Below are 72,089 nucleotides of genomic sequence, written 5' to 3'. Positions count from 1 at the left end.
TGTATGACATAATTTCCCTATGCAAGAAACCAGGAAGCAACTAAGGAAAGGGGGGGGGAGTTTAAAATATTTGTAAAAGCAGAAGGTTTTTATATCCTTATGCAGTCTGTGCATTAAGATTTAAAAAAAGCCTTCTGTGTGCAGCAGCCCCCCATAGCCCCTCTTAATATTTACCTGACCTTACTTAATACTTCTCTCTCGGTCCAGCGTTGTGCACCAGTGTCTCAGCCATCCAAGATTCTCCCTCCTGATTGGCTGAGACACAACAGCGGTGCCATTTACTGCCGCTGCTGTTAATCAAAGTCAGGTAGCCAATCAGGGCAGAGAGGGGGCAGGGCCGGGTCAAAGCTCCGTGTCTGAATGGACACAGGGATCTGTGACTTGGCTCTGGTGCCCCATAGCAAGCTGCTTGCTGTGGGGGCACTGAACAGGAGGGAGGGGCCGGGAGCACAGAAGAGAGACCCGAGAAGAGGAGGATCCGGGCTGCTCTGTGCAAAACCACTGCACAGAGGAGGTAAGTATGACATGTTTGTTATTTTTATAGGAAAAAAATGAGACTTTACAATCACTTTAAAACAAGTAAATAGGACATAGCTTCCTATGAATTTACAAACGCTAGCAGCATAAAGATTAAAAATAGTCAATGTTGACTGAGAGAGTGAAGTTCCGCTTTAATTTTTCATGAGAAAACAGCTGACAAAGCACACAGTTCATGAACTATAATTACTGTATAACTTCAACCACTTTAGGACCGCGCGCGGTAATACTACTGCGGCAGTGCGGCACGATACCGCTCAGCCACGTAGTATTAACGTCATGCGCGATCGCGGCTCCAGAGCGCGCTCCCGCGCGCCGCGGGTCCCGATACCGATGGCATTCGGTAGGGAACCGATCAATCACCATATACTGACCAATGATTTTTGGTCAGTGTCTGTAGATCGGTCCCCACCAATGGCAATCTGTCCCCTGTCTGTGTAATGTAAACACAGACAGGGGAAGTGATGTCACTGTCCCTCCTGAAGTCCTTTCGGTTCCAGGAGAGAGACAGAGACACACCAAAAACGTGAGTTTCCACCAACACTACACTGACACACCTCACATAGGCACATTTAACCCCTTCATCACCTCTGATCACCCCCTGAGCACCCCCAAACCCCTCACAGTGAACACTATATACAGTGGTATACAGATATTTTACTGATCACTGTATAAGTGTCACTTGTGAGCGTAGTTTGCGCCTGCGTTAGGCCCAAATAGGGTTAGGGTACCCGCCACCTATCCCCTAATAAAGTTTTTACCCCTTGATCAGCCCCAGTTAACCCCTTCACTACCTATTACTCTGTGCACTAAATACAGTATATAGGTAAATACTGATCACTGTATTTAGTGTCACTAGTGACCCTAATTTGCGCTTGCGCTAAGCCCATATAGGGTTAGGGCACCCGCCACCTATTCCCTAATAAACTTTTAACCGCTTGATCTTCCCCAGTTAACCCCTTCACTCCATATAAAACAGTGCACTAATATATACAGTATATCAGATAACTACTGATCACTGTATTTAGTGTCACTGGCAGTGGCGGCTGGTGCTTAAAATTTTTGGGGGGGCGCAAACCGTAAAAATGTAATAGGCATTGCTTTGCGGCAAAAAACCCTGTAAAAAATTGCGTGACTTTGAGGTCACAAAAGTGTGAAAGGGGCCTTCAGTAATTAAGGTATAGCGTGCCCCCTTTCAATGCAGAGAGACCAGTGTGCCCCCTTCAATGCAGAGATCATCGTGCCCCCTTTCAATGCACAGTGACCAGCGTGCCCCCTTTCAATGCAGAGATGCCCGCGTGCCCCCTTTCAATGCAGAGATACCAGCGTGCCCCCTTTCAATGCAGAGTGACCAGCGTGCCCCCTTTCAATGCACAGAGACCAGTGTGGTTCTCTCTGCAGGTTCCGCTATAACCTTAGACTTGTGATCTCCCCCAGAAGGGTGCACACAGGGGGGCAGGTACACTTCATAGGACAGATACTGATGATGGGTATTATAGACAGGACAGGTGCTCTACATAGAAGGACAGATACTGGTTGGGATGAGTGGCAGATGGGATGAGTGGCAGAAGGCATGGGTGGCAGATGGGATGAGTGGCAGATGGGATGAGTGGCAGATGGGATGGGTGGCAGATGGCATGGGTGGCAGATGGCATGGGTGGCAGATAGCATGGGTGGCAGATAGCGTGGGTGGCAGATGGGATGGGTGGCAGATGGGATGAGTGGCAGATGGGATGGGTGGCAGATGGCATGGGTGGCAGATAGGATGAGTGGCAGATGGGATGAGTGGCAGATGGGATGAGTGGCAGATGGAATGAGTGGCAGATGGCATGGGTGGCAGATGGCATGGGTGGCAGATGGGATGGGTGGCAGATGGGATGAGTGGCAGATGGGATGAGTGGCAGATGGGATGGGTGGCAGATAGCATGGGTGGCAGATGGGATGGGTGGCAGATGGGATGGGTGGCAGATGGGATGAGTGGCAGATGGGATGGGTGGCAGATGGGATGAATGGCAGATGGGATGGGTGGCAGATGGGATGGGTGGCAGATGGGATGAATGGCAGATAGCATGGGTGGCAGATGGGCTGGGTGGCAGATGGGATGAGTGGCAGATGGGATGAGTGGCAGATGGGATGGGTGGCAGATGGGATGGGTGGCAGATGGGATGGGTGGCAGATGGGATGAGTGGCAGATGGGATGGGTGGCAGATGGGATGGGTGGCAGATGGGATGGGTGGCAGATAGTATGGGTGGCAGATGGGATGAGTGGCAGATGCGATGGGTGGCAGATGGCATGGGTGGCAGATGGGATGAGTGGCAGATGGGATGAGTGGCAGATGGCATGGGTGGCAGATGGCATGGGTGGCAGACGGGATGAGTGGCAGATAGCATGGGTGGCAGATGGGATGGGTGGCAGATGGGATGGGTGGCAGATAGCATGGGTGGCAGATGGGATGGGTGGCAGATAGCATGGGTGGCAGATGGGATGGGTGGCAGATGGGATGGGTGGCAGATAGCATGGGTGGCAGATGGGATGAGTGGCAGATGGGATGAGTGGCAGATGGGATGGGTGGCAGATGGGATGGGTGGCAGATAGCATGGGTGGCAGATGGGATGGGTGGCAGATGGGATGAGTGGCAGATGGGATGGGTGGCAGATGGGATGAGTGGCAGATGGGATGGGTGGCAGATGGGATGAGTGGCAGATGGCATGGGTGGCAGATGGGATGGGTGGCAGATAGGATGGGTGGCAGATGGGATGGGTGGCAGATAGCATGGGTGGCAGATGGGATGGGTGGCAGATGGGATGAGTGGCAGATGGGATGGGTGGCAGATGGGATGGGTGGCAGATGGGATGAGTGGCAGATGGGATGAGTGGCAGATGGGATGAGTGGCAGATGGGATGGGTGGCAGATAGCATGGGTGGCAGATGGGATGAGTGGCAGATGGGATGGGTGGCAGATGGGATGGGTGGCAGATAGCATGGGTGGCAGATGGGATGGGTGGCAGATGGGATGAGTGGCAGATGGGATGGGTGGCAGATGGGATGAGTGGCAGATGGCATGGGTGGCAGATGGCATGGGTGGCAGATGGGATGAGTGGCAGATGGCATGGGTGGCAGATGGGATGGGTGGCAGATGGGATGGGTGGCAGATGGGATGGGTGGCAGATGGGATGGGTGGCAGATAGCATGGGTGGCAGATGGGATGAGTGGCAGATGGGATGGGTGACAGATGGGATGGGTGGCAGATGGGATGGGTGGCAGATGGGATGAGTGGCAGATGGGATGAGTGGCAGATGGGATGAGTGGCAGATAGCATGGGTGGCAGATGGGATGAGTGGCAGATGGGATGGGTGGCAGATGGGATGGGTGGCAGATAGCATGGGTGGCAGATGGGATGGGTGGCAGATAGCATGGGTGGCAGATGGGATGGGTGGCAGATAGCATGGGTGGCAGATGGGATGGGTGGCAGATGGGATGGGTGGCAGATGGGATGGAATAGGATGAATGGCAGCAGGGATGAGCACTGCTCTCTCCTGGCTGCCTCTATGAAAGCACATCCTGCCTGAACGGTAAGCAGCTTCTTCTCTCATCACTCCACATGTGCTTCTTGCAAAACACACAGAGTGAGACCTCCCCCGAGAGCTGCACTGTCGCTGCCTGTGTGTTTCCTCTCACTCTGCAATCTATCTTCATTGTCTGCACACACACACAGGCACACAGACAGGACAGAGAGGACCACACTGAGTCTGTCTGAGGCACTTACCTGTCACTGCTGCTGCCTGGCATGCTGCTGCTCTCGGGAGTCGGCCAGTCGGGACTCTCTGGAGAGTGGAGTGGAGACAAGACGTCCTCTTCTCTTCTTCCTCCGATGCGTGCCATCCCGGAGACCGCTCTGACCATCTGACGGCGGGAAGGTGACGCACCGCCCCCAGCAATGATGTCCTGAATCATGATTGGTCCAGGCTGGAGTCTGGACCAATCATGATCCAAGACATCACAAAAGGGGGTGGTGTAGCGCAATGCTCTGCGCTACAGTTACGCCCCAGAAGGCCGCCAATCGGCGCCTCTGCGGGTGGAAAACCCCACCCCCCCATAGGCACCAATGAGGCGGGGTGGTGTAGCGCAATGCTCTGCGCTACAGTTACGCCCCAGAAGGCCGTCAATCGGCGCCTCTGCGGGTGGAAAACCCCACCCCCCATAGGCACCAATGAGGCGGGCGCCCCTTGTGGGTAAAAATTTTTTTTTTTTTAAATTTTTTTTTTCTTTTTCTTTTTTTTTTGGGGGGGGGGGGGGCGGCGCCCCTGCGCCCCCTATGGGCCGGCCGCCACTGGTCACTGGTGACCCTAATTTGCGCTTGCGCTAGGCCCGAATAGGTTTAGGCCACCCGCCATCTATCCTCTATAAAGGTTTAACCCCTTGATCTCCCCCAGTTTAACCCCTTCACTTCCCTGTCACAGTGTTGGGTAGTGAGGAGTAAAATCAAAAATTTACGCCATTAGAAAACCTAAAGATGGAGATTGATTTTCGGGGTCCCGTACACAGCTAGGCTCCCAAAAAGTCTCACATATGGGGTATCCCTGTACTCAGGAGAAGCAGCAGAATATATTTTGGGGTGTAATTACACATATACCCATGGCATGTGTGAGAAATTTATCTTTTAGTGACAACTTTGTGTTAAAAAAAAAAAATTTTTTTTTTATTCATTTTTCAAACACCTGTGACAAAAAAATTAAATATTCAATGAGCTCAACATGCCTCTCAGAACATTCCTTAGGATGTCTACTTTCTAAAAAGTGGTAATTTGGGGGGGTCTTGTACTGCCCTGCCATTTTAGCACTTCATGAATTGAGATAGGCAGTCAGAAATTAAAGCTGCGTAAAATTTCAGTATTTACACCATAGTTTGTAGACGCTATAACTTTTGCGCAAACCAATAAAAATACGCTCATTGAATTTTTTTTGTCAAAGACATGTAGCTAAATATATTTTGGCCAAAAAAAATGACATAAATTGAGTATATTGGATATTTTTTAAAAGACAAAGTTGAAAATGTCATTTTTTTGCAAAATTTTCGCTCTTTTTTTATTAATATCGCAAAAAATAAAAAGCGCAGAGGTGATCAAATACGACCAAAAGAAATCTCTGTTTGTGGGAAAAAAAGGACGTAAATTTCGTTTGGGTACCACATTGCATGACCGCACAATTGTCAGTTAAAGTCGCACAGTGCCGAAGCACAAAAAGTGGTCTGGACGGAAGACAGCAAAATCCTCCGGTGGTAAAGTGGTTAATCACTGAAAGCAGAAGTATAGCATACAGATTTAACATACTTACCAGAAACCTAAAAAAACATATCACACATTGAAATGGTCAAATGGTATACTTTCTGCTATTGAATAGTATACTGTATGTTCATTTTTCTGAATATATGAAACACTCATAGAAATATGAAAATAAATATTTTTATATATACCTGTAACATTTTATATACTGCAGGGACGTGTGGTGAGGTCAGTGGCTGGTGAGGCACTGCCTAGTATCAGAACCAGATACACACAGGTTACATATTCACAAGTTACGTATTCGATTCTCATTATGTAGGGGATTGCAGTTCTAATAGTTCTACTAATTTAACAAAAATATTTACAATCGCTGTCCCTAGGCTGCATTCACACTTGAGCGTAGCGTTTTACCATGATTTTTACCGTGATTTTACAATGATTATACCGCGATTTTCAGGCGTTTTTGGAGGCAGGCATTGATATCTATCAAAAACGCTGGTAATCAGCCCAAAAAGAAGCTCATGTGTTTTTTTCAGCTACAGGCGTTTTGCAAATCTCTCAGATGTGAACAGGGGCCATTTAAATGAATGGGGTTTTACTTGTTGGACGTTTTGGAAAGTTTTTTTTGAGCGTTTTTGGAGCTGAAAAACACTCAAAAACGCCCAGGTGTGAATGGAGCCTAAGATGTTTTTCAGTCACCCTTTTTGTTGATGCTGGAAACAATATTACTAGCAAAGATGACAATAAAGATTGTAGAAAAAATAAAACATGTCTCTTTATTTTCTGAAGCCAGAAGTATAACAGTAATGTTCTTGTTCAGTAATAAACAAAAATTGCCTTAACTGGAGCCTATTAGAGGAATGTAGCCCACATCCCAAAATAAGTAACACCACACACAGGTTCGCTCTATGCGGGACTTTAAAGGGCAAAATGTTAAGAGGAGAAAAATATAATCAAAAATAAAGTAGAAGAGAAAAAAGAAAGAAATTTCTCAAAACACATAATTTTATTTAACATCAAGCTAATTAAAGGAAATATGTAACCCGTAACAATGTTGGGTACATATGGACAATTTAAAATACAATGTGGTTAACATATACATGCAAACAACTGGCAATTTGAAAAAGCACTTGCTCAAGAATATAGGCAGCTGAGACCCAACGCGTTTCAAAAATAATTAGGTCTTCCTCAGGGGTCTATAGAAGCATATCTATGTATACAAGTATATAAAAATGATCTAATTAAACAGGTATCTACATCATATATGATTACAGATAACATATTGTTTATAGAGTAAATTTTGAAAAGTATCATCTGAACTGTACACACCTTCAAAGAGCTCAGATATTGTTGACTCATGAAACATATAAATATATATTTATTATATAATTATAATTTATTATATATAAATAAATAACAATAAAATATAAATATTAAAAACAACAATAAACCACTAATGTGAGGCTGTGATCGATCAAACTCCCAGGTATGCCACACATTGGAATGCAAATACTCAGGTGTCCACAAGGGGCAGGGAAGATTGAGTCTTCAACAGTGTGCAAGATTTGTAATAGATAAAAATGCACTTAATTAGTGACCGAAATACAAATAAAGAACTTGCAATTTAACCCCCCCCCCAAAAAAAAAATTATCACACTTACAAATCCCCTAAAAAAGGGGAATGTGAGTTGAAGCAACGGGACCATTCCAATAAGTCACACTGGGTAGAAGTGGTTCGTCAGATGGGACCTAGTATTTAAGTAGATATTGTAAACTAAATATTAGTGTTTATTTCAAAAGCTTCATAAACTCCAAAGGCCAGCAGTATATTCTGGATCTTCATGGTTTAGATACAAAGGTAGTCCCAAACAGCCCAATAACAATCCTTGAAAATAAAGAGGATTATAGTTATTACCTGGTAGTGAACCACAAAACAAATGGAATGACCAACAGCTATCAGCCAGCAGAGGTAAAGATAATGAGAGTCGGCTACTATTTATAGGGGAGTGTCTCAATCAAAATCAGACGAAAGTGTAAAGGGGAGGAACCTACATGACGTGCACGTAACGCTGGCCGGGATGTGCGGCTGTCCTGATATGCGGTGGTAAAATAACTCCCCACTCTGCCTCCACCCTGCCAAGCGGTCCCCCGTTGTGCTGGCTGGTCTCCTGGATCATCAGCCGCTGCGTCTGCTGTTCTGTAAGCGGCGGCAAGGAGGCGGCTCTCCTCTTACTCACCATGGCTTCTGCAGGCTGAGATCTCGAGCTGGACGCTGAGACCCTGCTGCGAGAGGATCATCCATCCTCTCCTGCTTCTCTCACTGCTCACTGCTTCTCTGCACAGTGAGATCAGGGATGAGTATTTAGAAAGGACTCGTCATCCATCCAGCCTTCTCAGCCTCTCTCACTACCTCTCCCTATTGTGAGATCCTGTACTGCATAAGGTGCACTTAGGAGGGACTTGGCCATCCATCCACTCTTGCCTCTCTTTTGCCTCTCTCACTGCCTCTCCCCACGTTGAAATCCTAGGCCACATGTTATGCACCCACGAGGGACACGGCCATCTATCCCCTCCAGCCTCCCTCACTGCCTCTCTCCATGCTGAAAACTCTTTGCTATACACTGCGCACTCTGCAAAGACACAGCCATCCCCTCTTGTTTCCTTCACCTCCTCTTTTCATATTAACTATAGGATTGCTTAATAATTTCACTGATTATGCATCTGATTATGTGGCAAGAGTGAGAAACAAAGGTCAGCTATACTATGTTGAAACAGGAATTAAACTGAATAACTACTGACCTCCAGGACTGATTTGGACTGCATAAACTTATTAAAATAGCAATTCCTCTAGATATTGCATTTTCTCAAGGCTGAGTAGATGGAACTTCTGGTGTGATATCCTAATATATCCTACAATATACTGTGAAATGCTATTCTGCTGAATCAGAAATTGAATTGAATAACTACTGATGTCCAGGATCGATCTGAACTGCATAATCCAATTAAAATAGCAAGTTTTTTCCAGACATTACATTTCCTCAAAGCTGAGTATAACAAAGGTCGGCTATATTCTGCTGAATCAGGAACTGAACTGAATAACTTTTGATTTCCAAGATTGAATCAAACTGCATAAACCTATTAAAATAGCAAGTTTTCCAGATATCACATTTCCCCAAGGCTAAGTAGACTGAACTGAGCAGACTGAACTTTTGATGTGATATCCCGAAATCCTTGACAATATATTGTGAAACGCTGTGAAACAACACATCTAGGTGTCACTTTTGCCCATAAATATTTCAAAGAACTTATATAAGGGCGACTCCCCCCCTCACTGTGATATATTGTGTCCCCCTCCCTTTTCATACCATTTTTTTTTCTCTCTCCCTTCTGCTTTTGAAGGGGAAGAGGAAAGAGGGTCTGGGAAATGAGAGGAAAAACAGCGAGAGGGGGAACAGCAGCTAAATCACCATGGGTGAGTTCAAGTCCTGGAACAATCAGGAAATACATGATGCAAAAGGATACCGCAGAGAAAGTACCCCAGGAGAAACAGCTGGGAGCACGTAAAAAACAGAATGAGGTAAAGGAAAAGATCGACAAAATAGAACAGAATAAATCGCTATAAAGTATAGATATTGCTAATATGGATACGATATCACAATCAAGATTGGAGCAAGAACTAGAAAGAGATCAAGAAACTGAACAGGTCACAAAAGAACAATCACCTACAAAAGGGGATCTGGCTGCAATGTTTGCGGAACTGGAAAGAACCTTAAAAACTGAATTAATTAAGATCCATACGTATCTAGGACACACTCTAAGCAGAGTAGAAGAGCTGGAAAAAAGACAGGATAATCAAACAACTATAATAAAAGAACTACGAAAAGAAATGAAGGAAGTTAAAAGGGACTATATAGGTTTAGCATACAAACTGGAGAACAGAAACAGGAGGAAAAACCTAAGAATCCAGGGACTACCTGATTCAACACAAGAAGAAGATCTAAGAGAAAAAATTAAAAAAATCTTTAACCATTAATTAGGACGAGATGAAAAAGAACAACTATTGATTGAGAGAGCTCCCAGAATTAGAAAACCAATGGGAATCCCAGAGGAATATCCTAGGGACACCATTGTAAGATTCCAAAACTATGCAGAGAAAGCCCAAATATGGGAGAATCTAAAGGAGAATAAAACTTTAATAAATTATGAAAACAGTAATATACAAATTTTTACAGATCTATCATTTGAAATGTTAAAAAGAAGAAGGACATTGAGACCCTTAGTAGAAGTATTGCAAAAACAAGGAATCGGGTACAATTGGGGTTTCCCCGCCTGCTTAATAGGAAGAAGAAATGGTCGGACTGCTAGGTTAGGAAGGAAGGAGGAAACACATGATTTCTGCAACAAACTTGATATCCTAGAACCAAGCTTACCAGGATGGTACGACAAAGAAGACACAGAAAACAGAGAGTGGGGAAGGAAAATTAATCAGGAAAGGTACAGGATGCAACCCGGGAAGTTCGAGATCACTACCCCTATTAGGAGGAGGATCAATATGTGCATGATCTGTTAGAGCATCACCCTGAGAAAATGGGTAGCAGGGCAGGTAGGCCCGGGCGGCAGTTGAATACCCTAGGATCATGTCATGATCACATTAACAACTTAGAAGAAGGGGGTAAGAGGGAGGGGTGGTTTTGGGAGAGTGCGGACGATGGGAAGGAGGGAGAAGGGAAAACCTCTACTATCTAAGAAAGAAAGAAAAAATAATGGTTGATGCCGCTCTCCTAATTAAATTAATTGATACTACTAAAGAAATGACTATAAGTCCGGGCCCCTATCTTAAAGGGGGGATTGGCCGGATAGGGAAAAACAAATGAAATATGTGTAAAGACCAATTAAAATTAATGACATATAATGTAAAAGGCCTAAACTCCCCAATAAAAAGACATAAAATATTAGAAGAGCTTAGAAGAAATGATGCAAGTATAGTCTTTTTACAAGAGAGGCATATTTCACTGGACTCCAACGTAAAGTTATATTCAAAGCATTTTCCAATGCTGTTCTACGGCAACACTACAGTTAAAGGAGCAAGAGGGGTGGCAATCGGATTGGCCAGGAATATTGGATTCTCCCTTGAGGAGAGTAGGTCTGACCCAATGGGCCGATATATCTTCCTTAAGGGACAATTACAAGGAATAAAACTCATGTTGGCTAATGTTTACTGCTCAAATAAAAATCCTAGCGGCTATCTGGGGAAGATTCTACATGAATTATCTGAAGATTTAATCCAAGATGAGGAGACAGGAGTAATGCACACGTTCTAATTTTCTTTTATTTTAAAGTTCTAATTCTCTTTTTATCCTAATGCCCCGTACACACGTGCAGATTATCTTAAGACTTTTGTCTTCAGATTTACCTTTTCTATGTAGTGCAAGGGCCTGCCGGATTGCATACAAATTGAAAGTGTTTAGGTTTGACCTCATATTATATGGTTTTGGTAAGTCTACAGACAAAAGTCTTCAGATAATCTGCACGTTTGTACGGGGCATTAGGATAAAAAGAGAATTAGAACTATATTTTCAAGAAAATGAGTCCCCTGAAATTTCGGCAGCGACTATTTGGGAAGCCCATAAAGTATATATCAGAGGGATATTAATATCAATAGCTTCTGAAAAAAAAGAAAGGACTAGACTAATAAACTGTTTAACAACAGAGATTTATGAATTAGAACTGAAGCATAAAAAAGAACTAACAAGAGAGACAGAGGCAGATTTCGTGTTCAAACGGGATAAATTAAAAGCCCTTTTAGAAGAAGAGGCTAGAGGTTATTTTAATAAAATAGCAAGGTATAGGCATAAATTTGGTAATACACCAGGGAAGTATTTAGCAAGAATATTAATGAAAAACAAAACCAAATATTATATAGAAAAAGAACAGCAGAGGAGAAACAGCCCATTCGACAACAGAAATTGCCAATGCCTTCCAAACCTTTGCCTTATATAATGTCCGTCAGAAGGGTACACAACAAACAGAACAAGAGAGAATAAAAAATATACAAAAATATATTATGGAAGCGGGGTTTACCTAAAATAGCAAGGGAAAAATAAGAAATGTTAGCAGCTCCTATCTCTCAAGCTGAAATATGGGAAGCATTAAAAAGTACACAAAATGGGAAAAGTCCAGGCCCAGATGGATATACAGTACGGTACTATAAAAGATTTGGAGAAATTCTAGTCCCAAAAATATGTATATACTTAAATGAGATTGGAAAAGGAGAAATAAGGGAAGAATCTTTACTTGCAGATATCACAGTAAAACCGAAGGAGGGGAAAGATCCAACTCTCTGTTCTAGTTACAGACCGATTGCCCTATTAAATGTGGATAATAAATTATTTGCAAAAATATTAGCAACAAGATTAAAAGGTCTACTGGAAAATTGGATTCATCCAGACCAAACAGGATTCGTACCAGGTAGAGAGGGAAAAGACAACGCGGTCAGAACCTTATTGCTACTACAAAAAACAAAAGATTATGAAGTCCCTTCCTTACTACTGTCGATCGACGCGGAGAAAGTCTTCGACAGGGTAGACTGGGACTTCATGATGGAGACAATAAGAGATCTGGGAATTGGATTAAAGATGCGGCAATGGATTGGTGCATTATGTAAAAACCCAACGGCCAATGTCAAAATAAATGGGGGATTGTCAGCAAGTGTGAGGATGGGCAACGGGACGAGAAAGGGATGTCCCCTCTCCCCCCTGCTGTTCATCTTGGCAGTGGAACCCCTAATGCCAAAAATAAGGCAAAATAGGGATATAAGAGGAGTAAGGATGGAAAAAAAGAACATAAGATTGCAGCCTATGCAGACGATCTGCTGTTTTATATCACTAACCCTAGGATCACCCTCCCGAACATCCAAAAAGAACTAAAAGAATATAGAGAGTTGTCAAACTTTAAAATAAATCCAATAAAATCTGAAATTCTTAATATAAGTTTAAGTAGCAAACAAGAACAAGCTCTGAAATCTCACTTTCCATAAACCTGGGCAAAATCTAAATTAAAGTATTTAGGGATATATATAATGCCACAAATAGAAAAACTATATCAGACTAATTATATACCCTAATTAAATGAAATAAAAACAGACATAGGGAAAAGATCTAATAACCAAATCTCATGGGTTGGAAGAATTAACGTGGCCAAGATGTTTCTGCTGCCTAAGATTCTATATAAGTCAATGCTACCAATAGATATACCATCCTCCTTCTTTAGAATTATAAAAAAACTATGATACTGAAATATATATGGCAACGGAATAGAGTACAGCATGTGGTTCTCACAAGGGAAAAGACACAGGGAGGGTTAGCCGCACGGAAAGGTATTATAGAGCAGTGATTATCTCACGAATGATTGAATGGACAAAAGGGACAATAGGGAAAAGATGGGTTGAAATTGAATACGCACAGAATAATTCACAATTACACAAAACAATATGGATTCCACCAAAATTTAGAGAATCACAAGGAACACATGAACTGACAAGAGTGGTGTATGCAATTTGGGACAGGGTTAATAAACAGTTAAAATGGGAATACAATTCCCCGTTGATTTCACTAAAAGGCACAAAATATTTGCCAGCGGGGAATGAGGAAAAATTTGGAAATTGGATAGGAGACACTCAATTAAAAGATATTGTTCACAAAGGAGATATTAGGACATTTCAAGAGTTAAAACTAAACAATAGCGATATAAAATTGAATGAATGGAGGTATCACCAGTTGGCCCACTTAATTAAGTCTCTACCGCAGCCGATAAGATCGGAGACAGCATTAAACACTATTGAAAAATTATGTAACACAACTACTAGATTAAAACATGGAATATCACAAACATACAAGATGTTAAGTGAGGGTCAGTGTCTGGAGAGACCCCCATTCATGGCAAAATGGGAGAAAGAGATTGGGTGACAACTGTCAAAAAAAGAATTGGATGTTGTATTAAGGGCCACAAGTTGCTTGGCTATAGATGTATGTACCATAGAATTAAACTATAAATGCTTGACAAGATGGTACATTACACCTGTACTAGCACATAAGTTTCAACCAGATAAAACGGATAAATGCTGGAGGGAATGCGGAGGTTTTGGGACGATGTACCATATTTGGTGGGATTGCCCTAAGATTAGGGAATATTGGATAAAGGTACGACAAATCATTGATGAGATCACGGAAACAGTCATTCCCAAGGACCCATGGGTCTGTTTATTTCATAAAACGACACTTCCACTAAAACAATATAAAACAACCCTGGTTCTAACCCTATTAAACGCAGCAAAGGGAACAATCCCTAGAAGGTGGTGCGAAGTAGAAAGCCCAAATCTAAAAGAATGGTGCAGTAGAATTAACTATGTATATAATATGGAGTATATCAGTAGTAGACAAGAGGAATATCCAACGCACATGATTAAAAAATGGGAAAAATGGGAGGAATTTAAAAAAACTAGCAAATATGTGGAAATTAATATTTAGCTTCTGCTGATATGGAATGTAGGAATATCAGTAGAGTTGATAATATTGTTAGAGACTGGTAATATTGATATTGATAGAGTTGGTAATATTCCTAATAGGAGAAGAATTACTGAGAAAGGAGTTTAGGTTAAAATATCAAACCATTATTAGAAAAAAAAACTGAAAAAACATAATAAACTTAGAAAGAAGTAGAGGTAGCCTAAAGGAGATGATAAGAAGGAGGTGGAAGGAGGATGGGGGGGGGATGGGTTTTTCTTGTGAAGTAATTTTGTATTATTAAAATCTTTTTGTATATGGTTTGTATAATTTAAATGGAAAACTCTAAATTTTAATTAGAAGAAAGTGTAAACAGCTGGTCAGGCAAAGCAAAGAAGAAAACCGCCCCTGGATGATGTGGCGCTCACTTACGCTGTGAGTGTTGCCAAGGAGATGGGAGTAAACAAGCCGGCGCCATCCAAAGCATTGACTGACACACGAGTGTGGTGCGCATGCGCGCCCACAGGGAAATCTCGGGATCACGGACCGCGCCAACTTTCCCTGACGTTAAATACGGGAGTCATGACGACCAGAAAACAGTCAGCATGACCCCGCTGGAGGAGGCCGACAATCACCTGGGGAAGTGAGAGCCGGACTACGTGCGCCGGGTGAAAACTGAGAGTAAATCTCAAATAGTGGCCCTTAGTGGAAAAAGTCGATAAAGCAGCCCCACATGAGGTGCAATATTATAAACAAAAACAGAAATTCAATAAAATAGCAAAAAGTCAATATCAGCAGTTTCAATCATAAGGAGATTTAAGCATATTAGAATAAAGAAAAAAAGAGGAGAAACAAAAAGACAGGAGAAACATCATAAGGGAGAACCTAAGCTACAGCAGATACCCTCTAAGTCAATATTATATCATGTCCCATTCGGAACCCCCCGAGACAAACCCCTCCAAAAAGGGCCTAAACGAAAAAGATTAGTTTAGGCCAGGAGGTAGGGTAGCTCTCAATCTGAAAATCCATTTTTGCTCTTTTTGAAGTAGGATTTTATTCCAATCTCCACCTCGAAATCCTGTGTGGACCCGATCCAGAATGAGAAAGGAGATTTGTGGAAAAGTTCCATCATGGACCGTGGCAACGTGTCTACCAAGAGGTAAATCCGGGTTACTAGTCTGCATACTACGGATATGTCGGTAGGCACGTTGCCAGAACTCCAAGCACGTTTTCCCAACATAGAAGCATGCACAACTACATAGTAACAGATAAATCACACCTTTTGTTTTGCAATTTGCAAAATGGTGAGGTCTGAATGTCTCACCATTTGGCAAAATTATTGGACTAGAGGTATTCATGTATCTACAATATTTGCAGCCCCCACATTTGAAAGTGACAAAAACGTTTGCATGGATCCCCATGTGGGCCTTCCCTATATTCGCTCAAGACTAATCTATCCTTTAAGTGATAAAGTGAACATTGGATTCTTTGGAATGAAAGAATTTATAAGATGGTCCAGAGTGAGTACATGCCAATATCTCTGTACTATATTTCTTATTTTTACATGTTGATTTGAAAAACGTGTTATTATCCGTAGGGAGTCCTTTTGTTCCGTTTCTTTGCGAGGTTTGTAGAGCAAGTCCTGTCTATTTTGATAACATGCCTTTCTAAGGCTTTTTTTTTTTAGACATGTGGGCGAATACCCTCTAGAGCAGGGATCCTCAAACTACGGCCCTCCAGCTGTTGCGGAACTATACATCCCATAAGGCATTGTAAAACTGGAGGGCCATAGTTTGAAGAACCCTGCTCTAGAGAGAAGTCTATCTCTTAGTTTATCAGCCTCTTTTTTAAAATCCATTTAATTTGAACAATTCAGTTTTATTCGAAGATATTGCGTATAAGGAATCGACCAAATTAGTGGCTCAGGATGGAAACTTGTCGCATGTAGGATGGAATTGTCTGCCGATGGCTTATGAAATAAGCCAGTTGACAGGCAACCATCAGCATTTTTCCAAATCTGTACATCTAGGAAGTTAATTGACTGGAAATCACTTTCCATTGTAAATTTCAGGTTGAAATAATTTATACTCAATGTTAGCATGAAATTCTGCAGATCCTCAGAGGGACCATCCCAGACCACAAAAATATCATCAATGAAACGGGACCAAAGAAGGACCCGATTCATAAATGGAAGCAGTTCATCATAAAGAATTGATATAACATTCCCATTCCCCCAGGTACAGGATGGCGTACGATGGGGCACAACATGTCCCCATCGCCACGCCCTGTACCTGGAGGAAATGGGAACTATTGAATAAAAAAATAGCAGTGATACAGAATGAATATCAAACTTTCAATAATGAAGTTGTTAGATTCCCATTAGTTTTGGCTTTTCTGTGACAAAACATGTTTTACACATGTCAAGCCTAAATCATGTGGAATGGAGCAGTATAGGGCTTCCACATCAAATGCCACCAGTAAAGCTTGTGGTGGAATCTGTATACTATCTATATTCTGTAACAGATGGATAGTATCCCTAATGTAACTTGGGAGGTGTTGGACATGAGGACGTAGGCAACCATCCACAAATTTACTGAGGTTCTCTGTGAGAGAGCCATTACCAAAGATAATTGGTCTGCATGTAGGACACGTCAAACTCTTATGCAGCTTGGGAAGAGCATAAAATGTTGGAGTCCGTGGCAGAGCTGTCTGGATTAAGTCCCAATCTGTCTTTTTAATAGTACCCCTCCAGAAGGCAGAGTTTACCAGTTGATAGAAATCCATCTGAAATTTCTCAATTTTGTGACTTGGAATGCGACAATACCATTCCTTGTTATTTAGAATCCTATAGCACATATCCAGATATTTACCATTATCCATGATGACAATATTTCCCCCTTTGTCTGAGGGCTTTATTCTGATCAAAGGATTTTGGGATAAGATGTGTAGACTCTGTCTTTCAGAAGGGGATAAATTGCCCTGTTGATCTTTCTTTGGGCGAATCTTGGAAATTTCATTACTGGTTAATTTGATAAAGGCCAGAATGTTATTATTCAAATTTAAAGCAGGGAACTTATCTGACTTCTTTTTATTTTTGGGAAGAGTGGGTGCAGAAACCTCCGATGCCTCTGGGGTCTGGTCGATCTGAGAAAGTAATTCATCAAGATCTGTCCGATCAATCCAATTATAGGAATCATTATCCTCAAGCAGGCTAATGAGACTGTCAATCGCTTTTGTCTCTGCTGTCTCTTGGTGAGACTCACGTGTTGTACTTTTATCAAATAAGAGTTAAATTCAATATAATTTTTCTAGCGAATAATTGGAGGTCTTTTATGACCTTAAAATTTTCAATGTCTTCATTGGGGCAGAAACGAAGGCCTCGCATGAGTACCTGTTTCTCCATCTCAGTGAGTGTCTACTGTGAAAGATTAACAATATTAAGTGAATCTTGCTGTTCAGAATTAGTGATGAGCCGAACACCCCCCCGGTTCGGTTTGCACCAGAACACCGCGAACAGAGGATGAGTTTGTTCGAACAAACGAACCCCATTGAAGTCAATGGTACTCGAACCTCGAAAATCAAATGGCCTAATTTTGAAGGCTTAAATGCAAGTTATTGCCCCAAAAAAAGTGTATGGGGGTCCGGGTACTGACCTGGGGAACATGTAGCAATGAAAAAAAAGTTTTTAAGAATGGTCGTTTTTAAAAGAGCAGTGATTTACTGATTTTAATTAGGCTTAAAGTGAAACTATAAAAACAATAAATTCCTTGAAATATCGTGCCTGGGGGGTCCCCTGAATGCGCCTGTAAAGTAGTGCATCTCTACATGGTATGTAGCCTGCTGCAGCAATACTGACATTTCTAAAGCAAAAAATGTAATGTACAAATATACATACATATTTCAAATCGCATGTACTTCTCATACGGGTGCAGAAAAATTGGGCCTTGTTTTTTGGTGGTGTCTGAACACCGTAACCCCTCACAGTTACTCTTGCTTGGCGTAGGAACAGGCCCTGCTATTAATCCATACAAATTTGAAATCGCATGTACTTGTCATACAGGTGCTAAAAATTGGGCCTTTGCTGTTGGTGGTGCCTGAACACCGTAACCAAGGCCTTGCAGTTACTCCTCCTGGGTGCAGGAATGGGACCTGCTGGTAAGAATTGCATACAAATTTGAAATGGCATGTGCTATACAAGTGCCAAAAATTGAGCCTTTGCGGTAGGTGGTGCCTCAACACCGTAACCAAGGCCTCGCAGTTCTCTTGCTGGGTGCAGGAATGGGACCTGCTGGTAAGAATTCCATCCAAATTTGAAATTGCATGTGCTATACAAGTGCCAAAAATTGGGCCTTTGCAGTAGGTGGTGCCTGAACACTGTAACCAAGGCCTCGCAGTTACGCTTGCTGGGTGCAGGAACGGGACCTGCTGGTAAGAATTGCATACAAATTTGAAATTGCATGTGCTATACAAGTGCCAAAAATTGGGCCTTTGCGGTAGGTGGTGCCTGAACACCGTAAACAAGGCCTCACAGTTCTCTTGCTGGGTGCAGGAATGGGACCTGCTGGTAAGAATTCCATTCAAATTTGAAATTGCATGTGCTATACAAGTGCCAAAAATTGGGCCTTTGCGGTAGGTGGTGCTTGAACACCATAACCAAGGCCTCACAGTTACTCTTGCTGGGTGCAGGAACGGGACCTGCTGGTAAGAATTCCATGCAAATTTGAAATTGTATGTGCTACATAAGTGCCAAACATTGAGCCTTTGCGGTAGGTGGTGCCTGAACACCTTAATCAAGGCCTCGCAGTTACTCTTGCTGGGTGCAGGAACGGGACCTGCTGGTAACAATCCCATGCAAATTTGAAATTGCATGTGCTACACAGGTGCCCAAAATTGGGCCTTTGGAGTTGGTGGTGCCTGAACCCCGTAACCCCTCACAGTTAGCAGGGCACAGGGACAGGGCCTGCTGTAAAAAATGACATACGACATTTCAATTGTATGCACCTGTCATACAAGTGCAGAAAAATTAGGCCTTGGGGGGTTGGTAGTGACCTAAACCAAAAACATTGATGGAAGCTAGAAGAATAAAGGTAGATTAATAGGAAAGGCAGCATATGCAGTCTTCAAGGGATGGCAGACCCCAAGCAAATTCAATCAGTTACATCAGCATCAGGGGCCTGATAGCTCTTGTTGATCCAAGACTGGTTCATTTTGATAAAAGTCAGCTGGTCAACAGAATCTATGGACAGATGCACTCTTTTGTCCGTCACGAAACCTCCAGCAGCACTGAAGGTCCGTTCGGAAAGCATGCTGGAAGCAGGACAGGCCAGTAGCTCGATTGCATATTAAGCAAGTTCTGGCCAGTGGTCCATCCTCAAGACCCTGTAAGCCAGTGAATGGGCAGCTGGAAGAGTCTCCAAGTCTGCTCTTGCGTCTAGATAATCATGCACCATTTTGCTTAAACCTAACAGCCCTGGGTGCTGCTGAGGACAAAAGAACTGTTTAAAGGCATCGGTCAGCCGGCCGCCTTCTCCACCGCTCCTCCTTTGACTGAATGATGCCTCAGAAACATGTCCAGAGAATGTTGACCTCCCAGTGTCTGGAAAGGCAGTACACAAACTTTTTCAAGGCCTCCTCAATATGTTTCATCCTCTGCTCCCTCTGCGAAGGCAGGATGAGCTCTGCAACTTTACCCTTGTAACGTGGATCAAGAAGGGTTGCCAATCAGTAATTATCCCTCTCCTTGATAGCACGAATCCTCGGGTCCTTTCGCAGGCTTTGTAGAATCAGGGAGCCCATGCAACGTAAGTTGGAGGAGGCATGAGCTTTTGAGTCCTCTGGGTCACTAAGGATGACATTGTCAGCAGGAGCAACCTCTCCCCAACCACGTACAACACCTGTGGTTTCTGGGGAATCAAAACCATCCCTTAAAGACTGCTGTATGCTATCCTCTTCCTCTACATCCATGCTGCCAAAATCCTCATCCTCCTCCTCGTCCTCCTCTTCCTCCTCTGTGTTTTGTGGCCCTGCAGGAATGATATCTGCATAAAGGGGGCCATGTGAGGTGAGGAAAGGAAGTCCTCCTCTTCCTGCCGCTGTTCTGCCTCAAATGCCCTGTCCATGATTCCACGCAGCGTATGCTCCAGCAGGTAGACTAGCGGGATAGTGTCACTGATGCATGCATCGTCCTGGCTCACCATCCTTGTGGCCTCCTCAAATGGTGACAGGACGATGCATGCATCCTTAATCAAAAGCCACTGGCGTGGCGAAAAAAAGCCAAGCTCCCCTGACCCTGTCCTTGTGCCATACTCACACAGGTACTGATTGATGGCCCTCTGCTGCGTGTGCAGCCGCTGCAGCATTGCCAACGTTGAGTTCCACCTGATGGACATTTCACAAATGAGGTGGTGGGTGGGCAGGTTGAATTCTCGTTGAATGTTAGATAAGCGAGCACTGGCATTGAACGAACGGCAGAAATGGCCACAGACTTTCCTGGCCTGCCTCCAGAGATCTTGGAAGCCCGGGTATCTGCTCAAGAAACGCTGCACCACCATATTCAGAACATGTGCAGCTGGGCTGTCATGTCTCCCAGGTGTGGCTGTTGAGACTGGGGAGTCTCCCCACTGTGCTCCATGAGAGGGTTCTCATTGGGCAGTGGAGGAAACCCAGCCAATGGCACACTCAGGCCTGTATCTACCCCAGAAAGGCAGATTCTGCCGCACAGCATTCTGGGAGTGGGTATAAGTTTGAGGGGAGAACATTACACAGCGTCCTTGGTGGGAAGCGGAGTTCCAGGAGGGAGAGTACGGCTGTCTCTCCTCCTGTCAGAGGAATCGGGTGTCCCAGGCAGCTTGCCTGAGGTGACAGAGGGCTGCGCTGAGCTGCAGAGAGGATCAGGTGTGCCGAGGACCAGCGGAGCAGATAGGGGTCCAGTTCCAGGAAGCATTCCCAGTTTGTGAGTACTGCAAACTTCCCCTGGGGGTCTGCCTAGAGAGAGGGGACCACTCCGGTGAAGGTCATAGGGATCCAGGAGCTAGCTAACCGGTGCAAGAGCAAGTGTAAAGGGGGTGCCAGTTTTGACCCTGAAGTGTAAAGGGGGTGCCTAGTGAGAGGACCCTGAAATGTGGAGGGGGTGCCTAGTGAGAGGACCCTGAATGTAGAGGGGGTGCCTAGTGAGAGGACCCTGAAGTGCAAAGGGGGCACCAGCGGTTGGGCCCTGAAGTGTTAAAGTGTGCAGTGTGCAGTGTACAGTGTTGAGAGTTGCAGCAGCACAAGCAGTTACAGAAGCTATCTCAGTCAGGAACGATTGCAGGGAGCAGTATCTAGGACTTTTGAGCTAACCAGAGTGTCAAGAGTCACTTCTCAGTACAGTCCAGGACTTTTGAACTAACCAGAGTGTCAGAAGTCAAGTTCAGAGTACAGTGCAGCAAGTCAGTGTTTTTCAAGCGCCAGCAAGCGTTGGTCGGCATCAAGTCGGCGTCAAGACAGCGCTGAAAGGCATTTTTCTGCAAAGTGTCCCAGTTGTACGTAGTTGAGCAAAAGGAGTATCCCACTCATTCCCTTTTCCCATCTCCTATATCAAATAAACAAAACAAACCAAAGATGCCGGATTGGTCATTGACTCAAATCTCACACTTGGGTATTCAGCTTAAATGGGCTGAAGGTGTCACCGGTAACCATGGCAGACCCACATCAAGCCCAATGCCTGGAAAACTTGCTACACGTGGAACATGTGTCAAGTGTCCTTATTGGAGGGCGGAGAGAAGGTTGGTGCCATTATCGCATACAACCATTCCTGGCTCAAGCTGTCGTGGCGTCAACCATCTCTGAGCCTGCCCTTGCAGAGCTGACAGAATCTCTGCACCGGTGTGACACCTATCCCCTAGACAGACCAACTGAAGCACAGCATGGCATCTTTTAGCCTGACTGCTTGCGTAGCCCCTTGAACGCTTAGGGAGCACTGCTGCGGCAGAGGAGAATTGCGCAAAAAAGAGGACATGGAGGAAGAGGATGAGAAGGAGGAGGTGGTGGAGTAGCCAGATGTGGCAGAACCAGCACCAGCTTTTTGGAGGCATGGTGGCAAAACAAGCTCCAGCATCGAACCCTGTCCTGCATCCTTCCCAGCTGCCAGCAGAGTTACCCAGTGCACAGTGAAAGAAATGTAACATCCCTGTCCATGCCTGCTGGACCAAGAGTCAGCAGTAATGTACACCTTCCTGCTGAACGCTTTGTCCAACAAGGCCAAAACACTACCTTCCACATGACGGTAGAGAGCCGGAATGGCCTTACGCGAAAAGAAATACCTTTTTGGGACCTGCCACTGTGGTGCAGCACATTCCACAAATTTGCGAAAGGGAGCCGAGTCTACCAGCTGAAAAGGCAGCAACTGTAATGCTAGCAATTTGGCCAAGCTAGCATTAAGACACTGAACATGTGGATGGCTGGGACAGTATTTCTTTCTACAGTTCAAATACTGGGGTAGTGAAATCTGCCTGCTGCTCAAATCAAGCGGTGGTGTACTGCTAGCAGATTGGGTGCAACTCTCTGCACCACTCATTGCTATCCCATCATCCCTCTCAATGCTGGTATTTGAGAAGGCATGGGGTATAGTAGGGTTAGAGATTGCAGATGAGGAGCAAGGTGATCTATGCTTGTTTTGATCTGGTGCCTCTTTCAGGTGCTGTTGCCAATGGACTGCATGGTAGGAAGTCATATGCCTTGTCAAGCATGTGGTTCCCAAACGGCTGGTGTTCTGGCCTCACTTGATCCGCTTTAGACAGATGCTGCAAACAGCAATGCTGCGGTCTACTGCACAGGTGCTGAAAAAAGCCCACACTGATTAACTTTTTGGAGTCCGTGGGGATTTTGCAGCACCCTGCACCTGTGGAGCTCTGTGCTGTGACGCAATAGGTTGGCTACTGCTAGGCCGGCCCATGGAGCACATCCTGCCTCGTTGCAGTTGTGCATCCTCCTCATCCTCCCCCTCCTCCTCCTCTATCCTGTCATGCACCCAAGTACGGTCAGTGACCTCATCATCCCCTCCCTCCTCGTCACTGGAGCAAACTTCAGCTGTGACAACATGACTGCTGGTCTCTTGTTCGTCGTTGTCACCCCCTCTCTCTAGGCTCATGTTATTCCCTTCATCAACCTGGGAAACAACATTTCAAATTGCTGTGCATCCTCCAGTAGCATGTCACTGATACTATGATCGAATAGTTCAGGTGACTCCTCCGTACATGATGGTGTGGCAACCGAGTTGCTGTGAAGAAGGAGCCTGTGGAACGGGCCACTTTCGCAGCGGCGATGGAAGGAAAACTACTGGGAGTGTGGGTGTCAGAGGAAGAGGAAAGATGAGGATGGCTTATTGATCCACTCCACCAACTCTTCCACATGTTGTGGATGAATAGCACTGGCAGCACCGGAAATAAAGGATGTGCGTGGCCCGCCTGCAGAGGATGCACTATGTCGATTGTGAACACCACTTTTCACAATCGACACAGAGGCTGCTTGCCCTCTTTTTGTGGTCTGTGAGCGCTGGCCTCTCCTTGTCGGCCTTTCGGACATTATGTTGATACAGATCAATATAGGGTATACGCAACGGACAAATAGATACTTAATGACCGAATATGATGTAATTGATAGCCCTATAGATGAGCTGTGGTGGTTATAGATGTACGCAACTGACCGATTATCAATACTCTCACTGATATCTGATGTAATCTATAATCCTATAGAAGGATGATCTGTGATCCCTAAAGATAAAACCACAATTGAGCGCAAAGGTTACTGTGGCTGATATCTGTAGTGATCTCTATTCACACAGGTATGTGACCCCTATAGATAAATCCACAACTTAGCACAAGGGTCACTGTGGCTGATATCTGAAGTGATCTCTATTCACACAGGTATTTGACCACTATAGAAAAATCGACAACTGAGCACAAAGGTTACTGTGGCTGATATCTGTAGTGATCTCTATTCACACAGGTATGTGACCCCTATAGATAAATCCACAACTGAGCACAAAGGTTACTGTGGCTGATCTCTGCAGTGATCTTTATTCCCACAGCTATGTGACCCCTATAGATAAAACCACAACTGAGCGCAAAGGTTACTGTGGCTGATATCTGCAGTGATCTTTATTCCCACAGCTATGTGACCCCTATAGAAAAAAAACACAACTGAGCACAAAGGTTACTGTGGCTGATATTTGCAGTGATGTCTATTACCACAGCTATGTGACCCCCCTATAGAAAAAACACAACTGAGCACAAAGGTTACTGTGGCTGATATTTGCACTGATGTCTATTCCCACAGCTATGTGACCCCTATAGAAAAAAACACAACTGAGCGCAAAGGTTACTGTGGCTGATATTTGCAGTGATGTCTATTCCCACAACTATGTGACCCCTATAGAAAAAATCACAACTGAGCGCAAAGGTTACTGTGGCTGATATTTGCTGTGATGTCTATTCCCACAGCTATGTGACCCCTATAGAAAAAATCACAACTGAGCGCAAAGGTTACGGTGGCTGATATCTGCATTGATGTCTATAAAGATTTTAGAATGTTGCAGAAACTGACTGATGAACAATACTAGTGCTGGTATCTGATGTAAAGAAATGAATCTATCCCTCACACAGGAACCTTAGCCCTCCCTACACTGTCTGATATGATGTAAAGAAATCAGTCTATCCCTACAAAACACAGGAACCTTGACCCTCCCTATACTGTCTAATATGATGTAAAGAAACCAGTCTATCCCTACCTCACACAGGAACCTTGGCCCTCCTTACACTGTCTGATATGATGTAAAGAAATCAGTCTATCCCTACAAAACACAGGAACCTTGGCCCTCCCTACACTGTCTGATATGATGTAAAGAAATCAATCTATCCCTACCTCACACAGGAACCTCGCCCTCCCTACACTGCTACAAATGTCTCTCTGCACTGTCTGACTCCAAAAAAACAACTAGTCTCTCCCTGCCTGAATTGCGTGCCTGTCCCTGTTTGATCGCTGCACAATGACACTACACGCTGCGGCTGCGTGAGCATCCCTTTATGTAGTGGGGGCTGTGTACTTGGCCCCTGAGCCATGATTGGAAAAAGGCAGCCTGCCTTTAGTCCAATCATGGCAGAGATCATTTGATTGGCCAAAGCATGCTTTGGCCAATCACATAATGCGCTGCACGCATGGCGCGCGTGCAGTGAATTATGGGAAACTCGAATTTCCCACGAAGAAGCACATTTGATTGTCATTCGACGAACGATCGAACGACCGATGTTCGAGTCGAACATTGGCTCGACTCGAACTCAAAGCTCATCCCTAGCCGCATGTCATCTGCAAATAGGCCACATTTATGGGTTCTGCCGCCACTTTCCACTCCATGTATGTTGGGGTTGGATCTAACAGCTATTGCCAACGTTTCAATGGCTATCGCAAAGAGGAGCGGCGAGAGAGGACATCCCTGCCTGATTCCTCTACGGATTTGCAAAGGATCCGAAGTACGACCATGCCCAACAATGTTAGCCGACCGGTTTGAGTACAAAGCCCTTAGAAGTAGTGATCGACCAATATAGTTTTTTCGTTACCGATAACGATACTGATATTTTGCCGATCGCATATCGGTATCGGCTGATATTGACCGATATTTTCACACATGTAAAATTTTGCAAAAAAAAAAACAATCTCTCAATAAACATATTAATCTTTATTTAATAAAATTTTTTAACATTCTTCACACCTTAACTGCATGAAAACTGATAGGAAAAGTGTACTTGCAGGGACATTTGCATTTCACATCATCTGATTGTGCATTAATGCATAATAAAGTGCTGCAGTAGTGGACTCACTCACTGCAATATTTTTAATTAGAAAATAATGTAGTGCGCTCAACAAGAAAAATAAATGAAAATAAATTCACATCTAAATAATCCAAATTGTTGGTGATTCCCACACAATATGAAAAACCTTTAAATGAAGGTGTAATAAAAAAATAGTGTAAAAAATAAACATATAAATAGGCATGTTATCCATAACACATATAGGATGAGTAAAGTCCTCAGATCATTCACACTGATCAAAACAGCCAAAGAGTGAACTTCAATGAATCAGGAGATCTTCAATCCAGTCATTAATGAATCACTATTTCCTTATATGTGAAGTAGAGGGAGTAGCCCCTTACCAGATAACATTGCAATGTGAGCCTTAATCGTGAACAAGCACTTTCCATGTGTGAATAAAGTGAAAAATCACCCAAGTGTTAGTGCAAACTTCTTACCAAAAGTATGAAGAGGGTAGACATAAACCAATGTTGATATATGGATGCGCCCGGTGAAAGGTTTCCAATGGCGGCTCCAATACGTGGACTTAGGGATTCCTCCACTATACCTTATCCAACTCGCAAATGTGGCTGGTAATAATATTCTCTAGTGTAGCTCCCCCATGGTGGAAAAAAATATAAGGTGCCAATAGTGCATTATCCTTTTAAATAACCTAATAAAAAAATAAAAAAACACACAGGTCCCAGCTGATGCCTGATAAGGAGAAACGTGTCGGGGGGAGCAGCCACGCTGCCACACAATGCCACGGGGTCCGCACTGCAGGCAGCCACGTTTTTGCATCTTGGAACCTTTGTTTTTTATAGGATACTGCAGTAGTGATTTAAAATTATTTCAGCAGTGAGTGGCGCTCTACTGCAGCAGTAGTCCACTGGCACTGACTCCAATCTACTGTCTACTATGTCTATTTTTTTTCTAGCAGTTTTGAACTGACTGCAGTGCACGCAGTCAGTGCAAAACTGCTAGAAAAAAAAAAGATAGACACAAGCTAGACAATGGATTGGACTGACAGTTGACTGGTGGACAGACACTACTACTACACTTTCAAATCAATACTCCCAGTTAAGTAGAACAATATTATAGTGCAGAAAGCATAACATTACAGCATGTTCACCAGTTAAACGGCTTCTTTTCATAAATTGCTGCCACTTCACTAAAAACACGCTCACTTGGTACTGAGGAAGGAGGAGCAGAAAGGTATCTTCTAGCATGAGAAGCAAGTCTTTTGTAGCGTGCCTCATTTCTTTCCATCACTGAAGAGGATCACTTCTTCTGTCAATTACTGGTTCCTTCAAATATAGATGAAGTTCATCATCCAGGCTCATTATTGCCGATTCTGATGAATCCTCTGCATGAGGCCCCCCAAAAAAAACGCTGAACATTGCATCTATTTGACCACGATGAATTTTCTCTTCGTCTGTTGTCTTTTGGAATATTTTTCTCCCGCATCCTGCTCTTCCACATCAGAAACCTTCTCTTCTTGTCCTTGACTTTTCTTTTCGTCAGGAGGACCCTCCTGCACCTTCTGTTAAATATCTTCTGTCAGCCATTGCTTTGCCTTGGCCAATACATCATCAGAAGAGAAAGGATGGTTCTTGTATCGAGGATCCAAAAGAAATGCAACAAGTTTTATTCTCCTCATGCTTCTCAAACCTTTTGGCGAGGCTGTCCCTCATGGCTTGCCTACATGCTTTGATGCCAAGTGTGTTGGGTCCTTCATTCTGTTGAAGAAGCATCTTCAGGACTCTCACACATGGGATCACAGAGGAAACAGATGAGTCGTAATGACTACCCTCCAGTGTCACTTCCTCAATGGGTACGAGCGTCTCTATAATGTTGGCTACTATGTCCCACTGATCTGCAGTAGGACAAGAATGTCCTCCAAGTCCATATTCACCAGAATATATAGTGAGAGCTCGCTTCTGCTCCAGCATCCTTTGTAACATGTGTAGTGTTAAGTTCCATCGTGTTGGAACAGCCTGTATCAGGTTGTTTTCGGGTAGGCCAAGGTCTTCCTGAATGGCAAGAACAGAATGGTGGAAATGGCCTGCGCACTTCTTCAGCATGGTAATAATGTCCAGCAAAGCTTTCTGGTTTGACAGACCATCATTTACCACCAGTTGGTGGGTGTGTGCCATGCAACTGAGGTCTGACACTTCAGCAAGTCTCAAACCTTTAACCCTATTCGCTCCACTGTCTCACAGCACAAGCATCACTCGGTCTTTGGTGATGCCCCATTCTTCTAGCATGCCTAGAAACATTTCTTTAATGTACTCCCCAGTGTGGGATCCTTGCATCACTTTTGTATTCAACACCAAATGCTTTCTTGTCCATCCGCTGTCAATGTAGTGGTATGTAAGACTCATTAGTGATTCTATTTATCCTGACCAACAGTCCGTCGTGAATGAGAGTGAGTTGCCAGCATTCTCGGGTTGCAGCATAGTCTTTACTTTGTCAATGACCTTTTGGTGAATCTTTTGAAGCATTTCAGTTTGATAAAATTTGTCACTCTTCAGTGTGTACCTTGGCTCAACTATGGACATCAACCACTTAAATCCAGAGTCAGACACTATTGTAAATGGCTGGTTATCAGTCACCATCATCTCTGTGATTACTCTGTCCAGCAATTGGGATCTTCCATCAGATTTTAGCCACCTGGTTTTTTCTGAAACATATCTGTTATTGTTGCCTGGGATAGGGATGATTCACCTTGTGATTCATTATGTTTTTTCTGTGCTGCGTTATACAATTCAACGTGATGAACTCCTAGATGGGCCCAAAGATTAGACGTATTTTTGTTTTTTACAGTTATTGATCTCATGCTCACATTGTTTTTGCAAGTGTTGCACAGTGCTGATGATTTTCCTGGAGATGGAGAAGAGAAATAGTCCCAGACCACACTTTTAATTTTTCTATCTCCATCCATCTCCATTGAAACAAGATTCAGACACTAATATAGGCTTAAACAAAATGGCTGGCTAGCACCCTGTGGTGGCTGGCTGGCACCCTGTAGTGAATGGCTGTCTGGCTGGCTGGCTGGCACCCTGTGGTGGGTGGCTGGCTGGCTGGCTGGCACCTGTGGTGGGTGGGTGGCTGGCACGCACCCTGTGGTGGGTGGATGGCTGGCTGGTTGCCACCCTGTGGTGGGTGGCTGGCTGGATGGCACCCTGTGGTGGGTGGGTGGCTAGCACCCTGTGGTGGGTGAGTGGGTGGCTGGCATGCACCCTGTGGTGGGTGGCTGGCTGGCACCCTGTGGTGGGTGGCTGGCTGGCACCCTGTGGTAGGTGGGTGGCTGGCTTGCGCCCTGTGGTGGCTGGCACTGCTTTGATGGCTGGCTGGTACCCTTTTGTGGCTGGCTGGCACTGGGTGGGTGGTACCCTGGCTGGCTGGCCCCGTTTGGTGGCTGGCTGGCTGGCAGTGGCACCCTGTGGTAGCTGGCTGGCACCGCTTTGATGGCTGGCTGGCTGGCACCATTTGTGGCTGGCTGGCACCGGGTGGATGGGTGGCACCCTGGATGGCTGGCACCCTTTGGTGGCTGGCTGGCTGGCAGTGGCACCCTGTTGTTGCTGGCTGGCACCGCTTTGATGGCTGGCTGGCACCCTTTCATGGCTGGCTGGTTGGCACCGGGTGGGTGGGTTGGTGGCACCCTGGCTGGCTGGCACCCTTTGGTGGCTGGCTGGCAGTGGCACCCTGTGGTGGCTGGCTGGCTGGCACTGGGTGGGTGGCTGTCTGTGTCAACCTTTGGTGGCTGGCTGGAACTCTTTTGTGGCTGGCTGGCACCCTGTGTGGTGGCTGGCACGTAAAGGCCCAGGGCCTGTGGCTGGCTAGCTGGTACAGTCAGGACTCAGGAGTCAGGACTCAGGCAGGGCCTGTGGCTGGCTGGTACACAGTGGGTGTGTGGTACTGGGTGGCTGGCTGGCACCGGGCAGCTGTGGGTGGTGGGTGGCCACCGCGGCTGTGTTACAGAACAGAATAGATACAGAACGTGCGTCAGACTGTTGGTCATTTTTATCACTCACTAGATGTAGAACTCACTGTCCTGACCGACCGCCTGTGCAGCATGCAGACTCCAGTGTGTAACGAGGCTAAGGGAGGCGGCCTAAGAGCTGCCCAGTGTGCGGAGATGCGTGGCGCAACATACGCGATGATGTCACGAAAATACCCGATATATGAGGGAAAATGCATATCGGCCCCCGATATATCAGTGTTGCCGATAATCGGTTGATCTCTACTTAGGAGATTAAGAAATTTCGGTCCACAGTTACTCTTTCTCAAAATATGAAAATGGAAAGGCCAGGATAGAGAGAGTCGAAGGCCTTGTGTAGATCCAGTGACAAAAGCATACCCCGCCTGGGACCCTCACTATCCCAGTCGGATTGTAACACAGTGATCAAATCTCGTGCTCGTCTAATCTGATCGGTGGCCCGTCTCCTTGGGGACAAATCCAACCTGATCAATGTGAATATATTGTCAGAAAGGTTTTCAACCTGTTTGCATATATTTTAGTTAGAAGTTTCAAGTCATTATTGATCAGGGATATTGTGCAGTAATTAGCAACATCAGTATGGTCCTTGTCCAGTTTGGGTATTAACCTCCTTGGCGGTATTCCCGAGTGTGGCTCGGGGTTAATTTTCAGTACCAAAAGCGGTAACCCCGAGCCACACTCGGGATTACCTCACAATGTTACTCACCTTCCCTGCGATCCCCCGGCGTCCTCCCCGGCGTCCTCACTGCCTCTCCCCGCTCTGTGCATGGCCGATTGCCGGCACTTGCCTTCCGGTTCCCTCCTGCGAGCGTTGCAACGCAGGGGGTGGAACCGGCAGCAAATTCAAAAGTGTAAATACACAAATGACATGATACAAAGCTGTGATCCTAATGGATCACACTGTATCATGCCATTTCACCACAGGATTGCACCTGGTGACTTTTCCAGTGCCCTGCCTGTGCTTTTCCAGTGCTTTGTGCCTGGAAAATATTGAACGACCATTGCGTTCAAAAATCTTTTTTTTTTTGCGCAAAAGCGCTTTTAGATGAACTCGAAAAAGGCGACAGCGAAACTGAGTTACTTGAAGATCTGAGCGATAGCGTTTCGTAGGAAAATCGCTCAGTTCTTATAGTAACTCAGTTTCACTGTTTTCCAGTTCGTCTAAAAGCGCTTTTGCGCAAAAAGAAAGCTTTTTGGACGACATGGCCATTCCCAATTTTCCAGGCACAAAGAACTGAAAATGACCACCACCACCAGCACTTACCTGCCCGTAAAAGCATCAACAGTAACATTATGATCTATAACTGTGAGTATTTAAAGTCCCCCAGAGACATAACAAAATGCGTCAGAACTCCTCTCTTTCCCCTACACAAGTTCCCAGGGTCTATCATTCTCACTATTAGGAATGAAATGTCAGGAAACATCAGAGATGATCCATTTGTGATCCTGCCCTAGGATCGATGAGGAAAAGAAAGGAACCAAAAGGAAAATATTGATGCACAAGGTCCACTTAAACCCGAGAGCCGCCGCTATTGTCTTCAAGGGGGTCTGCCTTTGAGTTTGGCTTGGCTTCTGGTAGAATGTCACACTAGAGGCAGGGGACTCTGTGTGGACCTGGTAGCAGGAGATCTGGGCCGGGGGGTGCGAGGATACACCTCTGGATCCATAGAGATGAGGCCCAATTTCTTCAGCAAAGCTTCACCCTACGGGAACGTGGAGAAGGAGTTTTTTTTTATGTGCGAAAGGTAAAGTTCAATCGAAAAGAGAAAGCCCAGTAATACTTGATATTTTTGGCTATAAGAGGCTGTAACAGAGGTTTCATAGCTCTACGTTTCTGGATGGTAGCCGGTGAAATGTCTGCAAAAATCTGAATTCTATGATCCCGAAGCTGCAGGTCAGCTATTTATTTATTTATTTATTATCTGGCTCTGGACATAACTTGCTCCTTGAGAGTATAGTAATGGGGCTTTGCAATAATGTCCCTTGGGAGACCATCATCGCAGGGGGCTGTTATGGCTCTATGTTCTCTGTCCACTTTCAGGTTGTCGGAAGGTACATCAGGAATAAGATGTAGGATAAGTTATTTTATATTAGCTGCAGATTTGGTAAAAGACTAAGGGATCCCACAAACTCTAAAGTTGTATCGGCGAGACCTATTTTCAAGATCATCAATTTTGTTTAGTGCATCATCCAATCTCTGTGTTTTGGTTGGTTCTGGTAATGGTGTTTTCCAATGTTTTCTATTGTTCCAACACGGGAACCCAGCACCTGAAATTCTTGTTTCAGATCAGAAGTTATGCGATTACTTGCTTTCTCAAGCTCTTGCTCTACTAAGGTAGAAAATCTCGCCAGTTAAATGAGGTCCCCTGAGTACTCCACTGTTGATGATGCCGCTACCACCAGGGTGCTAGGCAGTGGCGGTGGACTATCCTCTATACTCCACTGGCTTAGCGCTATGTCACATAATGCCCCGTCCAGATCGGATTGAGAAGAGAATATATCTCTTTCTGGGGACAGTGATGTAGCTTGAGAGGCCCCCCTACCCAGACCCTCCGCTGAGTCCTGTGCCTGCATGATTGGTAGCAGTGTCTTTGAATCCTGCTGCGGCCCCTGTGTATGCTTAGGGGAAGCCGCCGCCATATTGGACATGAGAGCTGTCTTCTTATGTTCAGCTGCGGACGGATGTGGAATGTTTTTAGGCTTACCCCTGGCCATCAACCAATTCCGAAGAGTATCGGGAGTCCGATCAGGAAAGTGGAGCTAGCGGGCGGGATCGCTGTGTGCTCAGGCAGGAGATATTAGGCCAGCGGGGAGCAGAGCTGAGGCTTTACACCGCCACCATCTTCATTTTGTTTTTTTGATATATCTACTCTGAGATGTGGTGTAAGTTTTGATTCTCTGGCTATCTATATTTTGCATTTGAATTCCTTCTAAAATATTTGCAGCATGAGATCATCAAAGGCACTGCTGCCTCTGGCTGCTCTTCTAACCAGATTTGAAGTAAGATTTGGTTAGATCACCAAGCTTCTATTCACTCCTGATGACATCGGACAGACGAAACGCGTAGAGTGTCACTGCGTCACCACCGCCTTTGTTTTTGGAACGCACTTCCGGTTTCGTGGAACGCATAGCGTTCCAGAAGAGCCCCAGCATTGCATATCACTCGTTGTATGCGGATTTTTATGCCTGATTTGCTTCAATTTATGTGAGTACCTTTCTTTAATAAATATATATACATTTTAATGGTACTACACTATACGAGCCTTTCTTCCTCGTATGTGTACCCGGATTACATCTGGGCACTGAGCCATACGCCATAAGACCCCCATTGATCATCCCCAGTCACCTATGGTGATAGGATCCCTACTAAGGCTACATCCAGAGGAACCCAGAGAGGACCACTGAGGGAAATAGGGATTACGCCCCATCTGGAATAGAGGCCTGTCACCCCTGTAGGGGTTCCATTTTCTGGTAAGTGCGGTCCTGGGAGTGAGGGGAGCACCACTAGCCCATCACACTGGCCAAACTTGAAGAAATATTGGAAGCACTTAAGTCACCTTCTGAATGGATGCTGCACTGATTTAACACTGCACTGAAAGCACTTAGTGTGCTATTGGGACTACTTATATGAACTTTTGGAGAGTTACACTCCACCCCTAATACCTATATATCTTTTTGGCATACTTGATTTCTACACTTTTGATTTTGTGTACTATGCGATTTTTTAAATCGCATCACTCTACACTAACTATTATTGCTTTTATTTAAATTACTCGTATCCACTTGCACTTGCCCCACCTTGGGGCTTGTTCTTGAACTTATTCACTTCTGTTCCCATTCTTTTATGCGACTTTGGAATCGCATCACTTTGCACTACAAAATAGTAGCACTTTTTATTTAGATTATTATCAGTGATAAATTGTATTTGCACTTGCCCCTTTGCAACTTGCTCCAGTGATTGGAGCTCACTCACAATTACACTACAGCACTTTTTTTCTGTACCTTGATTGCCACTTGCACTATACTTGGTTCATAATATAGATTGGAAATATTTACCAATAGACACTCAGTCACTTTATATTGTTGTAGGAGGATTATTCATATTTTTTTTTACCACTGTTTTTTTGTCATACCTGTATATATCTGATGTTTTATTGATATACGTTACGCCAAGGGTTTACATTTTTTATTCACACATTTATTTGCTAGGGACAGTGCAATCATTATTTATCTATTTATTGCATCCATACACCTTTAGATATTTGACAGCGCCATTTACCTCCCCACTCAATTTTACATTCTGTGGTTCACTTGTGTGAACAATTAAAAGGTAGGTTGCAGTCAACACCTTCATACTTTCTTTCATTTATCCTTAGCGCGGATTTTTTCTTTCTTTCTTTGTTTTTGCACATAGCTTATTCCAAGAATGGATGGTCAGTGACATGTGAAAGCTGCACTTGAGCATCCCAAACTAAATAAAATAAAACCCAAAAGAAATTAACAATCCAAAAAAAAAAACACTCCTGAAACTAAGGATTACTTGCAGAACAGAAAGTGGTTTTACCTGGAAAAAAAGCCCTAGCAACATAGAATTAAAAAAAATAAAATAATCTCCTAAAATAACATTTTAAATTTCACCCAAAAACCCACTCTGAGCAAAAGCCCATTGTTTAGGGGAAGCCTTGGTGCAAAAAAAATGTGACCTAAAATAAAGGCCCCATCAACATAAAATTTAATCAAAAAACCATAAAACCACCCTTTAAACAAAAACAAAAAAATGTGTGCTATAGATGAGACAGCAGCAAGTGATGACAACACATATTTTACACCAAATCAGGCACATCTCATTTTCTTTTTCCCCATTCTTCTGAAGTAACTTCTGCTATTTCAACACGTGAAACTGTGTAGAAAGTGGCCCTTGTGGTTTCTTAGAATTTCTTTAGAAAAGAACACCTACCTTTTTTTTTTTTAAGGTTAACCCCCTGCCCCATTAAAATACACACTATAAATTGAACTCGCACGTCTTGCTCTTGTAGAAGTGAACTGATCATTTCAGTGATTTCACTTCCTTGGAGAAACCATAAAAATGTTTCTGAGCCTCTGTTGGCTGCTAGTAGTCATTGCCTATGAGGCAGAAGGCCTGGTTGCTAATGACTTTGCAAAGTGCTCCGGGGTCTTCTTCAAACAAAAAATGCCTGTTGGCTTTGAAGGCATAGCCAATCCTCATGACTTTAAAGAGATTCCAGATGGAATAAAAAAAATAACTGATCTGGCGTCTCCAGCCTATATTTGTCAAACGCTTGAAAGTAAAAGTTACTACGCCACTTTATATGACAGAGGAAGGCGCATTCCCCTGTATTCTGCCTATATCCTAGACAGGAAAGAAGCAAATAAAAAATCAGATTGCAAACGACCTGGATCATTTCAGTTAGAGCCGCAGGTATGTATATCCTTTTGGTATGTATATTCTATTTAATAGGAAAATGTATTTATCCATATGCAGTTATATTTATACCTAGTGAACGAATGCTAATAGGTGCTTGTATGTCATCCATTGGTTTATGATATCCCTATTGTCCTCTGCAAAAGCCAGGTTGATAATATGGAAAGAAATAGCCAGAGAATAGGTGACTATCTAAGGTGACCATTTCTCGTAAATGTATACCCCTTATGGACCACAACAATCTATGCATTTCCACTATTGGCTTTTATTCAGTGATACTGTAGCTTGTCATTACAAAGTCATAGATAGATTTTTTTTTTTTTTTTTTTTTAGGACAAACAAGACATTCCTTAGGTGATATTACAATAAATATTTTGTTTCTATAGACAAAAATATGTTTTTTAACCTTTTCTTTATTATTGAAGTTGTATAACATAGACAGAAAATAATAAAGTACAACATTCTAAAAAAAAAGGAGACCAATTAGATTAAAAAAATGTGTTATTTTAAGGCATTAAGGTACTAGACTGATTAATCTGTAATTTAATAATAATATGTAATATATTTTATATAGACTATAATAAAGGAAGCATTTCAGGGCAGGAGTCATCTCCTGGGCTTCTGATGCTGACTGCAGCCAGCAAAAGATCACTATTGTAAGTGATCTTCTGTTCACCTGATCCAGAACAAAACATAAAAGACCAGAAAACAATTATGTATTCATGTGATGAGTGTGCGTGTGTGGTGTGTGTGTATATATATATATATATATATATATATATATATATATATACACACACACATATATATATATATATATATATATATATATATATATACACACACACAGGTGCATCTAAAAAAATAGAATATCATCAAAAAGTTAATTTCTTTCAGTAATTCAATTTAAAAAGTGAAACTCATATATTATATAGAATTATTACAAACAGAGTGATATATGTCAAGCATTTCTTTCTTTTAATTTTGATGATTATGGCTTACAGCTAGTGAAAACCAGACATTCAGTATCTCAGAAAATTAGAATATTATATAAGACCAATAAAAAAAAGGATTTTTAATACAGAAATGTTAAAAGTATGTCCATGTACAGTATAGTATGCACTCAATACTTGGTCGGGGCTCCTTTTGCATGAATTACTACATCAACGCGTCGTGGCATGGAGGCAATCAGCCTGTGGCACTGCAGAGGTGTAATGGAAGTCCAGGTTTCTTTAAAAGTGGCTTTCAGCTCATCTGCATTGTTGGGTCTGGTGTCTTTCATCCAGGGCCGGTGCTAGACTATTTTACGCCCTAGGCAAGACCAGCTACTTGCGCCCCCCCCCCCCCCCCACCGCCCCCAAAAAAATGTAATAAAAAGGGAAGGGGTTAAAAACTCCTCTATGTCATACCAAGTGGCCCTGATCTGATGGCTCCTCTATGTTATGCTGTCATACCCTGTGACCCCCATATTCCTCCATGTCACACCTGGGGACCCTAATGTCCCTCTATGCCACACCAAGGGACCCCGATGATCCTCCATGTCACACCAGGGGCACCTGATGTTCCTCCATGTCATACCCAGAGACCCTGATGTTTTTCCATGTCACACCATGGGACCCTGATGTTCCTCCGTGTTACACCTGGGGACCTCAGTCCCAATGGCACACCCAGGGACCCCAATTCCTCATGGCACACCTGGTGACCCCAAAACCCTGTTACACCCGGTGACCCCTATCCCCCATGGCACACCTGGTGACCCTGATTATCTTTCACACCAGGGAACCTCCATGTCACACCCAGGGACCCTGACCTGTTCTGGGGACACTCACTGGGCAGTATGAAGAGAGTGGCCTGCACTCTGCCCTCCTTCACCGTGATCCTGCTGATTCCTTCTCCTAGGATGCTCCTTTTCTGGACCACAGTGCTCACCACAGCTCCAACCGACTCCTGGTAAAGGGGGAAGCAGCAGTCAGAGAACTCCGCACATCTCTAATCCCCAACCTCCTCAGACCATTCCGGTGCCTCGTCGTTTCTGCTCCAGTAAAGGTAACGCCCTCCAGTGCCATGCTTGGGGTCAGGTTCAGCTCTCCTCTGCACCCTGCTTAATACTGACCCAGGGAAATGAACGGCTGCCCACCAGCTCAGTGCAGAGAGTCACTTCCTGCCCAGGGTTTACACCACTCAACTCCAGCCAAAGAGGATCATCATGCAGGCAGCACTCCTGTGGGCTCCCTTCCTGCCTCTTGCCCCCCCCCCCAACAATGGTGGAAAGCCAGGGCCTGGTAGTTCAGCCACTGCCCCAGACACCTGGTATCTTCCTCTGTCCATTCTTCCTCCCCATTCTTTCTCCCTCACTGCCGCCCCCTCCCCTCAGCTCACAAGGATCATTCTAGATGGACAGAGAGTGCCGACTCATGGCTGCGCCCCTAGGCTGCAATGCGCTCTAGACGGCTGCCTAGTTTGCCTAGTGGAAGCACCGGCCCTGCTCTCATCTTCCTCTTGACAATACCCCACAAATTCTCTATGGAGTTTAGGTCAGGCGAGTTTGCTGGCCAATCAAGCACAGTGAAACCATGATCATCAGGGCCGCCATCAGGGGAGTACAGCCCATACACTTGTAAGGGGCCAGAGGGTCTCAACGGGCCCGGCTGCCTGGCGAGAATGAGAGAAGGCAGGGACGGGTACAGAGGTGCCCCGTGGCTGCGCTGGCTTTCTGAGTGAGAGTCGGTAGCTACTGCTGCTCTGTCTGTGTCATTGAGCTCACATAGGGCTCTTTGCTGCCACCTCTGGCTACTTCCTGCATGTGCACTACTCTTGTGTGCACTGTACACAGTACAGGTTCTGTATGCTGGACTGCCGCTCCTCTCTGTGTCTCAGCCACATGTGGAAAGAAGAGCTGGGACTAGAAAGACCACCTTACAAGTAAGGGCTATTGTACAAGTGAAGGGGGGGGGCTGTGTACAGGTGTGTGTGTACATGTCTGTGTGTATGTATATATATATATATATATATATATATATATATATATATACAGTATATATATATATATTTTATACACACACACATGTGCGGGGGCTGAGTGCGTACAGGTGTGAGCGGGGGATGAGTGTGTACAGGTGTGAGGGGGGGCTGAGAGCGTACAGGTGTGATTTGAGGCTGAGTGCGTACAGGTGTGAGCGGGGGCTGAGTGCGTACAGGTGTGAGCGGGGGCTGAGTGCGTACAAGTGTGAGTGGGGGCTGAGAGCGTACTGGTGTGAGGGGGGCTGAGAGCGTACAGGTGTGAGCGGGGGCTGAGCGCGTACAGGTGTGAGGGGGGCTGAGAGCGTACAGGTGTGAGGGGGGGCTGAGTGCGTACAGGTGTGAGGGGGGGGGGGGCTGAGAGCGTACAGGTGTGATTTGGGGCTCAGTGCGTACAGGTGTGAGGGGGGCTGAGTGCCTGCAGGTGTGAGCGGGGGCTGAGTGCGTACAGGTGCGAGGGGGGGCTGAGTGCATACAGGTGTGATTTGGGGCTGAGTGCGTACAGGTGTGAGGGAGGCTGAGTGCGTACAGGTGTGAGGGGGGGCTGAGTGCGTACAGGTGTGATTTGGGGCTGAGTGCGTACAGGTGTGAGGGGGGCTGAGTGCGTACAGGTGTGAGCGGGGGCTGAGTGCGTACAGGTGTGAGCGGGGACTGAGTGCGTACAGGTGTGATTTGGAGCTGAGTGCGTACAGCTGTGGTGGGGGCTGAGTACGTACAGGTGTGAGCGGGGGCTGAGTGCGTACAGGTGTGATTTGGGGCTGAGTGCGTACAGGTGTGAGGGGGGCTGAGTGCGTACAGGTGTGAGCGGGGGCTGAGTGCGTACAGGTGTGAGGGGGGTCTGAGTGCGTACAGGTGTGATTTGGGGCTGAGTGCGTACAGGTATGAGGGGGGCTGAGTGCGTACAGGTGTGAGGGGGGCTGAGTGTGTACAGGTGTGAGCGGGGGCTGAGTGCGTACAGGTGTGAGGGGGGGCTGAGTGCGTACAGGTGTGATTTGGGGCTGAGTGCGTACAGGTGTGAGCAGGGGCTAAGTGCGTACAGGTGTGAGGGGGGGCTGAGTGCGTACAGGTGTGATTTGGAGCTGAATGCATACAGCTGTGGGTGGGGGCTGAGTACGTACAGGTGTGAGTGGGGGCTGAGTGCGTACAGGTGTGATTTGGGGCTGAGTGTGTACAGGTGTGAGGGAGGCTGAGTGCGTACAGGTGTGAGGAGGGGGCTGAGTACGTACAGGTGTGAGGAGGGGGCTGAGTGCGTACAGGTGTGAGCGGGGGCTGAGAGCGTACAGGTGTGAGTGGGGGCTGAGAGCGTACAGGTGTGAGAGGGGGCTGAGTACGTAAAGCTGTGTAAGGTGCTCTAGAATTTCCTGGTAGAGGGCTGCAAAATGTTTCACAGTCTGTGATGATTTGGAAGCCATGTCATCTGCTGGTCCACTGTGTTTTACCAAGTCCAAAGTCAGCGTAGCCCTCTACCAGGAAATTCTAGAGCACTTCATGCTTCCCTCTGCTGACCAACTTTATAGAGATGCTGATATAATTTTCCATCAGGACTTGGGACCTGCCCACACTGCCACAAGTACCAATTCCTGGTTTATTGATCATGGTATTACTGTGCTTGATTGGCCAGCAAACTTGCCTGACCTAAACCCCATAGAGAATCTGTGGCCAGACCCAACAATGCAGATGAGCTGAAAGCCACTATCAAAGAAACCTGGGCTTCCATAACACCTCAGCAGTGCCACAGACTGATTGCTTCCATGCCACGCCGCATTAATGCAGTAATCCATGCAAAAAGAGCCCCGACCAAGTATTGAGTGTATACTATACTGTACATGGACATACTTTTCAGTAAGCCAACATTTTTGATAGAAAAATCCTTTTTTTATTGGTCTTATGTAATATTCTATGAAAAGTTGGGGGGAGGTTTGGGACTTTAAATGAGGCGTGTGGTCATGACCATGAATAGTATAGACAAATTAGAATGTATATGTTCCATATGGGTAGATTTATTAATATGTGAATATAATACAACATAAAAACAATAAATATCATGCAACAGAACATGTCAGGAGATATACACTGGTATGACAAAATGATATAAAAATGATTGTAAGAACAAGAAACATAGTATGACAAAAACCTCCCAAACCTCCCCCCCACTTTTCATGTTATAATAGGGATGGAGATACAAACAATCCTTGTAACCTCACTCAAAGTCCCGTTTCCCTTCCTTTGTCTCAATCTTATATAGGGATGGAGACGTGCGACCATCATTGACCATACCCTGATGTCTATGCATTGCCTGTTACATTCAGGGAGTCGGCCCTACTTACTCGGGGGTCGACAATACTATTATACTAATATTTGATGTTATATAACCATATTCAATATATCATTGTCATGCTTTAACAGTGGTCTTGCCGGGAGTAACATACACTGCTGTCATGACCATTCTCTCCTGGTGCTTGCTTTTTGTTGGACATCCTCTTCCTTTCCTCCGCCCCGGGAGCTGCGATGCGCCCTGGCCGCCCTCCCCCTCCTCCTTCGCCCTTGTGACGCGGAGGTGGGGGCGGGCCAGGCCACGGCGCATCGGCGCCACGCCCTTTCCGTGTGGCATTAGACGCCAACCCCTTGGTGTTCTGGCCGACACGCTGACGTACCATCCACGTTCCTGCACGAGGTTGGCTTGGCGCCAACTCCGGCTCGGCAAGCCGTCAGCAGTTGCTGCGGCTTTCCCCCTTGGAACAGTGAGCGTGACGCTGGGAGCTTTTCTTATGCACGCCTGGATGGAGCCGTTACATCCTTTCACTTTCCCATTGGATTATTACTATGGCTACTTTCTTCTTCGGCCTTATTGACCTTGGAAGTTACTTGCTCACACCAGGTAAACATACTCAGGTCCTGGTTTCTCCCTTTTCTCTTCCTGTTTCGCCCCCCCCCCCCCTTTTTCCTCTACTTACACATTCTATACTATATGTATACATCTATGGGGCACCTCTTGTTAATTTGTTCCATTCGGTCTTCTTTTGGTTTTCCACACTCTCCATATATTCTTCAAACCATCTCACCATTCCTCTATATACTCCATTACTACTAATATTATATATTTATTTCAATTTACTCGTATAAACCATATGGAATGGACTAGTGAGATGATGATTTGTCTCCCAGTCTGCATAGATCTTTCACCTCATTTCTCATTCCTACTATTCTTCCTTTTCCATTTTCCTTGACCAATCACTGGGCTGTCCATATTCACTCCATGGTCACTCCGACCATGTCATTTTCCCATTACAGCTTTATCTGCACCCCCCTTACTTCACAGCATGCTTACATTTATGAGGCATCTTTTACTCATCATTTTTTTTCATTCTTGTTCATTTCAGTTGGCTTTGGGAGTTTTTCCATACTTTCTTATCCACTCTCGAACCATCTCACTATTCCTTTATATATTGTACATATTTTATATACTCTATTACTAATATTACAATATATTTAATAGCATTTACTCATAGAAATCATACGGAATGGATTAGTGAGATGATGATCTTTTTCCCAGCCATCATATCCTTTCATCCTACTTTAAACGGTTTACCATCCCGCGTGCCTGGCATTGCTCCCTCAGCTCCTGGGGCGGATGATATAGGGGTTCTCCCATGGCAAGTTACCAGAGGTAATAGCTCCAACATCTATTTTTATTGTAAGCCATTTTCATATTTATTCATGTGCCCGATAGAGACATCTACATACTCTTACACACATTGCTACTCTCATTATATTCCTTTTTCCACAGTTAATGAATTGCACCAGCTCCTGAGGAAGTGTTACATACACGAAACGCGTCGAGCATTTATGATGCAAATCTGTGGATCATGTATTTATTTTGTCATACTATGTTTCTTGTTCTTACAATCATTTTTATATCATTTTGTCATACCAGTGTATATCTCCTGACATGTTCTGTTGCATGATATTTATTGTTTTTATGTTGTATTATATTCACATATTAATAAATCTACCCATATGGAACATATACATTCTAATTTGTCTATACTATTCATGGTCATGACCACACGCCTCATTTAAAGTCCCAAACCTCCCCCCCACTTTTCATGTTATAATAGGGATGGAGATACAAACAATCCTTGTAACCTCACTCAAAGTCCCGTTTCCCTTCCTTTGTCTCTATGTAATATTCTAATTTTCTGAGATATTGAATTTGGGGTTTTCACTAGCTGTAAGCTATAATCATCAAAATTAAAAGAAAGAAATCCTTGACATACAGTATATCACTCTGTGTGTAACGCATCTACATAAAATATATGTTTCACTTTTTGATGATATTCAAATTTTATGAGATGCGCCTGAATATATATAAATGTAGCACTGCCCCCTTGGGAGCTGCTGAGAATGGATTCCCCTGGGTTACCCATAGCAACAGTCTGTGAAATCTTAGTACTTTAACACTTGGCTCAGTCAATAAACAGTCAATAAACAGTCCAGGGGAATTGTTTTTTTTTTTTTGTATTTTATTTGGAACTGGGATGGGAGAAGGGATGAATGGGATACTCCAACTTAGTAACTATGCACAAACTTGAGGACATCTAACTGCAGGGTGTGCAGCAAGGCCGCTGCTTCACTTTGCCACTGAGGTGAAGATTTAAAGATGGATTTTTCTTTAGGTTTCTCTTCAGGGTCTAACTTGGCACCCCCTTTCTTACTCGCTGCCCCCTGCCCAGGAAGGGCTGACCCCTGTCCACTGACTCTCCCTGGTACTCACAGACACTGTTTTTCCTCAGGTCGCTCTGCCACTTGCTCCACAGCCAGTATCCTGGACTTCCTGGCTCAGCACCCCACTTCTGGTCCACTAGGCCAACTGCCTGTGGCCACTTTCCACACTGACAAGAGGAGAGACAGCCGTCACCCTCCTCCTGGGATCTGGCTTCCTGCCCAAAGACGCCCTGTCACATGTGCCCCTGGATTTTATGACCAATCCCAGGATGCACTGCGGTTCTGCCCTCCCACTGGGACAGCCTCAAAAGTGGGTGTGTCACTGGCAGGGTTTCCTCCACTGTCCAACAGGCTCCCCTATTGGATACAGTGGGGACACTCCCTCAGACCAAGTGAATCACACCTGGACACATGTAACAGGCAAAACTAGAAATCCTGCTCCCTGATAAGCAGAAGAGCAAACAAATGCCTTTACCTAGCACCTGACTAGGAGGGTGCTACATATATATATATATATATATATATATATATATATATATATATATACAGTATCTCACAAAAGTGGGTACACTCCTCACATTTTTGTAAATATTGAATTATATCTTTTCATGTGACAACACTAAATAAATGACACTTTGCTACAAAATAGTGAGTGTACAACTTGTATAACAGTCTAAATTTGCTGCCCTCTCAAAATAACTCAACACATAGCCATTAATGTCTAAACTGCTGGTAACAGAAGTGAGTACACCCCTAATTGAAAATGCTCAAATTGGGCCCAAAGTTTCAATATTTTCTGTGGCCACCATTATTTTCCAGCACTGCCTTAACCCTCTTGGGCATGGAGTTCACCAGAGCTTCACAGGTTGCCACTGGAGTCCTCTACCATTCCTCCATGGCAATATCACAGAGCTGGTGGATGTTAGAGATCTTGCTCTCCTCCACCTTCCGTTTGAGGATGCCCCACAGATTCTCAATAGGGTTTAGGCTGGAGACATGCTTGGCCAGTCCATCACCTTTACCCTTAGCTTCTTTAGCAAGGCAGTGGTCATCTTGGAGGTGTGTTTGGGGTCCTTATCATGTTAAAATACTACCCTGCGGCCCAGTGTCCAAAGGGGGGGGATCATGCTCTGCTTCAGTATGTCACAGTACATGTTGGCATTCATGGTTCCCTCAATGAACTGTAGCTCCCCAGTGCTGGCAGCACTCATACAGCCCCAGACCATGACACTCCCACCACCATGCTTGGCTGCAGGCAAGACACACTTGTCTTTGTACTCCTCACCTGGTTGCCGCCACACATGCTTGACACCATCTGAACCAAATCAGTTTATCTTGGTCTCATCAGACCACAGGACATGGTTCCAGTTATCCATGTCCTTAGTCTGCTTGTCTTCAGCAAACTGTTTGCGGGCTTTCTTGTGCATCATCTTTAGAAGAGGCTTAGTTCTGGGATGACAGCCATGCAGACCAGTTTGATGCAGTGTGCGTGGTATGGTCTGAGCACTGACAGACTGACCCCCCACCCCTTCAACCTCTGCAGCAATGCTGGCAGCACTCATACGTCTATTTCCCAAAGACAACCTCTGGATATGATGCTGAGCACGTGCACTCAACTTCTTTGGTCAACCATGGCAAGGCCTGTTCTGAGTGGAACCTGTCCTGTTAAATCACTGTATGGTCTTGGCCACTGTGCTGCAGCTCAATTTCAGGATCTTGGCAATCTCATTATAGCCTAGGCCATCTTTATGTAGAGCAACAATTCTTTTTTTTCAGATCCTTAGAGAGTTCTTTGCCATGAGGTGCCATGTTGAACTTCCAGTGACCAGTGTGAGAGAGTGACAGCAATAACACCAAATTTAACACACCTGCTCCCCATTCACACCTGAGACTTGTAAAACTAACGAGTCACATGACACGGGGGGGGGGAGAAAATGGCTAATTTGTCTCAATTTGGACATGTTCACTTTGGCGTGTACTCACTTTTGTTGCCAGCAGTTTAGGCATTAATGGCTGTGTGCTGAGGTATTCTGAGGGGACAGCAAATTTACACTGTTATACAAGCTGTACACTCATTACTTTACATTGTAGCAAAGTGTAAATTCTTCAGTGTTGTCACATGAAAAGATATAATAAAATATTTACAAAAATGTGAGGGGTGTACTCACTTTTGTGAGATACTGTACATACACACATAATAGGGGACGTATACTAAAACTAGAGCACTCAGTATCTGGTGCAGTTCTGCATGGTTGCCAATCAGCTTCTATCTGCAGCTTGTTCAATTGAGCATAAACTAGTATGGGGACAAGGCCATCTGGTGCCCAGGGTGAAATGGCAAACTGCGGCTGCCTCCCCCCCGGTTCTTTTTGCAAATTAGTCAGTGTCTTTTCAAGGCAAGAACATAATTAAAGCATAATGCACTCAATTTAGGTTTGATTCAAAACAGAATTCACTCACACATATTAAAAATATTGGTTTTTGTGGTTCGGTGCTCCCTCAATTTTTTTAATCCTGTTCTACTTGTGCAGATGCATAATATGCTGTAAAAGTACCATTCCTACTGTATTTTTATAACAACCCTCATCATTGGTGCCAGTTTCCAGAATAATAATAGTGCCAAATTCCGCAAAAACAACCCTCTGCATTGGTGAAAATGCCAGTTTATACAATAACTTATAGCATTAGTGCTACTTTATTCGAAAACCCCCAGCATTGGTGCCAGTCTATGCCGTAATAACCCCCAGCATCATTGCCAGTTTACACAGTAATAACCCCCAGCATTGGTGCCAGTTTATGTAATAACCCCCAGCATTGGTGCCAATATACACAGTAATAATCCCCAGCATTGGTGCCAGTTTGCACAAAATACCATATATATTTTTGGTCAGTGGTGTCATTCAATGCAAACCCCCTTCATTGGTAACATCTTAACTTTCCTGCATTGATGGTCAGAGGGGGTGGTATTTACCACTAGCCGATAATGCAAAGAGGTTAATAAATATTTCCACTGGCCATTAATGCAGCGCTGGGCAGTGTAAGTGTTTATTAACCCCTTGCATTACTGGCTAGTGGTAATGTTTATTAACTCTTCCACTTCCCAAAGGGGTTAACCATTTGCCTGTACAAAGTTGCATTTATCCTCAGCTGCAGCACTTCATGTTTGTGATTAACTGACTACCTCCATCCCACTTCCGCAAAATGCTGCTTCCTTCCAAGCCTGGAAATTATGTCATGCTGCAGAGCAGCAGGCCAGGACCATCCTTCCCCTGATAAGTGGTGTACCGCTCAATGAAGACTACTCCACTATTACAGTCTGCACATAAAACAGGTGCTGGCCCTGCATGCATCAGGAACATGTAGGAAAGGGAAGTCTGGGTGGCCTCACACTGCTTGAATTAATGGTTCCAAATATGTAAAAGCGAAAATCCATACAGCACATGGAAGTAAAAAATCGATCAGCTAACCCGTTTCACACCTATCTTGGTGCTTAGTCATAGCTGGAATATAGATCACACACACACAGGTATATACAGTGTATATATATATATATATATATATATATATATATATATATATATATACATACATGCAAAAATAAGCAGATGACTGAATGCAATCAAGTTACCAATTAAACACATCTGTGTGTGGCCAATGAAACATAGACGGATGATTAATCATCCTGACAGAGACCAATCACCCATCCAACCATAGATAAAAACATCCTAGGGAAAAAAACAGTTTAGAAAACTTGATAAGAACTAAAATGTGAACCTTACAGCATAACAAAGACTTCGGTACCAGATGCATTTTATACTATATTCATTGAAAATGTCACATTATGCACATCTAAATGTACCAAAGAAACCATGGTAAGATTGTGCAAATGTACACATCGATCGATTATGTATATAACATATATAGGCCTAGCCAAACCTATGGCAAACATGCCACTAAAGACCAAGATCACCACACCAGAAAAGCATATGTGAACCCATATATAGGCTACTAAATAAATATATCTTAATGTACAAAATATTTAATCACACAGTGTATTGATGTATAGATAACTATGAATCTGAGTAGGATGCATCCCCTAATTATAAAAGTAGGAGACATCCCACTCGAAGTTCAAACCCGCGGGCTTCCTAGTATTTAAAATGAAGATCCGAAAAAACTCTTTTTTACAAAGTATTCTAAATTTATCGCCCCCTCTTTTCGGTAAAGTGACTCTTTCCACTCCCTGTATGTATAAACTGGTTAAATCTTCGCTATGGCATTCATTCCAATGTTTTGCTATAATTCTGATATCAAATACTTCAGTCGTTACATAGACGATCTGCTCTTCATTTGCTCCAAAAAGGTGGGTAGCTTAGAGGAGTGGCTTTTCTATCTCAATCATAATAACCTTAAAGCGGAGTTCCGGGCACAAAATCGACCTAATCGATTTTGTGCCCATCCGCTTGCTTTGCTTCACCTGAAAAGGAATTGGATAGTTAGGATTATTTTTTTTTTTTTCTTACTTACCTTGTAATTGTAGAAAGAAATACTCACCTTTCGTCACTTCCTCCCTCTGCGGTCGCGGCCCGCACCGTCTCTTCCGGCTTGCAATGATTCCTGGGAGCTGAACGTCATCGCTCCCTGGAATCAATGCGCCTGCACTGGCCCCCGCTTGTCACTTCTGGTGCGACGCCGCATTCCCTGCTAAACAGCTTCTGGGCATGCCCAGAAGCTGTGTAGGAATGCGGCGCCGCGCCGGAAGTGACGAGAGGGGCCGGTGAAGGCGCATTCTTGGAGAAGAAGACGCGGAAGAGGACGCAGAAGAGGATCGCGCTGGCTTCAGCTGCCCACAACAGAGATGGCAACGCTGTGGAAGAAATTTTATAAGTGAGTATGTCTTCTTGCAGGTAAGTGCGAACCGGGACAGATCAGAGGCTAGCCATTGTGGAATGTACTAGCCCTGACTGTCCCGGGGGTATGTTCACTGAAAAAATGTTTCTGTGCCCGGAATTCTGCTTTAAACTACAGTTTTACAGGTCTCATGATGGACTCCATGTCCATTGAGTTTTTGGATGTTACTTTGATAGGCGAGAAAGACGGTGTCATCAAAGCTGTATAGAAAACCAACGGCTGCCAATTCTCTGTTAAGAGCTGATTCCGGCAACCCTAGACACACCATTAGGGGTATACTGGTGGAACAACTTTTGAGACTTAAACGTATTTGCAGTAGTGATCTTGATTTCCAGAGAGAAGCTGCAGATATGGTTTGAGAATAGGGGTATTCCGAGCCTATTTTGAACCGAGCGATTAATATCGCTAGCAACACCACAAGGAGCAGTTTGATAAGAGTTTATAACAAAAGAACCCATAAGTCCATGAATATTCCGTTTATTTCAACTCCCCCTTCAGTGCAGAATTTGGGAAAATTAAAAATACCATCAATGAATATTTACCAGTTTTATATAATGATCCTATCTATGCACTAATTTTATCTAAAGGTGTCAGGATGGTTTCCCGCAGGGCTCCCACTTTAGGTAGAACTTTATCTCCCAGTCTTTATACGAGTAACAAACACCCTCCTCATTGGCTACAGTTCAAAGGATCCTTTCGGTACGGGGTGAATGGGTGTTCATGTTGTCTTCACATCAGAAGGGGTGATACGATCCATTCCACCGCCACCAATAAGGACTTTAAAATTCATTTATTTATCAATTGTAACACCAGGTATCTGGTTTATATTATCACATGTGAGCTTTGTTCTATTCAGTATGTGGGCCGAACGATTCGCAGATTGAGGGATCGGCTCCATGATCATCTTTATGATATTGAAAAGAATCACTCTACTAATGTAGCAAAACATTGGAATGAGTGCCATAACAAAGATGTAACCAGTATACAGACAAGGAGTGGAAAGAGTTACTTTACCGAAAAGAGGGGGCGATAAATTTAGAATAGAGGTTTTTTAGATCTTCATTTTAAATACTAGGAAGCCCTCGGGTTTGAATTTAGAGTGGGGTGTCTAACACTTTTATGATTAGGGGATGCATCTCACTCAGATTCACAGTTATCTATACATCAATACACCTTCTGTGATTATATATTTTGGACATTAAGATATATTATTTATTTAGTAGCCTATATATGGGTTCACATATGCTTTTCTGGTGTGGTGATCTTGCTCTTTAGTGGCATGTTTGCCATAGGTTTGGCTAGGTCTAAATATGTTATATACATAATCGATCGATGTGCACATTTGCACAGTCTTACCGTGGTTACTTTGGTACGTTTAGATGTGCATAATGTGACATTTTCAATGAATATAGTATAAAATAATATACATATTTAGCCCTGCCCCCTGGGGAGTGGCTGAGAATACACACATCCTCCTCACTTCGGTTGCCCTGAGTGCTATCCAACCCACTTGACACAATAGGTTCTGTCATTGTAAATGATAAGAAACTACCAGAATTTGCAGTAAAGAATCAGATTTACTTCTCTTTAACTTGCGTTTAGAAAAATGCACAGACAGTTTCAATAAAAAAACACAAGAACATTAATAATAAAATAGATCCTGAATCATCAACCTGAATATATTTCTGCTACTATCACACCTATATATGTCTAGGTGTGTATATAAATATATGTATGTGTGTATATATACCACTATACACAAGTTCAGATGTTTTGCCTGCCTCAAAAGAACCCCAAAAAATGCCAAAAAAAAACGCTAGCGTCAAAAAAAAATGCCCAGGTGTGTTTTTGCTGGCATTTTTTGGGGGTTTTAGAGGCAGGCAAAACATCTGAACTTGTGCACAGTACCACTATACACAAGTTCAGATGTTTTTCCTGACTGCAAAGAACCCAAAAAAATGCCTTCTATTAAACCGGCAAGGTGTGAAAACCGAGAAGCCATATTGGTGAAAAATCAGATCTGAAAGTTTTCTAATACAAACAATCTTTTTTTTTTTATGGTTCTGGACATGCTACAGAGCTGAAATTTCACATGCACACCTTTTAGACCCACCAGATACCAAATCCAAAGTAAAAATCAAAAAATCTCTTTTTTTTTTTAATTTTTCAATAATTGGCTTTTGTTATCAAAAATGACAATTTTTAAGAACTTTCTTTTGTGTGATTTTGTGTCTGGGGGGTCTAAAAGGTGTACCTGTGAAGTTTCAGCTCTGTAGCATGTCTAGAACCAGAAAAAAAAAGGATTGTTTGTATTAGAAACATTTCTGACAGGGGGTTGGCTCCGCTCCTGTAACACCTTGCCGGTTTAATAGAAGGCATTTTTTTGGGATCTTTGCAGTCAGGAAAAACATCTGAACTTGTGTATAGTGGTACTGTGCACAAGTTCAGATGTTTTGCCTGCCTCCAAAACCCCCCAAAAAATGCCAGCAAAAACACACCTGGGCATTTTTTTTTTTGACGCTAGCGTTTTTTTGGCATTTTTTGGGGTTCTTTTGAGGCAGGCAAAACATCTGAACATGTGTATAGGTTGTATATATACACATATATGTCTGAATATATACCCCTAGACATATATAGGTGTGATAGTAGCAGAAATATATTACTGTAAATGATTTCATTAGCGCAAGCATTTATTTCTGCTACTATCACACCTATATATGTCTAGGGGTATATATTCAGACATATATGTCTATATATACCCCCTATACACATGTTCAGATGTCATGTCTGACATCAAACATGTCCTCAAAAAAGCACTGGCAGTGGCAGCCCCTGCAGCATAAAAAATGCTTGGCTGGTGAGAAGCCATATTCCAGTTCCGAAGCTATTCAGAGAAATTATCATTTCTCTATAGCGGTCACCCTGCTATGGAGGGGTTTTGTCACCCTGCCATAGCAGTCACTGCCAGTTAACCCTACACTACACTACGGTCCCTTTACACTTAACACTTTCCCTACAGAAACTCAATTTTTGAAGCTAACTTAAGTGTAAAGGAGCACTCTAACTACACTAGATATCCCTTTCCTCACACTAATAAATGCTAAATGACACTTTTAAAGTAAAATTAACAGAACTGCTTCCACTCTCTTCCATGTCCAGTATAACAATGCTAGGAATATGGCGGGGGCGATCTTATATACTGGGGGGCGTATTCACTAATGATTGGTCTAGGGACCCCCTAGTCACTCCAATCACATTCCTAGCATTCTCCTGCCCCCTCAATTGGCTTTTGCTAATGGTTCTGGTCCAATCACGGGCTTTTAAAGCCCATTTCCTGAAGCATTGCATTTTGGGCAGTTCTGGTTGCCGAATTCCGAACTTTTTGGGCAAAAAGTTCTAAATTCGGCCGAACCTCGAACACCCAATGTTCGGGCCGAACTGATGGTGGACCCGAACCGTTCGATCATCCCTAGTGATATCCACCTCCGATCTTGTGATAAAACACCGGTGTATATAAAGGTAATGGCCTCTCACCAAAATAAAGAACCATATACGTTTAAGAGAACGCTGGTGTAGGAATGGCGCTGATCCCTTCTCCTCTGGATAGGGTAGACGGCTTCTGAAGAGCTCTTTAGAAAGTCAGCTTTGATAAACAGCGTTGAGAGGAAGAGCAATATTACCATGTTAGTCACATATTTGCAGCAGTCACGAAAGCTACCTTAGAGGAACTTCATTAAAATAATCAGGTACTGCTTAGCAACCAGGAAAAAAAAAATCAGGGCCTTGGATACCATTGACCATCGGGAATCTAAGACGAGCAGCTCACCCTCACGAGGCGTTGTGGGTGAGCTGCTCTTACCTGCTCTTAATTTCTTATATATATATATTTTTTTTTTTTCTTAGAAATAGTGCACTTTCACATTATTCATTAATTTATTCACATTATCAGTAGCAGCTTTTTCACAGATCAGCGCACCCTCTTCCCATTTACATATATATTGATATATAATGAAGGATTAATATTTTGAGAATCTGTAGATACACTACTTCTCAAATGTAATGCGAGAGTGGCCACAAATCAATGCATTATTATAATAAGAAGTAACTCGAGCTACTACTAACTTGTCTCAGCAATTCTAATATCCTGGCATCAAGCTATCTATCAGAGTGCACTCTGTATACTATAGTGGGCCCCCTTTACATTAGATTGCAAGAGTCTCCTGGATGAGCAAGGCCTTGCTAGTCTTTGCCGGCAAAGGTGTCCTCAGCCAATCCAGAGTAAGTATTTGTAATCTACAGTAAAGGTGATTAATTAACTGTAATCCACCACAGGAATAATCATTAACTGTAATCCAAACAAAAAGGGAGAAGATAGGCTTCTGTATTCTACTGCTGGTAGCCAATCTAGAACTGAAAAGGAGGGGCAAGGCCTTCTGATCCGCCATGCACTATTCAATGTTGCAGTGTCCTATGGCGACTGTTAGAGCTAGTATGGCCTTCCATTAGAGCTGCTCTGCAGACCCGCCCTGGCTCAGTCTAGTAGTACAGTAGATACTCTAAATCGGATTTCTCTCACCCAGTGTGATGAGCTCTGCATCCCACAGTCCACACTGTCAGTGTCCCGCTTTCCTCAGCAACACTCGCAGCCTCTCAGGGCGTCCCTCCGCTAGGTCGACCACCGAGATCCTTCCGCACACCGCTCACTCTGTCTCCGGTGTCTGTCTGCTAGGCCTTTGGCCTATACTTCTCTGCACTCCGCAGCAGGTCTTTCCCTCCTCACAGCGTGCTGTCCTCGAGGCAAGAGATCGAATCTTGATCCCGCCCCCTTTATAAAGACACTCCCAATTGCCCCTGCAAGTCCCACTGCTCCCTGGGAGAAGAGTTAAATCACAGAGGCAATCCATGGTCCTTAGTCCTCCCAGAACTACATCTCCCGTAATTCAACAAGTCAATATTTTGTAGAAACTTTAATAACAGAATGAACAGTCTGAACAACTCCAGCCATGCGACCAGGCTACACATATGTATCTATGCATCTGTTACCAAAGTCTTTGTTATGCTGTAAGGTTCATATTTTAGTTCTTATCAAGTTTTCTAAACTGTTTAGGGCTTTTTTGATTAGGATGTTTTTATCTATGGTTAGACGGGTGATTGGTCTCTCGGTCAGGATGAATAATCACCTGTCTATGTTTTATTGGCCACGGATGTGTTTAATTGGTAGCCTGATTGCATTCAGCCATCTGCTTATTTTTGCATGTATGTATACCTGTGTGTGTGACCAACATTCCAGCTATGACTAAGTACCAAGATAGATGTGAAACGCGTTAGCTGATCTGTTTTTTACTTCCATGTGCTGTATGGATTGTCGCTTTTACATATTTGGAACCAGACTTCCTTCTCCTACCATCCTTCCCCTGTTGAATGGAGATCACTCCGCCTGAATGTAGTGCACTTTCTTCTCGTGCTGAGTGCAGGTACTTAGGCAGCCCACTGCAAAGTGAGGTGTTGCTAAGGTCTGCCCTGATGATGTATTGGGCCTGATCGGATCAAACTTAGCAGCAGTTTGATACTAGTGGCTCTGGTCACATTGCACCCCTCTCTCCCTATTCAACTTTGGCACCCAGGAAGCTTATTTGTTTCTATGCAGAGCTACATCAGATTTTGCACTCTCCAGTTTTAGTAACCCCCCCCCCCCACTCTCCCACTGTATATCTCTATATCTTAAAAAAAATAACAATATTTAACCCCAATTTATTCCTCCTGTTCCAATAATGATGCTGGGTGATATGGATGACATTTTTGCCAACTTGACCCAGTGGTGACTCTAGGAACAATATATAGGGGGGGGGGGGGGGCACATAAGATACCACAGTCAAAACAGGGGGGGGGGGGGCACTCATAGTTTTCACCACTAAATCATACCACTGAAAAAAACTCAGTATATATGAATAAGGTTACAAAATACGAAAGTAATGCAGTATGCAATGATACCTTTTTATTGTATTAACCTAACACTTAAAAGACAAGCTCTCAAGAGTTTTCCTTTCTTCCTCATGTATTGCTTCAGACCCGAGAAAGAGGAAACTCTCAAAAGCTTTTCTTTATAGTTTAAAGCAATTTCAGTATTTCCTAGTATTGGTGCTAGTTCATGCAGTAATAGCCCCTAGTATTGGTGCCAGTTTACGCAGTAATAGCCCCTAGTATTGGTCCCAGTTTATGCAGTAATAGCCCCTAGTATTGGTGCCAGTTTATGCAGTAATAGCCCCTAGTATTGGTGCCAGTTTATGCAGTAATAGCCCCTAGTATTGGTGCCAGATTATGCAGCAATAACCCCTAGTATTTGTGCCAGTTTAGGCAGTAATAACCCCTAGTATTAGTGCCAGTTTATGCAGTAATAACCCCTAGTATTGACGCAGTATTGGTGCCAGTTTACGCAGTATTAACCCCTAGTATTGGTGCCATTTTATGCAGTAATTGCCCCTAGTATTGGTGCCAGATTACGCAGTAATAGCCCCTAATACTGCTGCCAGTTTATGTAGTAATAGCCCCTAGTACTGATGCCAGTTTACGCAGAAAGAGCCCCTAGTATTGGTGCCAGTTTATGCAGTAATAGCCCCTAGTATTGGTTCCAGTGTATGCAGTAATAGCCCCTTGTATTGGTGCCAGTTTATGCAGTAATAACCTCTAGTATTGGTGCAAGTTTACGCAGAAATATCCTCTAGTAATGGTGCCAGTTTATGCAGTAATAACCCCTACTATGGGTGCCAGTTTACGCAGTAATAGCCCCAAGTAATGGTGCCAGTTTACGCAGAATTAGCCCAGAGTATTGGTGTCAGTTTACGCAGTAATAACTAGTAGTATTTGTGCCAATTTATGCAGTATTAACCCCTTTTATTAGTGCCAGTTTATGAAGTAATAGCCCCTAGTAGTGGTGCCAGTTTACACAGTAATAGCCCCTAGTACTGGTGCCAGTTTATGCAGAAATAGCCCCTAGTACTGGTGTCAGTTTAAGCAGTAATAACCCCTAGTATTTGTGCCAGTTTATGCAGTAATAACCCCTAATATTGGTGTCAGTTCATGCAGTAATAGCCCCTAATATTGGTGCAAGTTTACACAGTAATAGCCCCTAGTACTGGTGCTGGTTTATGCAGAAATAGCCCTTAGTATTGGTGCCTGTTTACGCAATAATAGCCCCTAGTAGTGGTGCCAGTTTATGCAGTAATCGCCCCTAGTATTGGTGCCAATTTACACAGTAATAGCCCCTTGTACTAATGCCAGTTTATGCAGTGATAGCCCCTAGTAGTGGTGGCAGTTTACGCAGTAATAGCCCCTAGTGTCAGTACCATTTATGCAGTAATAGCCCCTAGTATTTGTGCCAGTTTATGCAGTATTAAACCTTAGTATTGGTGCCATTTATGCAGTAATTGCCCCTAGTATTGGTGCCAGTTTATGCAGTAATAGCCCCTAGTATTGGTGCCAGTTTACGCAGTAATAGCCCCTAGTACTAATGCCAGTTTATGCAGTGATAGCCCCTAGTAGTGGTGCCAGTTTCCACAGTAATAGCCCCTAGTAGTGGTGGCAGTTTACGCAGTAATAGCCCCTAGTGTCAGTACCAGTTTATGCAGAAATAGCCCCTAGTATTTGTGCCAGTTTACGTAGTAATAACCCTTAGTATTGGTGCCAGTTTATGTAGTAATAGCCCCTAGTATTGGTGCCAATTTATGCAGTAATAACCCCTAGTATTGGTACCAGTTTATGCAGTAATAGCAATCAAGTACTGGTGCCAGTTTAGGCAGAAATAGTCCCTAGTATTGGTGCCAGTTTATGCAGTAATAGCCCCTAGTACTTGTCAGTTTATGCAGTAATAGCTCCTAGTATTGGTGCCAGTTTATGCAGTAATGGTCCCTAGTATTGGTGCCAGTTAATGCAGAAATAGCCCCTAAAATTGGTGCCAGTTTACGCAGTAATAGCCCTTAGTATTGGTGCCAGTTTATGCAGTAATAGCCCCTAGTATTGGTGTCAGTTTATGCAGTAATAGCCCTTAGTATCGGTGCCAGTTTACACAGCAATAGCCCCTAGTACTGGTGCCAGTTTATGCAGTAATAGCCCCTAGTATTGGTGCCAGTTTAGACAGCAATAGCCCCTAGTACTGGTGCCAGTTTATGCAGTAATAGCCCCTAGTAGTGGTGCCAGTTTACGCAATAATAGCCCCTAGTATCAGTGCCAGTTTGTGCAGTAATAGACCCTAGTAGTGGTGCCAGTTTACACAATAGTAGCCCCTAGTTTCGGTGCCAGTTTCCGCAGTAATAGCCATTAGTATCGGTGCCAGTTTACACAGTAATACCCCCTAATATTGGTGCCAGATTATGCAGTAATAGCCCCTAGTATTGGTGCAAGTTTACCAGAGATGTATAGTAACGAAGTAGAACTACTTAAGTACTGTACTTAAGTACCGAAATGCGGTATCTGTACTTTCCTAGAGTAGAATTTTTTTCTCCTACTTCTACTTTTACTTCACTACATTTTTTCGATGATTTCGATACTTCTACTCAAGTATTTTTTTTTTGTGCTGCATAGTTACTCGTTACTTTTAAAAAAATTACCACTGCCAGAACAGTAGATGGCAGGTTGCATAAAGCTCAAAAAAATGTGTATAATGTCATTTGTAAATCAGCGCATACGAAAATAAAGGCTGTGTATAATAAAAGCTGCTATACCAAATCTTTCCAATAAAAAGAAAATATGAAACAAACAAATAAATGGTGCTACAGCGCTTAAAGTGCATCAAGAAACTACTAACAAACACAGGTTAATCATTTGAATAAATCATTTGAAATAATAAAAACAATATGATGTTCATACTTTTGACTTCTTTCTTTAATAACTACATAACACAGTACTTGTACTTCTACTTTCAGTACTTGAGTAGAATTTTTTTTTCAAAACTACTGGTACTTTTTACTTTTAGTACTTAAGTAGCAAATTTTTTGAAAAAACTACTTGCAATACTTAAGTAAAAAAAATGTTGAATACTTTAGTACTTCTACTTAAGTAACTTTTTCTGCGAGCACTTCCACTTCTACTCAAGTAATTTTTTGATCGAGCACTTGTACTTTTACTCAAGTAGAAATTTCGAGTACTTTATACAAGTCTGAAGTTTACGCAGCAATTACCCCTAGTATTGGTGCCAGTTTACGCAGTACTAGCCCCTAGTAATGGTGCCAGTTCATGCAGTAAAAGCCCCTAGTATTGGTGCCAGTTTATGCAGTAATAGCCCCTATTATTGGTTCCTGTTTATGCAGTAATAACCCCTAGTATTTTTACCAGTTTACACAGTAATAGCCCCTAGTAATGGTGCCAGTTTATGCAGTAATAGCCCCTAGTATTGGTGCCTGTTTACGCAGTAATAGCCCCTTGTATTGGTGCCAGTTTGCACAGTAATATCCCCTAGTATTAGTGCCAGTTTACTCAGTAATAACCCCTAGTATTGGTGCCAGTTTACGCAGTAATAAAGCCTAGATTTGGTGCCAGTTTATGCAGTAATAAAGCCATAGTATTGGTGCCAGTTTATGCAGTAATAAACTCCTAGAATTTGTGCCAATTTACACAGTAATAACCCCTAGAGTTGATGCCAGTTTATGCAGTAATAAAGGCTATTATTGGTGCCAGATTACGCAGTATTAAAGCCTAGAATTGGTGCCAGTTTGAGCAGTAATAAAGCCTAGTATTGGTGCCAGTTTACACAGTAAAAAAGCCTAGTATTGGTACCTGTTTACGCAGTAATAAAGCCTAGTACTGATGCCATGCTGTCAGCGTGGAGGAGGTAGGGAAGAATAGTGAGAGCTGCCAAGCACAGTGATGAAAGTGTTAAGGCCAGCCGCGACAATGGCGGTGGTCTTAACACTTTTATAAACTTCATGGGAGATCTTTATGATTTCCCCGCGGGTCTCCTGATGCACTGCAGTGTAGTGCACCTCTCCATCTGGGACTTCTTCCCTCCACCACACACCGTGGCAAACCTAAGTGGGAAGGCTACTACTGCGTAACTCTCCATCCGGGACTCATGCCCCTACAGCAGTGGTGCCCAAGCTTTTGAGGAGTGAGGGCCACTTTAGCGACTTGGGCCATGGGCAAATGCAGAGCAGGTACAGACACAGACTGCTCTACTCTATGGGCCCTCTGATCTAATCCGATCCGCCCAGACAGAAGGGGACAGATCCCCCTTTTTTTTTTTTTAAGTGGATCGGATTGGAGATAGGCGGGTGTAAAATGGACACAAGTCCGTTTACATCTTCCGCTCTATAGAGGTGAATGGAGGGTCCGATTGCGTCCACTTGAAAAACAGACAGGCAGACCCGATCGGACTGATCGTGTAAAAGGGGCCTAAGGCTGCTTTCACACGGATGCACTGCCGTTTACCTGCACCTCAACTGACCTCAATCTTCAGCTGCAGTAGAGAGCAGAGCCGATGCTTCCTGAATCGCTCCTCTCACAGGCGGAGGCAGAGTACATTTGATATCACTCCGCCTGTGAGAGGAGCTGGCGCTATATAGGAAGCATCGGCTTTCTTCCTCTAATGCTGGCTCAGGTCTTCACACTGATGCTCGGGAAAGGAGGGTTGGGAACCCGCAATCTGGGCTTACCCACCCGCCATCCCAGAGCAGGAGGTGGCCCCAGAATCCCCCCCAGTGATGCCACTGACTTGACCTGATCTTATCTTGCCAATCTGACCTGTTCGTAGTAAACCATGTTAAATGGACTGTGTTTCTGCAAAACCCACTAAAAAACACATACAGTATGTCACAAAAGTGAGTACAGCCTTCACATTTCTGTAAATATTTTATTATATCTTTTCATGTGACAACACTGAAAAAATTACATTTTGCTACAATGTAAAGTAGTGAGTGTACAGCTTGTATAACAGTGTAAATTTGCTGTCCCCTCAAAATAACTCAACACACAGCCATTATGTCTAAACCGCTGGTAACAAAAGTGAGTACACCCCTAAGTGAAATTTTCTAAATTGGGCCCAAAGTGTCAATATTTTGTGTGGCCACCACTATTTTCCAGCACTGCCTTAACCCTCTTGGGTATGGAGTTCACCAGAGCTTCACAGGTTGCCACTGGAGTCCTCTTCCACTCCTCCATGACAACATTACGGAGCTGGTTGTGCTCCTCCACCTTCCATTTGAGGATGCCCCACAGATGCTCAATAGGTTTAAGGTCTGGAGACATGCTTAGTCAGTCCATCACCTTTACCCTCAGTTTCTTTAGCAAAGCAGTGGTCATCTTGGAGGTGTTTTTGGGGTTGTTATCATGTTAGAAAACTGCCCTGCGGCCCAGTCTCTGAAGGGAGGGGATCATGCTGTGCGTCAGTATGCCACAGTACATGTTGGCATTCATGGTTCCCTCAATGAACTGTAGCTCCCCAGTGTCGGCAGCACTCATGCAGCCCCAGATCATGACACTCCCACCACCATGCTTGACTGTAGGCAGGACACACTTGTCTCTGTACTCCTCACCTGGTTGCCACCACACATGCTGGACACTATCTGAACCAAATAAGTTTATCTTGGTCTCATCAGACCACAGAAGATGGTCCCAGTGATCTAACGTCCTTAGTCTGCTTTCTTGTGCATCATCTTTAGAAGAGGCTTCCTTCTGGGATGACAGCCATGCAAACCAATTTGATGCAGTGTGCAGCGTATGTTCTGAGCACTGACAGGCTGACCCCCCACCCCTTCAACCTCTGCAGCAATGCTGGCAGCACTCAGATGTCTATTTCACAAAGACAACCTCTGAATATGACGCTGAGCACAAGCACTCAACTTCTTTTGTCGAGGCCTGTTCTGAGTGGAACCTGTCCTGTTAAACCACTGTATGGTCTTGGCCACCGTGCTGCAGCTCAGTTTCAGGGTCTTGGCAATCTTCTTATAACCTAGGCCATCTTTATGTAGAGCAACAATTCTTTTTCTCAGATCCTCAGAGAGTTCTTTGCCACAAGGTGCCATGTTGAACTTCCAGTGACCAGTATTAGAGCGTGAGAGCGATAACACCAAATTTAACGCACCTGCTCCCTATTCACACCTGATACCTTGTAACACTAACAAGTCACATGACACCGGTGAGGGAAAATGGCTAATTGGGCCCAATTTGTACATTTTCACAGGGTTGTACTCACTTTTGTTGCCAGCGGTTTAGACATTAATGGCGGTGTGTTGAGTTATTTTGAGGGGACAGCAAATTTACACTGTTATACAAGCTGTACACTCACTACTTTACATTGTAGCAAAGTGTAATTTCTTCAGTGTTGTCACATGAAAAGATATAAGAAAATATTTGTAAAAATGTGAGGGGTGTACTCACTTTTGTGAGATACTGTAGGTGTGAACCTAGCCTCATTGTTATGCTAAAAGTTTACTCAAACTTTTTATTCATTTATTTTTTTCTGTGTGCGTCACAATATAGTGTTAAAAGAAGAATAAAGTTCTAAAGTACAGTGCATCCTGAAAGTATGCCCCGGAAAGTATTCACAGAGCTTCACTTTTCCCACATTTTGTTATGTTATAGCCTTTTTCCTCAAAATTCTACAAACAATACCCCATAATGACAACGTGAAAGAAGGTTGTTTGAAGTTTTGTTTGAAATCTTTGCAGTATTCACAGCCTTTGCCATGACGCTCAAATTTGAACTCAGGTGCATCCTGTTTCTACTGATCATCCTTGAGATGTTTCTACAACTTGATTGGAGTCTACCTGTGGTAAATTCAGTTGATTGGACATGATTTGGAAAGGCACACACCTGTCTATATAAGGTCCCACAGTTAACAGTGCATGTCAGAGCACAAACCAAGCCATGAAGTCCAATGAAATGTCTGTAGACCTCCAAGACAGGATTGTATCGAGGTACAGAGTTTGGCAATGGTACAGAAAATTTTCTGCAGCATCAAAAGTCCCAATGAACACAGTGGTCTCCATCATCTGTAAATAGAAGACGTTTCGAACCACCAGGACACTTTCTAGAGCGGGCCACCCTGCCAAACTGAGCAATCGGTAGTGAAGGGCCTTAGTCAGGCAGGTGAGCAAGAACCCAATGATCATTCTGACAGAGCCCCAGCATTTCTCTGTGGGGAGAGGAGAACTTTCCAAAAGAACAACCATCTCTACAGCACTCCATCAATCAGGCCTGTATGGTAGAGTGGCCAGACACAGGTCCCTCCTAAGTAAAAAGCACATGACAGCCGCCTGGAGTTTGCCAAAAGGCACCTGAAGGACAAAATTTTCTGGTCTGATGAAACAAAGATTGAACTCTTCGGCCTGAATGGCAAGCGTCATGTCTGGAGGAAACTAAGCACCTCTCATCACCTGGCCAATACCATCCCTACAGTGAAGCATGGTGGTGACAGCATCATGCTGGGGGATGTTTTTCAGTGGCAGGAACTGGGAGACTAGTCAAGATCGAGAGAAAGTTGAATGCAGCAATGTACAGAGACATGCTTGATGAAAACCTGCTCCAGAGCGCTCTGGACCTCAGGCTGGGGAGAAGGTTGATCTTCCAACAGGACAATGACCCTAAGCACACAGCCAAGATAACAAAGGAGTGGCTACAGGACAGCTCGGTGAATGTCCTTGAGTGGCCAAACTAAAGCCCAGACTTGAACCCGATTGAACATCTCTGGGGAGACCTGAAAATGGCTGTGCACCATCACTCCCCATCCAACCTGATGGAGCTTGAAGATGAAGTAAACTTCCATCTTTAAGTTTTACCTACAGGTAAGCCTATAATAAGGCTTACCTATAGGTAGTGTAAATATCTCCTAAACGTGTACTGTTTAGGAGACTTTTACTGTACACTCAGCCAGTGAAATCACTGGCGCATGTGCTCTGAAGGAATGGCCAGCCGCCAGTTTACAACCGCTTGAAGATGTCCTGCAAAGAGGAATGTGAGAAACTACCCAAAAATAAGTGTGTCAAGCTTGTAGCACCATACTCAATAAGACTTGAGGCGGTAATTGGTGCCAGAGGTGCTTTAACAAAGTATTGAGCAAAGGCCGTGAATACTTACGTACATGTGATTTTTTTCATTTTTTATTTTTAATACATTTGCAAAGATTTCAAACAAACTTCTTTCATGTTGTTATTATGGGGTATTGTTTGTAGAATTCTGAAGAAAATGATGAATTTAATCCATTTTGGAATAAGGCTGTAACATAACAAAATGTGGAAACAGTGAAGCGCTGTGAATACTTTACAGATGCACTGTAAGTGGGAGAAGAAAAGGTGAGCGCTACCATAAGTCTTGTGTTATGCCAACAGTAAAGCATCCTGGGACCATTCATGTGTGGGGTGCTTCTCAGCCAAGAGAGAGGGCTCACTCACAATTTTGCCCAAAGAACATAGCCATGAATAAAGAATGGTACAAAAACATCCTCCGAGAGCAACTTCTCCCAACCATCCAAGAACTGTTTGGTGAGGAGCAATGCCTTTGCCAGCATGATGGAGCATGTTGTCATAAGGCAAAAGTGATAAGTAAGTGGCTTGGGGAACAAAACATCAAAATTTTGGGTCCATGGCCAGGAAACTCCCCAGACCTTAATCCCATTGAGAACTTGTGGTTAATCCTGAAGAGGTGGGTGAACGAAAAAACCCCACAAATCCTGACAAACTCCAAGCATTGATTATGCAAGAATGGGCTGCAATCAGTCAGGATGTGTCCCAGAAGTTGATAGACAGCATGCCAGGGCGAATTGCAGAGGTCTTGAAAAAGAAGGGTCAACACTTCAAATATTGACTCTTTGCATAAATCTAATGTAATTGACAATAAAAGCCTTTGACACTTATGAAATGCTTGTAATTATACTTCAGTATACCATAGTAACATCCGACAAAAATTATCTAAAATCACTGAAGCAGCAGACTTTGTAAAAATTATTATTTGTGTCATTCTCAAAACTTTTGGACACGGCTGTACAATGTAGCTGCTTGTACTATACTGATCTGATTTCATCCTAAAAGTAGTTATTTTTAAACGTCATTACCTATATTTAGTGCAACTAGTGTAGGCATAGCATCCCTCAGGCTGGGAGAGGGGAGGGGCAACATTAGGGCTAGCCAGGTGTGCTGCAGCGCACATATGCTGACAAGAGGAGAGAGAAGAATCTATTGGCCTGCTTCTGCTTCTTCACTGTCCAGTCACAGGCTGAGGGAAGGGTGGTGCTCATTTTGTATTGCTTAACTGCAGTGAGTTCACCAATTTGACCCTGCTGTCTGCAGGGCTGTTTAAATCTCAGGGCTGGATAGACAGGAATACAAAGCCTTTGGCTGGTAAAACAACTCCCAAATTTGCCTTTCAAATATATATTTAGTGGCTGGACTGAAGTTTGTCATTAACGCTTCTAGCAGCATATAAATGGGTTTGTAATTCTGTATGCAAAAAGCAAGATGAACAGACAAAGCTAAATAATTGTTACTCTAAAGTCATGTGCGACTTAAGACACTTTATTATAGAAAAAAAAGTATGTAAATATTAGGAATACAAGAAATAGAAATTTATTTATATTCCCCAGCCCAACAAAAATTACAAAGTTGTTATAAATAAATCACCTCTTACATAAATAGACACCATATACTGTATGTAGGGGAAAAAACGCGTTATGTCCTAATAGAAAATATCACCTATGCCTCAGCTAATGGAAATAGTATACCATAGCTATCAGCCTGTATGATCTAATGATGGAGAATGGATCTCAGTTATTTCATCTAATGTCCATTCATGGAGATTGGTGAGAGTAGCCAGCCCTTTCTGCACAGCATTGATTGTACATCTCAGTACCTGTAGTCCATTTGTCACCAATGGTCCTATGTATGGTGACGAGCTCCTAAGTATGCGTTATGACACCCAGTAACTATTGGGCTATTTATGTTATTTTTATTTAGGAAGGCTACATTGCATCAGCTTTTACTGCCCTACTTTGCTTATGGTACATGGATTACGGTTGTCATATTTGGGAGTCGTCAGTGGACATTGAATTTGAGAAGTATTCTCAGCCCCTCCCTAGTATAAAGATATCCCTGGTAGGGTAAATGCCCTTTTTACTTTCCTTAAGCAGCATCACATGATGCTCCAGCCCACAGCCTTTCCTCTTCTGTTTGTCTGGCGAGGGACCTAGATGGAGGACTTAGGTAAGCATCACTGGCTTCACAAGGTAAGTAAAAGAAAATCTTGGCAGAATGGGCTAGATGGGGTGAGAGGGAGGGGTTTAAGATCATTTTTGCCCAAAGTGGGACTTTAAAAATGTCTATTGTTCAGAGTGATTGAAGCAAAGGACACTTTAAAATATTTTTTCTTATATTTCCAGCTGGTTTATCGAGAAGTAACAGAAAATATGCAATTGACTGGAATGGCAAAGAAAACGTTAAGCAACTATAACAAAATTAACAAAAACAACATTCCACAAGAAAAACCTAAAAACCAGCCAGCCAACCTTGTGAAAGCAAGCCAAGCTAATGACGAGGACTATTCTGAAAATTCTGAATATAGCAGGGGACATTTGAATCCTTGTGGCCACCACAATGATAAACAGAACCACCTGTCTACCTTCACTCTGACCAATGTTGTGCCTATGAAAGCAGATTTGAATAATGGTGTATGGAGTGAGTATGAGAAGGAGATGATTACTATTGCTGCAGGCTGTGGCAAAATGTATGTAGTGACTGGTTCTGTCCCAGGGAATAATGCACTGAAAGGTCGTGTGACCATCCCCAGTTATGTGTGGAATGCCTATTGCTGTGTGGATAACCTTGGTAAACCTGTCAAATCTGGTGGTGCTATAGCTGCAAATGACAAGGCGCTAGCTCCAAACAACAATTTTCAGGTAGAAAAAATGGAACTTAGTGCCCTCCAGGTAAGACTGAAAAAACTTTTGAAACTTTCAAATAACTTTGCGATATTCGCTTGTGATTGCAAAGAAAAAATAGGTCTTCAGAGGTGCAATTCGATTTAATTCAGTTAAATATGTTTCTTCAGTAATCCATGGGAAATTAATGTGATTATTCCAAATAAAATGCTTAGCTCACCTGTATGCAAATCAGCTTCTTTAAGTAAAGAAATGACTCCTAGGTGGATGTTTAAAGCCCAATTCCAGCCCCTCCCCTTCACCCAGTATCCCCACCACCACCCTCCCAAAGGCATTCCATACCACACACACACAATTATTTTTTACTTACCTGAATTGGGCTTTACCATGTTGTTCAAAAAGCAAAATAAATGCACACTTCCAATCATATTATTATGATCAGCTGTGGCATTGTTTGGGCTCCCCAAGTAATTAATGTAAATTTTGATGCATGTTTATAGCTGGGTCACTGGAGGAACCCAGAATCACAGGGAGAATTTTCCTTTGCTTCCTTTTCTATCTACCAAATGTTAAATAGACAGGAGATAAGGGGAACCTCTCAAATGGGGACTCAGACACCAATAAAATGTTTACAGAGTTGCTAACCCTTCCAAAAAATAGTTTTGACTGGAGTTAGGCTTTAAAGGGAATCTGTCATCAGAGATTAAAGGAGGCTGCCATTGCTGACCCCTACTTTTGATAATGCCAGTTCCCTGGCTGTCATTCTGATACTTTGACATCAATGCTGTCCCAAATGAAGTATAGAGATAAAAAGTTCTCAACAAATTTAAAACACACTTGTTCCAGGTTTCTGACTAAAAAGTACTGAAGTCAGACATAGCCAGGCATCTAGCGCTTTCAAAAGGAGTTCTTAAATGGCAGTACCCATTCATCTCTTATAAAACAGTCACTTTGAGCACAGAAACAATGTACAGAGACACATTTTTTAATAGGCCTCTTACAACAAGGCCCAAATGAATATGTGGCTTACAAATGGTAGTGGTGGGGAAGGGTTATTCTTTTTCTGTGGAGGGAACAAAACAATTGCTAATTAATAGAAAAGGTTTTTCAACATGTGAGGATACTGAGTATTGTAATTACGTTCAGGCAGTCACTATCATTTGGGTGTACACAGGAGTCATGTGCAATGCGCTAATTCATTTAATTACTTTTGAATATCAGGTATCTTTAACATATGTATTATCAACCTGTATAATCATACCTTTATTTACTGTACTGAGTGTATCATTCTGTTGGCTTGCACTGTCACTGAATGCTTTAAAATGAAACTGTCTTGTTTATGCAATAAAATATTTGTCATCACAGTCTGCATTTTTTCTGTATTTTATTCTACTATCCATAAGTTAAAACCTAGATACGGATATATGAACAAAGTGTTAACAGTAACATTTTGTAATGTCCACAGCAATCAATGAGCTCTACCAGATTTATCTCCAAATCCTGAGTGTAAAGCTGGATACACACCATAGAACTTTTGTTGTTAGATTTCCTTTAGATTTAAGGCCCGTACACACGTAGCGATTGTCGGCCGTAAATATTCGGCCACCGTCCGATCGGCCGATTGTCGGCTTGTTAGTATGATGCTTCCGACAACCGACTGCGACTTTTCGGCCGAACAGAATCTGGTGTGCATGCTTTAAAATTTTTGTTGGCCAACACCAGAACGGCCGATTGTTCCTCAGTCAGTACAAAATTTGGCCGACAAACAGCAGATGAGCAAGACTGGGCATGCTCAGAGAAGAAAAAACACACGGAAAGTTAACCATCACATGACATCACTTCTGCAGTCGGTTGTTGTTGGCCGACAAAATTCGTGTGCAGTCTTTAGCACTTTTCAACCTACACAACAGCACTGGACAAAAGACGGCCGATCGTTCGGCCGACAATCGGTGCGTGTGTACGGGCCTTTACCTTCAACTATGTAGTACAAGGGCCTGCCTGATTGCATACAAATTGAAAGTGTTTAGGTTTGACCTCATGTTATATGGTTTTGGTAAATCTAAAGGAAAGAAATCTAAAGAAATTGTATAGTGAATAGGTTTTTTTGTAAAAAAAAGTTGTATAGTGTGTATCCAGCTTTAGAATGACATCTAGAAGCTGATTGTTGCTGTGGGTAGCATTACATTTTACTAAGTTTAGATATGTGGCAGGATTAATGCACATCTGAAAAGCTATTTGAATTGTTTGCTTTTCAGGGGCATTTGACAGGTGGTGAGGAGGCAATATGTCAAATCCTCACTGCCTGTTTTAACCCTGTAAATGCCGCACCAATGCAACACTGAATGCAGTTGCGGCACAGCCCCATTCACTTGAATGGGTGGCATTTGGCAAACCTATTGGCCGCCAAACCTGAAGCGGGGATCATTTTTTCCACACCCCCAAAGCAATGCATCATGGCCTCGGCATGCAAACATTACCTTTTAGCTGCCTTTGAACAATAAAGGGAGACGGTCAGGGGGCAGTAAAAAATGCAGCTCAACTGCGTGTTTTTACCACCCCCAACCATGAGCCTAAACAAGCCCAATTTTGCATGTAAACTGAGGTGTTGCTGGCCCGAGTTCTCTCTTAGTCTAAAGCCTCATACACACAATCAGATTATCGAACGATCTTGCGTCCGATTTTTGTTGCATGCTAGTCTCATATCCAAAGTGAAGAGGTTACTTTCCCGTACGACAGAATTCAACTTCAGAAGTGATGTCATGTGTTGAATTGTTTTGTAGCTGAAGCTGTTCAGCAGGGAATGACGCGCCTGCACCTGAAGTGAAGAGCAGGGCCGGTGCAGGTGCATTGATTCCTGGGATCGATGACGTCGGCGGCCGTGTCCGCAGAGGGAGGAAGAGGAAGGAAGGTAAGTATATTTTCTTTAAAAACAAGGTAAGTTAATCAAAAAATAAATTTTAATTATCCAATTGTTTTTCAGGTAATTTAGAGCAAGCGGATGGGGAAAAGTTCATTTTGAGGGTGGAATTCCGCTTTAAGTCACAACTTCCTAGGGTAGAAAAAAGTACTTAGTGTATGTCTAGGGAGTTGCAAAGGTAGAATTTGTTATTTTATAAGGGCAAACATGTAGGCATTCATGCATGCTGATCAACATTAAGAGTTGGGCAGAAAATGTATTAGGAGCTTCTGACCTGAAAATAAACGCCAAACAGCAGGAATGTAGACTTACAAAGGTATGATAAATACTCAAGGTAATATGGGAGAGAAACCAACTCTGACAAAAAAATAAAAATAAAAGGCTTATTAAAGAAAGGTAAAAATCAGAGATAGGGAGAAGAGAAAGACATGATCTCTGTTCATAATGGCATGATGCAACATTTAACCCTAGGTGTGGCCAAGGATGCCCAGTGTCTTTTCTTACCTGGAGATCCTGCACCACCTCTCTCAGACTGACAATGCTAAGTTGCTGCCTTGCAATTGGCCGCAACTTGGTCAGTCCGCTGTACACCTTCCTTAAATTAGCCATTGGGCTGCCTATCTGGTCTGCAGGAGGCATAGACAGAGGTGATGAGCCAACTCAAGGGGGGACATGGCAAATTGGCAATGCTTCTGTTGATAGTAAAGAAGTGGCTTAATCTAGTCAGCCTGAAACAAGAAGCTTTTTTAAAGGCAGGATCTCCTTATAAGAAATTTGATACAGTTTTTCAGAGCATCACATTTACTGGCATGTTACACCTACTTCCTGCCCTGTCCATATTTTAGTTTTTAGTAATTTGATAGTTTAACTGACAGTTATGGGAACATGCAACATTGTGCCCAAATGAATTTTTTCTTTTGGTGATATCTAATAACCACTGTGTTTTTTTTTCTTTTTTCTTTTTTACTATTTAAAAGGCCAAAATTGTGAAAAAAAACACTTCTTTTACTTTCTAGTAGAAAACATTACCGCCATAAAACCGCCAAATTTTGCCACGTTTTTTGGAAATGAAGACATATGCTGGTATTAAAGTAATAAAAAATTAAGGTGTATTTAGACTACTGAAGCCAAGTGCAACTCTTCTGTTAGCTGAAAGTTTTAAATAGCATTGCAATGAAATGGTATTGTGGCAATGGCTGGATGTCATGAATAAATGCAAAACACCCACTATGAAAATGCTCCCACAATTTTTGATGGTCAGTGAAAGTGGCACTAAAAAAAAACACAATCATTGGTGAAAAGTGACATTTTAAACCCCACCTTCCTCCACCTTTGATCACTCATTTTTACTCCATTTTAGCTGGAAGGCTGACCTGCCTTCCTATCTTGGATTTGCATTGGCTCTGTGCCTTTAGCCAGTTCTCTCTGCTGTCTAATGATGGGGTGCAAGCACAAAGATAGACCGGATGTACTGATATGTCTACCTGCCCTAGTGAAGGACTCGGCCATTGCAATTAATAATGGGATGTATGTATGTGCACAGAAGTGAGGTCATCTTCCACCGAAGGAGAAAGAAGGCTGTAGCGCAGTGGTTCTTAACCTTGTTGGAGGTACTGAACCCCACCAGTTTCATATGCGCATTCACCGAACCCTTCTTAATTGGAAAAATAAAATATGATTTTTTCAAATTCAAAACATAGGTATATATTATTTTAGGTATATATTTATACATAGGTGCACAAAATGATCAAAAAAAAATTAAGAACAAAGAACAAAACCATTAAAACATGATTTTCAAACAAAAACATAATAATTAATATTTACTGCAAATTAGTGTGACTTCTGCTGTTGTCTTTCAGAGACCAGTTCAGAAATGCGTGGCTTTATCTTGGCAAGTGCCACTCTCATGTCATTATCATGTCTCATGTCATCTCACCCTGGCCTGCTGTAAGGGGGAATCTATATGGGGGACGGGACCTCACCTCACCCTGGCCTGCTGTAAGGGGGGAGATCTATATGGGGGACGGGACCTCACCCTGGCCTGCTGTAAGGGGGGATCTATATGGGGGACCTGGTCCCCCATATAGATCCCCCTTACAGCAGGCCAGGGTGAGGTCCCCCATATAGATCCCCCTTACAGCAGGCCAGGGTGAGGTGAGGTCCCGTCCCCCATATAGATCTCCCCCCTTACAGCAGGACAGGGTGAGGTGAGGTCCGGACCCTGGCCTGCTGCAGGGGGGGATCTATATGGGGGACCCCAGAGTGACCTAACCTCACCCTGGCCTGCTGTAAGGGGGATCTATATGGGGGACCCCAGAGTGACCTAACCTCACCCTGGCCTGCTGTGGGGGGATCTATATGGGGGACCTCACCTCACCCTGGCCTACTGTAAGGGGGATCTATATGGGGGATCATGTCCCCCATATAGATCCCCCCTTACAGCAGGCCAGGGTGAGGTGAGGTCCCGTCCCCATTTAAATCTCCCCCCTTACAGCAGGCCAGGTTCCCCATAAAATAGATCCCCTTTACATAGTCTTCTCAGTGTTCTCACACAGTCAGACAGTCAGTCACTAGACTAGTACAGCCAGTACTACTCCAGTCCTACCTTTTTTTCACCTGTGTCCCGACTCCCGATCACAGGCTAGGTTTTCCTCCAGCAGGCTGCAAGCACCACTGTCACCACTGGCTCTCTGGCCTCTCACCTGCCGGCTTCTTCTGCTGCTGTGGCTGCCTGGCCTGGTGGTTCTCTCCCGCGCTGCGCTGGGCGGCCGCTGCACGGGTTAATCCCTCCCCCAGACAGTGCCCCTCCGCACCGCACGCCTGGCCTGTCTCCCCCCACCACTCCACAGTGGGCGACGCCGGCTCCGGCTGGATCGGATTCGGCTGGGAGCCGAGCTGCACAGCCAGCAGTGAGAGTGAGCCAGCGGCAGAGAGAGCTGCGAGTGCGAGCGGAGCAGGAGCGGAAAGACATGCCCGAAACTGGAGAAATAGTCCCTGACAGTGAAGTGGTACTAGCGGAGGGTGTGCCGAACCCTCGAGACTGACCCACCGAACCCCTGGGGTTCGATCAAACCCAGGTTAAGAATCACTGCTGTAGAGTATGGTGCCAAGACTTTAACGTGGGAAAACGCTAAATACAAAATTTAGCATAGAAGAGAAGTGCAGATTTAGGAAAAACAGAGATATCTACTCACCTAAGTGAATGCAACATCAATCCAATTCTGCATCTGTCCCCTTCCGCCTCTAAGACTGAGAATTGAGAGATCAAAGACCGCTGATATAGTTCAGTTCTCAGTATTCAATGAGCAGAGAGCCAGTGACTGTCAGGTTGACTGTGGGCTGAGGAGGGGGTAGAATTGGCTGGCTCAGGCTCTCAGAGATGCTGAGATGCTGAGCCAGCTGCCAGTTCAGGCAACTGGGTGGATCCCGACACTAAAGTGTCTGGACCAGCTGAGTGATTATGGCACTGCTTGACATAATAAGCATTTAACCCTTGCAATGACAATGCAATGTTTTTAATTCCTGGAGTTGGGTTTAGGACTAGCATTAAAGAGAAAAAAGTTTAAGGAGACACTTTTCACCCTGTGGCCATAGGTAAATGCACTATATACAGTGTACCTATATAATGTATCTAGTAATTGCAAGTTATATCAAGTTAAATATCCACATGTCCACAAAACTGTACAACTGTAGTGCACAGATTCTATAATATCTTGTGTCACACTGCTAACATTAACAAAGATCATGGATATTTTGGACTTTAAGATTACAAACCAACTTTATTGATACATGATTAACACTAAATTCAGTGACCAAAATGTTGAAAAAAAAATGCACCCTTAGTAGGAAATAGTATATACTAATTCAAACGTTTGAGCCTTTCAGCTTTCAATGACATTAAATGTATCCTTCAATTAATAGCTCACGGGGGACCAATTCTTCAGGAGCTTCTTAGGGCGCTGAGTAACTTAAAAACATTACAGAAAAATACAGAAAATATTATATCAATATACAACATATACACTATGTTACCAAAAGTATTGGGACACCTGCCTTTACATGCACATGAACTTTAA

At 43.7% G+C, this 72,089-nt stretch overlaps 1 protein-coding gene across 1 annotated transcript; it reads left to right on the top strand.

Moving 5' to 3' along the window:
- Nucleotides 1-35,148: 35,148 nt before the first annotated feature.
- On the top strand, nucleotides 35,149-65,243 carry LOC309554069 (endonuclease domain-containing 1 protein-like; the record flags this gene model as incomplete). The annotated part of the gene is made up of 2 exons (XM_082255600.1): nucleotides 35,149-35,584; nucleotides 64,599-65,243. Exons 1-2 carry the CDS (start codon nucleotides 35,231-35,233, stop codon nucleotides 65,241-65,243), a joined length of 999 nt encoding a protein of 332 aa, XP_082111726.1. The 5' UTR covers nucleotides 35,149-35,230.
- Between the last annotated feature and the right edge of the window lie 6,846 nt (nucleotides 65,244-72,089).

This window comes from Pelophylax lessonae (assembly GCF_965119305.1).
Source record: "Pelophylax lessonae genome assembly, chromosome: 4".
Classification (NCBI taxonomy): Eukaryota; Metazoa; Chordata; class Amphibia; order Anura; family Ranidae; genus Pelophylax; species Pelophylax lessonae.
Note: the sequence above shows the minus strand (reverse complement) of the source record. Positions and strands in the feature narration are given on the sequence as shown.